A 72,089-nucleotide genomic window follows, 5' to 3' on the forward strand; every position below is an offset into this window, starting at 1 on the left:
TTTGCACATTTTCTTCACATACACTTTATGCTTCGGATAAAATCTTTTTGTGGGTATTTTTGAATGAAATGGAATTTAACATGGGGTTGTTTACTTTTCATAGGAAAATGGAGTTTAACCTTAGGAAAAGGGGTTTTATTAGGGTAATGAAGGAAAATGATTTTTATGAAGGGAATTCTAACACTTGATGTCCCTAAGTCATTCAGCCGAGGGTCTGGTCCCACCAAAAGTTAGAGAAATGCTCTGAGCCTTTATGACTTGAAGGATTTTAGTACTAGAACATACTTGTATATGGGGAAATTAGTAATTATATGGATGAAATGAATGGGGGGGTGTTAATTAAATCAACTTATAAACCATTTTTTTTCCTTCTTAACTATTTGTGCACATTTGCAAGATTTAATTAAGCATGATAAATGTGTTTTTATCCAATCAATTTTATACTTCAGCAACCTTTCTTCTACTTACCCATTACTTACCCTAACATTTTTTCTTCATTTTATTTGGGTGCGTTTAGGCTAGCAGACCCTTATCATTAATTTTTCTTTTGAAAATTAAACTATCTAATGCTAACCTTATATCTTCCAAGGGCTCAGATTAAGCTGATGAGCTCCTTTTATTTTCTCTACCTATCTAATGATCTGCCAAAATTAAACTATTTGCTCAGATTTTATTCTCTAACTATAAACATAAAATTGAAAGCATGAAATAGTCAAGATTAAGTAGTTTGACTCCCATGGGTTGTGGCATGTATGACAAGCTGCACACAACCATTTATTTAAGACAATAAAGCAATAAAATAGTAGTGGGATTTAGACTTCCACACTTTCATGATTTGTTTTGTGTTTGGGATTCATATATTTTCATTTTTCGATCTTTTCTTATTCTTCTTGTCCTTTGATATTTCTTTTAGTTCATAACCTCTTTACATTTTTTAATTTTTAATATGGAAAACACTTGCAGAAAGCAAAGGTATGTAAAATATTACAAGGCTTAACCTTAGCCCATTCAAAAATTATGAATCCTATCACTATAGGCCTCTAACAGTATATTCATATTCCTATTCTCCATTATTACTATTTACATTATTTAAATATATTCACCCAATCCAAATGATTAGGTGTCAAAACACATTTAATATAAAAAGAAATACATATCATAAGACATAACTAATGATGTGGTAAAGATCATAAAAAATTATTAAATAAAATATAATAAGAAATATCCATTACTTATTGAAAATCACATAATTATTAAATCACTACATTGATCAAACCAAAATCATTCTCCCTAAAAAAAAGTTACTCACTCTAAAAGTAGCTTCTAAATCTATCCTCTTTAAACATAACTAACGAAAATTAGTAAAAGAATATTCCTGACAAGTTATTGGATAGTGGCTTTAAGTAAATTGCATAAAATAACAAATAAATGTTTTTTGTTAGTTACATGTTAGTTATTTCAATTATTTACCAATAATTAATAAAAGTAAAGAATTGTATTTAATTATAACTATCTCTTTATTATTTAATTCATACATTTTATAATTTCCTTACTATTTAAACTTCTCATAATACTAAATTTATTATCAAAATACTTCCAAATAAAAATAATTATAAACTTAAATAATAAAACATTCCGATCCTAAACTAAATCAATCACATCAACTTTAATAATTTTAATAAAATTAGAAAGGTGAATGCTTTGTGACTATGGTTTCAATTTAATTTCTCGCATCAATAAAATTCCTTTTAATATGTCAAATAAGTGAAAGCTGTTCAAAATGTATAAATGAAAATATACAATAATGAAAAAGGATTTTCCATATTTAGCCATTGGATGGGATGCATAGAGCCTACAATAATTGATAATTTCTATACAATACCTCTTTGACAATGTAACAATATGACATGTGTCTATAGAAATTTAGGAAGACGGTATTTAAGTTATTTGAAGGGACAAATGATCACAGAAATTAGTAAGGCTAGTATCCTCTCAACATGTTGTCGCGGGTCTCCATTTCTAAGAGCACTAAAAAAGGGTTTCTTTGTAAGGGACGCTTGATATTATAAGGCCCTTAACCAGATCCAGACCCACCGCAATGAGAAAAAATATGTCCAAATACACAAACGAATCCTAACAATGCATAATCCATCCAAACAAACGCCCTTGAAGGCAAAAACGAGCTTAAGAAATAAGAAACCTGTGCTACTTGGTCACAAGCCGAGAACCCATCAGGATCTGGTTGGCAATTGAAGCTCTGCCACACATCTCATTAAGGCTCCAAAGAGGATCATATTCCCAGAGTCATCAAGCCGCATGGACCAGACACCTTTACCGAACATACTAGTCTACCAGAGATTTTGTGACCCTAGTTGGAGAGTGACGTCACCATCCTATGAGAAGACTAAGGTGTAGTTTTGAACAAAGTTCACCTGCAAGCACGAGAATGGCCATGTTATCTCGGGGTCTCTGTAGGTCACCCTGCCCAGTGGCTGACCCGAGGGGCACACGCAGATATAATAGTAGTCAACCATTACGTATTTTGAGTTATCGACATGTAATGTTCACTCGCCTCTTAGAGGTTGCCCCCTCGAAGAGGCAAGTGAACATTGTATTATGCTTCTGAAGAAAAAAATATCTTTGTAGCTTGTCTCATTTTATGTGATATTTCTGTGTTCGACGCCATAATGTTTCGTATTTCTGGTATTCTAGTTTTAACATTCCACTTCTTGGCCTTATTTTCCTTGAACTTAGGAGCTATATTTGGTAGTTTATCATTGCTTCCCTTGCTTAGATCTCATTTTTCACTAGATTCTAAGAAGACATTGTCCCTTTCATATGTAATGAGTGCATGGGATTTGGAAATTTTTATTGTGCCAATATTTATTACCTTATCTTTCTCATGTACTAGACACTTAATAAAAGTATCAAATGTGGGAATCCTTTATTTTTCTCCAGTTACAAGCATGACTATGTGGAAAGTGGAGACAAATATAGCATATTGAGGACCCAATTTTGAAAATATGGCAAGAATTAACTGGCTTTCTTTCATGAATTTTTTGATTCCATATTATTTCAATTGGAGTAACAAGGAGTTTTTGTAACACTCCCTACCACTCCCTTGGAATTTTCTAGGCTGGTGGGAGATGTTACTTTTAACTAACCCAACATCTATGGCCTCATTATGGAAATGGGGTTACAAAATTTGGTCTTTCCCAAAGTTAGAATAGCTAAATTTGGATAACACCATTTCATCTAACTCATCAAGATATTTCTAGTTATATATTTTGTATCTTAACTTGACCTCTAGATTGAGCGATATGCCCCTTTAAAATCTAAATATTTAGGTAGTTCCATGTGGCACCCGCATGGCCAATGGTAAGACCCTACATAGCTTGAATCCCTCATATGACCAACATAAATAGATTAATGACTTATATGAATACAGGCCCTTACCTTTTAATAGTTAATAAAATGGAAGGGTCCACAATTCTCAGTTCTACGTCTAAAGCTCTCACAGTTTTCCCTAGCCCATCTTGTTCATATGGCCACCTCTTTACATTAGCAACTGATATTAATAGGGATCATACCTTCCTTCTCAGAAGATAATGAGGGTGGGTTAGTCATCGCAGTATGTGGAGATCAACCTTAAGATCCCTCTCATTGGAATAGTTCTAGGAAGGTGCGGCATGATCCATGGCACCACCTAGAAATCACGTAGTCCAACTCCATGTCACATGTCTCCTTTGTGTCTAGTTGACTTCATGCTAAGATTAAGGTGATGTCACCCTCCCACGTGGCATCTCCTCACGGTGCAACTTGTCATCCAAAATATTTTCCTTTGGATACCTAAGAGATGTTGGCTTTCCTACTACACACATTATTAACATGACACATCAACAACCTTGCCAAGTTATCCAAAAATCCCACATGGAGTCCATGTAGCTTTACCTGTGTGTGGCATTTTCCACCTCAGCGTAATTCACGCATCGCATGGGTTCTGATGCTTCATGCAAAACAATTTTTTGATGTTATTTAATGCTCCACCTTTTCATCTCCTAGGACACACAAATTTCTGTCAACTAGGTCAAATGAATCTCCATTTCCTGAAACATACATTTCTCCATCCTCTAGAATGTACATTCTCCCATCCACCAATATGTAAAACTATATCATTTTTCCCCGGGACATAAAAATTATATCAAGTAATAGAAATGTTCCCATCATGTGGCTTCCATCTATCACTACTTCTATCAACATGTGTCGTGTTCATAAATAACACTTTAAAACATCACCTAACTGTTGACCTCCATGGTAGCATGGTCATAGCCACATAGAATTTACATTGGCCTCACATGGAATTCCCAATCCATGTGGCACCATAATCCACTACCACATACTATGTATATTCGTTTAATTCGACCTACGAACATGTTGATACTAGTTGCCATGTTTCACTTCCATGACAACGACACATCAGTGTATCATCCATGTCACATGTCCACATTGACCAATCGTTAAGGGCTTCAATCCTTTATTCACATGTAAGTTATCACTTAGTAATAAGAAATACTTCCCATTTCACTTTGCACCTCCCATCATTAATGTAAATCCCCATGAAGCTAACACATAATACTTGGCATGACCCACATGGCGATAATTAACAACAAGGCCATTAAGTGGTTTATTTTGTAGGTGATTAGTGGTAAATATAATAGGTTAATAAAGCTCTCCTCCCCCTTGCAAACTTCCAAATACCTTAATAAATCTAACAAGGCTTATTTAGACTCAATGCAAGCATCTTACCCTATGATGACCTGTATTTGAAGTCTTAAGGAATTTGTGAACCCTCTCTTAGTATGAATCAATTCTCAACACCCTAATCATGATAGGAATGGAACCTTCACTCTAATATAATCATTATATACATTAGCATAACCATGATGTGATAGACGAATTCATCATCATGCTCTCTAATAGGTAAAATAACAAAGCAAGCCATGGATAACGCCTCTCTGTGAACTCAAATGTAATAAGATCATATTAAAAAACATTACAGATCTCGCACAATATTATCATATCTATTTATGAAATATTCATGAAAATATCAGTATTTCTTTACTAGGAAAGATGATTAGTAGTCTCAAATAGTCAAGGAATCATGAAATGTATATCATGCCAAACAATGTAAATCATACACAATAAGAACTTAACTTGTGCACATCAAGCATTCTGACAAGACCATGTAAGTAGATATTGTTGGGTGTGGAGACTGATTATCTTCTTGATTTAGAGGTATTTGTTTTAGTTGGATGTATACCCCAGGAAGACTATACACCCTTCCATCCATGGGTTCAGGGGTAGCGCCCACAAAGCTAAAAATAGATGTAAAATTGTTTTGTATCATCATTTCGAGTGAGAAAGTGAGAGGAGACTATGATAGAGTGAAGAGGAAATTATATCAAATTTGTTGTAGGTTGTATCTCTTCATTTTGTTGGATAATATAAAGGAATGACTATTTGTTTTTTTTTGGACATAGCCCAAATTGGGTGATCCACGTATATGTATGTCTCTCTTGTTTTCTGTATTTTTTGTGTTTGTGTTTCTACAATATTTTATGTGTTCTATTTTTTTGTAATAAACAATTTTCTAACAGATCTATATCTCAAGAACATATCAACAACCACAAGGATCTACAAGTCTGTAAAAACTGTGAAAAAAATCTCACATACACCTTAAGACGACTAGGAATAACACATTTCTCCTTTCACAATCATGATATATTCATTATTATAACCCATAATAACATCCTTCACCATTCACAGTGCGACATGAAAATATAAGTAAATACACTTACCTTTAAAGCTTGAATGAATGGAAACTAAGGGGGGCTTCAACTCTCCACCCAATCATACGCTAAGTACACTATAATATTTCTTGTTATTCACCACCCCTAAGTCAAATAAAATGTTTAATAACTAAAATTCACAAGGGAATTCACACCAATGCTAATCATTCTAATCGCATAGTAATTTAGAGTTCACAGTGTTCCCACCCACTTACAAGGATTTTAGTGCCCATAGTGTCTCCATATACTAATTTATATAGAGAACCATAGCCCTCATGTCTCCCCCTACTCATGCAGGGATCTATAGTACACACTGCTTCCACCTACAAACCCTTGCAGGTATTCAAATTCATAGTCTCCACACAATCAAATAGGAATCAAGAGAATATAGTGTCCCGCCCACTAACCTATAAGTATCTGAAAATAGAGTATCTCCATATATATACCTCATTCTTATGCTTGAACGCCTCCTTAAGTTCCTTCCTTTCGTGAATTCACTTTAAAAATATTGTATTCTACTCTTGGCATGCTCCCTATGAGTGAACTATCCAATACATGCTTATACTTCGTAGTTGTAGAATGTTTGGATTCCATTCAAAACTATTGTATGGGATGAGAATTATGGAAGGTTGAAACTCCATTGTTTCCAATAGCTCCAATCTTCAATACCTACAAATATATTGTTTATGCTCCTTCCTAGCTCCCATAGGCTTTGGCACCATGTGAAATTATAGCTGAGCCTACACATATAGGACATGTTTGAAAACAATCAACAAAACTTGAAAGGAAGGAAGAGAGAAAATTGATAGAGAAAAAAAATTAAAGAGTTATATTCATGGAAAAGAAAGATACGAGAGAATACAATTGAATGCAATATATTATGCATGGTTGAACTAACATAATAGTGAGTCTAGTAGAGAAAATATTTTCATTTTAGATCTAGTATTTAGTACTTTCATTTCACATTATTATTTGCAATTTTTAATATAAAACCAAGTGATTTTCCAAAAACTTGGAAAAAATTGTTCGATGCTATATTTTGATCTCTTTTATAAAAGCCAAATGAAATAGTAGTACTTTTACAAAAGTTGCATTTTTTTTGTGATTTATCAAAACAAACTTCATTGTAATATTAATTAACAATAATATTTTTAAGAAAGCATAATAAGTTCATTATGAATAACCTAAAGAGCCTTTCAACATTGCATTATGATTTGGTATTTCTTTTAATTAAAAATCAATAACTAATATAATAAAAATAACAAAAAACAATTATCATATTGAATTCTATAATTAAGAGTTAATAATACAATAAGGACACAAGTGACATGCAATAATTATTATTTTTAAATAAGTCATAATAAATTTAACTCTATTCCAATAATGCAGAAATCTATCCTAATAAATGTATCAGCAAATTTATCTGAATTATTGATAAAGGACATCTAACTCTACAAATACTATATAAATCATCACCTAAAACGATATTACATAATATCAATAACATCTAACTTCACAAATATTGTTAACTCATCACTTAAAACCATGTTACATGCCATATAAATCTTGAACCATTATAAAAAAAAATATAGGTCATAAACCAATACCAAGTGAACACAATTTTAGCTTTTGAGCCATTATAAATAATACCGATAGGTTACAACTGTTACAAGTAAATGCAATTTTAGCTTTTGAGTCTTTATAAAAAATACCTATAGTTATGGTAATGCCTAGTTAGAAAGAGAATCCATTAAAATTTAAACCTAGTGATACTACAAACACGTATATGTAAAATTAATAGAAACATACAACTACTAACATATCACACAACATTTGGGAAATGGAATTCAAAATAAATCCTAACATATCACACAACATTTGGGAAATGGAATTCAAAATAAATCCTATCATGATGAGTGAGAAATATCTGTCATAAATTAACAAATCAATGAAATATTGAGTACCATCAACTACAACTGTAACATTTGTTTTCCTTTCCAAACACACGATGTAATATATCAAGTCCAGATTAAAAAAAAAAAAATAACTCTTGAATTTCTTAACAAACATAAATACTGATATATGAAAACTCAAAATTGGGTCTTGTCTAGATCATCAAAATAAGGATGATTCAAGGCCTCCTTTGCTGAAATCCTGTTTGTCGGATTGCATTGCAACATTTTCTGCAAAACATTAGGAAATTTGTTAGTGTCTTAATATGCTCAATGTCAATAAGACTTTAAAAGATGTGACAAATATGGTGGGTTTGAGAGATAAGGAAGAACATACATTGAGAAGATCAAGACCGCTACAAGATAGATTTGGAACTTCCGAAGCAAGGCTCATAGGTTTCCATTCAGGATATTCATGCCAATCCTTGAGACTTTTAACTCCATGCCACGTTTGCTCAGTTGGGGTTCCAAACAACCTTTCCCTCACAAATGTAATTGAAGTAAGTTTTCTACGTGATTTAATGAGATTCAAGGGATTTAAACAATTTTTCCAAACCACTTCACAACCATACCTGAAGATACAAAGTAGTTGTTCCATTTCTGAATCCCCACTTAAAAGAGGTCGTCCTCTCACCATTTCAGCTAAAAATATCAAGAGAACAAGTTGTATATTAATTCCATTTCTTGGAAACACAATTGGGAATTATTTTGACAATGAGATCAAGAATGAAAATGAAAGAGAAAACACCCTTCTCAATATTTCTTCACTCACCGAAAATGCATCCAACAGACCAAATATCCACAGGAGTGGAATAGTGGGTGGATCCCAACAATATCTCTGGGGCCCTATACCATAGGGTGACAATCTGCAAATATACAGATAGGATGTTATATAAAATGTTTAACTAATAACCAACAACTTAAAAAACATGAAAACAAATGGAGCCCATTTTATAGAATGAGAGAGAATTTCATGACAAACCTCATGTGTGTAACTCTTCACAGGCACACTAAATGTCCTCGCAAGTCCCAGATCAGCAATTTTAAGGAGGCCTTTACTCTTTTCAACCAAAATATTTTGTGGTTTTAGATCCCTGAAGAAAATCAATCCGTGACAATCTTTCTAAGTAATTTGAGCTTACAAAACCCCAAATGTTTGAATTCAGAAAATCCTAATTTGTGTCATGTCATAACACAATATAAATGAATGCAAAAGTTAAAGATAAAATTGCAATATGCACAACTCATAATTTGCCACCTGTGCATCACAGCATGGGAATGACAATGAACTACTCCCTTGCATAGTTGATACATGAAACTCTGTACACCAACACCCATATACAAAAATTATAAACCTTTCTTTGCAAAAATGTTAATGCAATGGAATAATGAGAATGAAAGCAAATAAAATAATACCTTAATAATGTTCGGTGGGAGAGGATGATGAGAGCGCAATAATTTTTTCAGATCTGTGTCAAGGTACTCGAAGACAAGGTAAAGATATGATTTTCCATTCTTCATCACATTGTCCACAAAAAGCAACCTGAAATTCACAATATAACTCTTCTTGATCAAATAATTTAGAATTATATTGAGGCTTAGAGCTGAAATCACAATATAATTAAGGTAATGATTAAATAGGAATAATATACGGAAGAAATTTATTTCTGAGATAGACTATAGTTTGCACATCCATGACATTTGAAAATAATAATTAAACATGGGTTACTTGCTGATTAAATTTATCAGGGACACAAATGAAAACCAACAAAAGAAACACACATTTCAAAATATAGACAAAACAAGTAAAATATAGATTAAACTATAACCATTATAACAGAACAGGCAAACAAACAACCATCGGAATCCAAACCACTTAAAAAATTTATCTGTCATCTAAAATACGAGAGAAGCTGTCGTCTGAGCATCTCTGTACCTCGATGGATGTTGTCTATTTGCAGATCCCAATGAAACAAACCCTTCAGAAATTTACTCTGCAAGGCATGTAATGAGATTCTTGCATTTTCACCTTAAATTGAAATGGGATTTCCGGCTCCCATTGGTGAAGAGCATAAACGTAAGCTGGCAGAAGTATGGACTCGTCCATCCCAGAATAGGATGGGTTATCTGGAAGCTCACTTTTACCAACAATGGCCCCACTTCACCGTCAACTTCTGCGAAGGTTAAATTAAATCTTTCAATTTATTAGGTCAATGCTGGGAACGGTTCATACGTCTGGGTTTCGAGGTTTGTTGTTGCATATCAAACTTTTATTAGTTTTATTTCATTCAGATGTAATCCCTTGAAAACACTGCATGTGATGCGTTTTGAATTGTTTGTTTGTTTGGGCAGGGGTGTAAGAAAATTATGCCTGACTGCGTGGCGAACGCCAATGCTCTTGTCAAAGATCTGGCCACGACTGGGCAGTTCAACGTACTCTCCAGATAGCGCGGGATCCCTCTGGTGGCCTTCTCGCAGTTCAATGAAGAGGAAGTTGTTTGGGTATACCGATGAAAGAGAAGTGAAGAAGAAAAGGCATGTAATGAGATTCTTGTAATGAGGTACTCTGAATGCTTTCTATAGAAAATCTCTTTTGCCAAAGTCGTCTTCCCGACTCCGCCTAAGCCAACTATGCCCACAACCTGAACTTCTCCTGTGCGTTGCTGTGCTAATACTGTAGTTTCAAAATCTTTCATTTTGTCATCTAAACAACTGTGCCTTTTCTTGGCCATATAAGACTGTGTCTTTTCGGCCATTAGTTCCACCACACGTTTGACGACCTCAACATAAACTCCTTTTTTTTCTTCTTGGTTATATATAGGATGAGCAGCAGTGGAGGAGGAGGCGCCAGAAGCGTCCGTGAAATTGAATAACGGTGATCAATTTGAATGCCAAATGGTTACAGAAATAGAAATAGAAAGTGGGAAACTCTGAAGGCCTAAGCCACTAAGACTCGAAATGCTAAAGGTGGAAATAAATTCAAGAGCCTAATTTGGAGAGGATTGTGAGGTGAGAAAAGTTGGGAGCTTTGAGATATATAGATCCTCGTTATGCCAGATGCTTGCACCACCACATCACGCAGCAGGGAAAAAAAAAAAATCACTTTAACACACCAGTAGTAGGCACACACATGAACCGCGTGGAATTTCAAAGCAATAGGCTAAAACTATCGCCATTATAACAGAACAAGCAAACACCCATTGAAAGCAATAGGCTAAAAAGATACAATAGTTATAGCATAAGTAAAGCCTTCCGATTATGCAACAGATCATGGGGTAATTTCAGAATCTGGGATTCAAATGCCATGCCAAACATAATTGAAATAATTTAATCACCAGTTGCTAAATATAGGCAATAGACAGTTGCTAAATATGGACAATAGACTGAAAAATCTGGTTCAGAGTTAAGAAAAATAATTAACTTGACCACATAAATACATTCGGAGAGCAATCGCAGGATGGAAATTTCTCGAAGCGAGGTGGAAGGAATCCCTTCATCCGGCTCCTCAATGAGACTCTTCTTGATAGCGACGAGCTGGCCACTGCTCTTGTCCCTTGCCTTGTACACCTTCCCATAAGTGCCTTCTCCTATCTTCTGGAGTTTCTCAAACCTATCCATGCCGGACATATTCAATAAATTGCCAAAAAAAAAAATAGAAACACACTCCGGATGTGTTCAGAGGCCCCTCTCCAATGAGTCTTTCTCACCCGCAATCACAGAATACTTCCCTTGACTCCAATCCACGGGTGAATCAATAAAATAAGTATGAAGCTAGTCAGCTCATTTATATTGTTACCATGTAACCGTTGTGATTTGTTCAACTCACTATATTTATTTAAATATGAAATCTCCCTCTAAGGGTAACCAATTTCTACGAATTTAGGGCAACATTATAATGGTTCGTTACGTTCTTTTTGCCCTTTTTGGCTAGGTGAATAAATGAGCTTTTATAGTTAATATTTAACTAACTTGATTACGGCTAACGTAATTGGCATGAAGGGGCTCTTCTAAACAATTATTTGGTTAAGTAATGTGATGGTAAGTTTAGGTTTTTTACCCAAAAAAATAAAAAATTTAAACCAATTTAAACTATATATTTATGACGGGTTATAAAGTCTAACTTTTATTTTAATGTTATTTATGATGGATTATAAAGTCTAACCTTTATTTGTCCGTATGGGGTAGCTCAAGTGGCAATGGTTGTGGAAATGAAGTCTCACCCAACCGAAGATCTTGGGTTTGATTCTTGTGGTACCCTGCCCCGAAATGGGGTGAATAAAGTGCTACCCTCCCCTGAAATGGGGTGAATAAAAAGACATGTAAAGTTTCCAAAATGAGAAGGTCCTACCAAACTTACAAAAAAAAAGTCTAGCTTTTATTTTAATGTTGTGATATTGATTTTTCACAAAGAGTAATTTGCTAAATTTAATATTACAAATTATAATTATAATATAATTTGTATTTATAAGGCAATTTTATAAGTTCAATGCTTATAAGCCAACATTATAAGTTCTCATCAAAAGCTTGTTATGATGGTGAATTTTATATACTTTACATCATGTATTTATGGAATTACATTCACTATGTTATTTTTTAAATATAATAGTTATATATAAAGTATTTTTATTTAAAAAAATGTGTTATGATAATTTGTGAGTAAGTGTTGTAATTTTACATATTTGATCCTCGAATATTTTGGAAGAAAATTCTAATTTGCCAAATGAAATAAAATAATATTTCTTTAAAGGAGTAGAATTCATTTTTTAAGAATCTCCATGAATCTCTTAATATCATCCATATATTTCAAAAATTCTTATAAAGGGTGAAATATTTGTTTTAGCACACATAGAGTTTAAGGTTAAGTCACATATCGTCACGAAAATGAAGCACAATGAAGCCTACCAAGCTCGAAATTTTAAAATTGCAGGGACTACCGCCATCCGTTATACAAAAAAACTCTTAAATTTTGTAGTGAACCTCTAAATTTTAAAATTTCAGGGACTATCGTCATCCCTCACACACAAAAGCTCTTAAATTTTGTAGTGAAGCAAGGTTTTCCTAGACCTTAGACATAAAACCTCATATACCTATTCTTAAATGTGGGGATAAAAGAATTCCCTCTAATTATAAGGCCATTATGATTAGCCCCACTTTGTCCTAATTGTATGGAATTAATTTGGAAAATGAAACTAGCTTATGCGTATAAAGCCATGATAAAGGAGCTAAAAGCCTTCTTGGGTTTCGTAGATACCATACAACTATAGATCACTTTATTATTCTTAGATCATTAAGTAGCAGCACTGCAATAATAAATCCCATCTCTTGTGATATTTCACGAACTTTAGAAAAAAAATTAAATGTCATTACCACACAAACTTTTCAAGAGGTCGGAAGAGATAAAGGTCCCTTTTGGATTGGGAGTTATTGTGACAAGGTTGTATGTTTAGGTAAACTTAGTGAAAGAGTCAAAGTTCCTCATTCATACAATGTTGGTTTCAGGCATGCGGTTCTGCTTGCCCATGGATTGCATGTAATGAAGTCTTTAAAAGACTTGGGAGGACTTCATTTCTACGGGGTAGGGATGTGAATGGTGTAGGCTCACTTGGTTGGTTTTGGCCAAGGGATAAATCGAATATTTTATTAGTTGTTTTTTTTTTTAAAGATTTAGGCTTTAGGGGACAAACATTGTGTTCATGTCTTCTCTTTTGTTTCTAGTAAATTTTTCTCTTAGTTAATTTCTCTTAGTAGTCCTAACATGGTATTAAAGACTAATGGTTGATCAGATGGCTAGGTGCAAGGGTACAATATTTTCAAAATCATAGGACCACTTAAGAAGTTGTGATGGGTGTTAAAGAAAAAAATGAGCTCCATCAGGAGCTTGAGGCACTTGTGTGAGAAAAGTGAGTACAATCAAAATCAATCATGAAAACTATTGACACTAGGGTTGAGTTCCCTAGTAGCATTATACCAGTCCTTGACACCATCTTCATGATCTTGTTTGCAATGGAAATATGACAGTTAAAATTAGCTCTCTTTCAATGAGTAGCTACAATCTTCTCGGGGTCATATGTGCGATATTTTGGGGTTACAAAGTGACTCCCCTTTAAGGCTTTAGCCTCTGTCTCTACTTGCTTGAAGTTTTCTACCACATAGGCTCCGCTGACATGAGGGAAAGATGGCCATGGTTTCTTGTTCCCTTTTCTTAGTACTTTCGAGAAACCCTGCATCATCTAGTGACACACTTCCCACAAGAGTAGTTTATCTATGGCAAACCTAGGAAGAGCATGTGGGGCCTTATAGGAACCAAAAACTCTAATAAATATACCCTCCTAGATCGGGAACCAATGTGCCACCTTGAAAATGGTTTCCATGGCCCTCTTCGACATATAAGGCGACTCTTCTCTGAACAGTGGCTCATATAATGTGGAAATAAAATACTTAGAATTGATATCAATGTTACCCTTATAGGCGGCGGTGTCCGAGAAAATCTTGTAATGATGGTGCACTGGGCTAGCTGTAGACATATCCCAATTGTAGCTCCAGTTGTCTAACTCGCACCTTGTACAAACTGCGTTTAGAAGGTATGAGGCCATATAGAATTCTGTTGGGTGATCTCGCTCGGGATTCTTTGCTGCAATATTGTTCGTCCTTAGGTCTGACACGAGAATGTTGGCCCAGTTTAAAATTGTTCCACGGGTAACGACAACGTACATGATAGGGACCCATGTATCGTGGAACACATCACATTCTTCTTTCCCATACAGGCGGTTCATCATGGCGGTGATCAGTTGATAAACCTTCCTTAGCCCATCTGTCTTGCAGCCTGGACCGTCCTAAACCGGAACTTGAACAGGTCTTTCTACCATTCCCTAAAGATGTCTTTGGTAGGATTCACAAGCTAGAGTGCCACCGGGTGTTGAAATTTTCTTGTTTCTGAGGGAGTTTGTAGTAATTAGCAATGTTTGTAGAGGAGATTGCTACTAAGAGTGCACTAGTATGGTCCATTATTGTCCATGAATCCGTGTTTTTGCTTTGAATGATCCAGTCAATGGTTTCAGCACATGGGAAAACTAGAGGGTGTGATGTTATCTTGTGGAGCTTGGACCTCTTAAGGTTTAGGTACACAGAGAAGTACTCCTAGGTCTCTGGTATGTCTAGCTTGGCGAACGCCTCATAAATGTCATACCAGGAAAGCCTCATGCTTTTATTAATGTTGGAGGGTGTCTCTCTATAGATAGGGGCTTCCTCGTACTGATGGAGTTCCTGTGAACTGCTCCCAGATCGCTTACGGGAAGACCTCGTCATAGGAAGTGCAATCTCATCTTCAAAAGAGGAGATGGAGATGCAGTCGAGATCCATGTCACCTGGCATATTGAACAAACAATCTCATGATGTGAGAGATGACATGAGAATAAAAAAAGAGTTCTAAATACAAACAATAGCTTTCGAAGGTTGTGAGAGGGTTTTTTGAAAAGTTGCAAGTGTCCCGCGGAGTAGGTTGCGACGTAGCGACTGGGTATGTTAAGCCTCAGGGCGTAAAGTTGCAACATTCACAGGTCACGATGATTGCAGAGATCACAGGTCGTGAGGTCGCGAGACTTAAGGTCGCAAGGGCCACGAGTCGCACACGTCACATAAATTTTCCTATCACGGCCTTAGGTCGCACAACCTGTGTTTTGGAAGAGTCCAGGTGATGAATGTGGCTTAAGATGGGTCTCTGGAACTCCTTGGGGTCAAATGGCTCAGCTTCTAGGAGAAGAAGGTTAGCTCAGAGCCACAGATAGGCGTGAGAAAAAGTGATGGAGAATCACGAAGCTAAAGAGCCATCCAGTCAAGAATTATGGGGGAAAATAAATTAAATTATGGAAAAAAACCCCCAAGGATTGGAATTTTCCGGGTTAGGGATGAGGAGGATGACAGATGGATGGAAACAATGATTACTTAAGAAGCAGAAAGATCACCTACTTGGAGAAATCATGCGTCTCGCCTAGTCATAGAGCCTCCCTGCCTTTTGTGTGACCAAATAAACGTTACAAATGAGTGGTTCAAGGCCACTATATATAACTTCATTCGCACATGCAGGGGTCACATAGGTCACAAGGCTTGAGTTGGGGAAGTGTGCGACCTATGCAACTTTGCGATCCAAAGGTCGCTAGGTCGTATGGTTGGGCGATTAGGCCTTTACAACCTCTCTGACCTAGCAACTTCTTGGTCGTGTGGTCACATAGGTCACGATGGTCTCGAATCTCGCTAGGTTAACTTTTGTGACCTATACGACTCCAGGAGCTAGCAAGGCCACATGGGTCACACAAGTCGCAGGAGAAGAAAAAGTCGTAACATGGTGCTGCAACTAGATGACTTAGACCTAATTAAGGACTTAGCTTGGCTAGTGAGGAAGAGACTTAGGTTCTTTTGAGACTTTTATAGTTTTCCGAGCTCCTGAACAGACTCTAAGGATGGGAGGAAAGTCTTGAAAAGGTAAAGGGGCTGCTAAATTTTGAAGAGTTGGAAATTTTGGAGGGGTCTTTGTAGCAGTTACAACAATTGGCAATTCATTGGGAGGACTCCAGGATCTCGAGATGTTTGATGGCCTAGCTCAAGGTGGACATCAAAGAGTGTTGTTCCATAGAGTTGTGGGTCCCGTTGATGATTCTGGGTCTCTCCTTAACATTGGTCAGCTATCCCTCGTTGCTAAAAACTAGGCCTTTAACACATAGAAATTGATATCAATTCCTGCTATTTCTGGGAGGAAAGGAAGTTGAAGTAATGATATGAGCTTTAAAGATTTTTGTTATAATAGTTATGGTACTCTGGTGTTGCTCCGCTGCCAGTGAGCCTGAATAGTACCCCAATAGAGTCACTACCTAGAAATCGCAAACATTGCTTCGCTGTGAGAGAGCCTGGACAATACTCGGGTAGAGTCGTTGCTTCACCTCTTTGCATAGGAAGCCTTTCTTAGTCCTTTAGCCCTTATTAGTTAACTGATGTGCTCATTGGCACTTATATATCTGTGCCTATTTTCACTTATTCATGTGGCTATGTAAGCCTGGGTGGATGAGGGATCCCGACTTATTTGATTTGAAAAGAGGTTTTTTTTGGTTTTCCAGATACCTTATTGTTTTTCCAAAATATGTGTATTCCCAAAGAGTTTTCTTCAGCTTCCCCCCACTCCCGACCCAATGGTTGAGCTAGAACATTGCATAATTAGGGCTGAGTTAGCAGATGGGATAGGTCAGCATGAGATAGGGGACCATGTATGACATCAAGTTCCCCACAACGATAAGTTTCAATACTCTATTTTGGTCGCGACTTAAGGTTCGGTAAAAAGATGGTTCCATAGAGAACCCATCTGAGCCAAAATGGAGGGCCACTTCAACCTCAATCTGACATCCCAAACTTTTATTCAAGGATAAACAAAAATAAAAAAGAACTGTAAAAACAAACTAACGTGAAAGAAAGAAAAAAAGGGAGCTATAATAAAAGGTGTGTTAGCAGCCATGAGGGCTGCCAGGTGAAGTAGAATTTGAGATCTTGGTCATTCATAGGAAGGAATTCAACCCGCCCTCCAAGAGTTTGCAACTTATAAGTATGATGGCCAATTTTCTCTTTGACTTGGAAAGGTCCAATCCATACGACTTGGAACATGGTGTGTTTTCCCTTGTCTTCATTGGCCCTATCACACTTAAGAACTAGGTCTCCTACACAGGATTCACAGGTTCCTGTGGATTTGTGGTCAAACCACCTCTTAATTGGTTTTAGTGAATGACAAACTTCTCCTTGGTCTTTAGTCTCTCTTGTTCCAATCTAAGGAGTGTGTTGGTGCTATTTTTAATGGTAGGGCAAGGGGAGCCTTATGATTCTTGTGACAATTGGAGGGCAAAGAAATAGAGGTTCGGTGGAAGGATGCCTTCTTTCCCATAAACCATAAAGTAGGGGGATGTCCTAAGCGATGGTTTGCATGTAACCAAGTCTGCCCATAAACCATAAATATTTAATTTTGTCATCTAAACAACTGTGCCTTTCCTTGGCCATATACGACTATGTCTTTTTGGCCATTATTTCCACCACACATTTAACGACCTCAACATAAACTCCCTTTTTGTCTTCTTGGTTATATATAGGATGAGCAGTGGTGGAGGAGGAGGCGCCAGAAGCATCCATGAAGGAGAATAATGGTGATCATTTTGAATGCCAAATGGTTACAAAAATAGAAATAGAAAGTGGGAAACTTTGAAGGCCTAAGCCACTGAGACTCGAAATGCTAAGGTGGAAATAAATTCAAAGGCATAATTTGGAGAGGATTGTGAAGGGAGAAAAGTTGGGAGACTTGAGATATATAGATCCTCGTTCTGCTAGAAAATTCTAATTTTCTAAATTAAATAAAATAACATTTCTTTAAAGGATTAGAATTCATTTTTTAAGAATCTTCATGAATCTCTTAATATCATCCATGTATTTCAAAAATTCTTATAAAGGGTGAAATATTTATTTTAGCATACATAGGGTTTAGGGTTAAGTGTCATATCGCTATGAAAATGAAGGACAATGAAGCCTACCAAGATCAAAATTTTAAAATTGCAGGGACTACCGCCATCCCTTATACACAAAAGCTCTTAAATTTTGTAGTGAACCGTGAAATTTTAAAATTGCAGGGACTATCGTCATCCCTTACACACAAAAGCTCTTAAGTTTTGTAGTGAAGCAAGGTCTTCCTAGACCTTAGACATAAAACCTCATATACCTATTCTTAAATGTGGGGATAAAAGAATTCCCTCTAATTATAAGGCCATTATGACTAGCCCCATTTTGTCCTAATTGTATGGAATTAATTTGGAAAATGAAAATAGCTTCTGCATATAAAGCCATGATAAAGGAGCTAAAAGCCTTGTCAAGTTTCATAGATACGATACAACTATAGATCACTTTATTATTCTTAGATTATTAAGTAGCATCACTGAAATAATAAATCCCATCTCTTATGATATTTCACGAACTCTAGAAAAAAATAAATGCCATTACCACAAAAACTTTTCAAGAGGTTAGAAGAGATAAATGTCCCTTTTGGATTGGTAGTTGTTGTGACAAGGTTGTATGTTTAGGTAAACTTAGTGAAAGAGTCAAAGTTCCTCATTCAAACAATGTTTATTTCACGCACGCGGTTCTACTTGCCCATGGATTGCATGTAATGAATTCTTTAGAAGACTTGGGAGGACTTCATTTGTAGGGGGTAGGGATGTGAATGATGTAGGCTCACTTAGTTGGTTTTGGCCAAGGGATACATCAAATATTTCATTAGTTGGTTTTTCTGAAGATTTGGGCTTTAAGGGATAAACATTGTGTTTATGTGTTCTCTTTTGTTTCTAGTAATTTTTTCTCTTAGTTAATTTCTCTTAGTGATTCTAGCATGGTATTGAAGACTAATAGTTGATCATATGGCTAGGAGTAAGGGAACAATATTTTCAAAATCGTAGGACCACTTAAGAATTTGTGACAGGTGTTAGAGAAAAAAAATGAGCTCCATCAAGAGATTGAGGCACTTGTGTGAGGAAAGTGAGTACAATCAAGATCAATCTTGAAAACTGTTGACACTAGGTTTGAGTTCCCTAGTAGCATTATACCAGTTCTTGACACAGTCTTCATGATCTTGTTTGGAATGAAAATATGACCAGTTAAAATTAGCTCTCTTGCACTAAGTAGCTACAATCTTCTTGGGGTCATATGTGCGATAGTTTAGGGTTGCAAAGTGACTCCCCTTTAATGCTTTAGCCTCCGTCTCTACTTGCTTGAAATTTTCTACCACACAGGCTCTGATGACATGAGGGAAAGATGGCCATGGTTTCTTGTTCCCTTTTCTTAGTACTTTCGAGAAACCTTGCATCATTTGGTAACACAGTTCTCGTAAGAGAAGTTTATCTATGGCAAACCTAAGAAGAGCATGCGTGGCCTTATAGGAACTGAAAACTCTAATAAATATACCCTCCTGGATTGGGAACCAATGTGCCACCTTGTCAATGGTTTCCATGGCCCTCTTCGACATACAAGGTGACTCTTCTCTGAACAGTCACTAATATAATGAGGAAATAAAATACTTAGAACTGACATCAATCATACCCTTATAGGAGGTGCCTCAGAAAATCTTGTAATGATGGTGCATTGGGTTGGTTGCAGACGTATCCCAAAATTAGCTCCAGTTGTTGAATTGGCGCCTTGCACAAACTGCATTTAGAAGGTATGAGGCCACATAGAATTCTGGTGGGTGATCTCGCTCAGGCTTCTTTGCTGCAATGATGTTCGTCCTTAGGGCTGACATGATAGTGTTGGCCCAGTTTAAAAATTTTCTACGGGTGGCGACAATGTACATGATAGGGACCCATGTATCGTGGAACACATCACAGTCTGCTTTCCCATACAGACGGTTCATCATGGTAGTGATCAGTTGATAAACCTTCCTCAGCCCATCTATCTTGTAGACCTGGACCGTTCTAAACCAGAACTTGGATGGGTCTTTCTACCATTCCCTAAGGATGCCTTTGGTAGGATTCATGAAGCTAGAGAGCCACTGAGTGTTGAAAGTTTCTTGTTTCTCAAGGAGCCCATAGTAATTAGAAATTCCTATAGAGGAGATTGCTGCTAAGAGTGCACCAGTATGGTCCTTCACTGTCCATGAATCTGTGTTTGCGATTTGAATGATCCAGTCAATAGTTTCAACACACAGGAAAACTAGAGGGTGTGATGCTATCTTGTGGAGCGTGGACATCTTGAGGTTTAGGTACACAGGGAAGTACTCCTAGGTATTTGGTATATCTGGCTTGGTGAATGCCTCATAAATGTCATACTAGGAAATCCTCATGCTTTTATTAATGTTGGAGGCTATCTCTCTTTAGATAGGGGCTTCCTCGTATTGATGGAGTTCTTGTGAACTGCTCCCAGATCTCTTACGTGTAGACCTCGTAGTAGGAAGTGAAATCTCATGTTCGAAAGAGGAGATGGAGATGCAGTTGAGATCCACGTCACATGGCATATCGAACAAACAATCCCATGATGAGAGAGATGCTGTGAGAATAAAAGAGAGTTCTAAAGACAAACAAAAACTTTCGAAGGTTGCGAGAGGGTTTTTTGGCAAGTTGCAGGTGTTCCACGGAGTAGGTCACGGTGCCTTATAGGAACTGAAAACTCTAATAAATATACCCTCTTGGATCGATAACCAATGTGCCACCTTGAAAATTGTTTCCATGGCCCTCTTCGACATACAAGGCGACTCTTCTCTGAATAATTGCTCATATAATGGTGAAATAAAATACTTAGAACTTACATCAATCATACCCTTATAGGCAGTGTCCCAGGAAATCTTCTAATGATGGTGCACTAGGTTAGCTGCAGATGTATCCAAATTGTAGCTCCAGTTGTTGAACTAGAACCTTGCACAAAATGCGTCTAGAAGGTATGAGGCCATATAGAATTATGTTGGGTGATCTCGCTCGAGCTTCTTTGCTGCGATGATGTTCGTCCTCAGGGCCGACATGAGAATGTTGGCCCAGTTGAAAATTGTTCCATGGGTGGTGACAATGTACATGATAGGGACCCATGTATCGTGGAACACATCACAATCTGCTTTCCCATACAGGCGGTTCACCATGGTGGTGATCAGTTGATAAACCTTCCTTAGCCCATCTGTATTGTAGACCTGGACTGTCCTATACTAGAACTTGCACGGGTCTTTCCACCATTTGCTAAGGATGTCTTTGGTAGGAGTCACAAAGTTGGAGAGCCACTGGGTGTTGAAAGTTTCTTGTTTCTCAAGGATCCTGTAGTAATTAGATATGTCTGTAGAGAATATTGCTCCTAAGAGTGCACTAGTATGGTCCATTATTGTCCATGAATCCGTCTTTGTGCTTTGAATGATCCAGTGAATAGTTTCAACACGTGGGAGAACTAGAGGGTGTGATGCTACCTTGTGGAGATTGAACCTCTTGACGATTAGGTACACAGAAAAGTCCTCCTAGGTCTCTGGTATGTCTGGTTTAGCAAATGCCTCATAAATGTCATACGAGGAAATCCTCATGCTTTTATTAATGTTGTAGGCTATCTCTATTTATAGGGGCTTCCTCATACTGATGGAGATCCTATGAACTTCTCGCAGATCTCTTACAGGTAGACCTCGTAGTAGGAAGTGCCATCTCATCTTCGAAAGATGACATGGAGATGCAGTCGAGATCCACGTCACTTGGCATATTGAATAAAAAATGCCACGATGAGAGAGACGACGTGAGAATAAAATAGAGTTCTAAAGACAAACAATAGCTTTAGGATTTTGCGAGAGGGTTTTTTGGCAAGTCGTAGGGGTCCCACGGAGTAGGTTGTGACGTAGCAAATGGGTAGGTTAAGCCTCAGGGCACAAATCTGCAAAGGTCATATGTCATGATGAGTGCAGAGGTCACATGTCATGAGTTCGCGGGACTTAAGGTCACAAGGGTCACAGGTTTCACACGTCACATAAATTTTCCTAAGGTTGCGCGACCTATGTTTTGGAAGAGTTGAGGAGATGAATGTGGCTTTAGAGGGGTCTTTGAAACTCCTCAATGTTAAATGGCTCAGCTTCTGGGGGAAGAATGTTATCTCAAAGCCACAAATAGGCTTGAGGAAAAGTGACAAAGTATCATGAAGCTAAAGAGGCATCCAATCAAGACTTATGGGAGAAAATAGAATAAATCATGGGAAAAACCCCCGAGATTGGAATTTGTAGGGTCGGGGATGAGGAGGATGACAGATGCGTGAAAACAATTATTGTTGGGGAAGTGAAAAGGTCACCTACGTGGAGAAATCATGTGTCTCACCTAGTCGTAGAGCCTCCCTGCCTTTCATGCGGCCAAAGAAACGTTACAAATGAGTGGTTCAAGGCTGCTATATATAACTTTATTCCCACATGTAGGGGTCACATAAGTCACAAGGCCTGAGTTGTAGAAGTGTGCGACCTATGCAACTTTGTGACCCAACAGTCGCTAGGTCGTATGGTTAGGCGATTAGGCCTTTGTGACCTCTCTGACCTAGCAACTTCCTGGGTGCATGGTTTCATAGGTCACGATGGTCTCAAATCTCCCTAGGTTAACCCATGTGACCTATGCGACTCCATGAGCTAGCAAGGCTACATAGGTCACACAAGTCGCAGGAGAAGAAAAGGTTGCATCATGGTGCTACGATTAGATGACTTTGACCTAATTAAGAACTTAGCTTGGCTAGTGAGGAAGAGACTTAGGTTCTTCTAAGGCTTTTCTGGTTTTCTGAGCTTCTGAACAGACTCTAAGGATGGGAGGAAAGTCTTGAAAAGGTAAAGGGGCTCCTAAATTTTGAAGAGTTGGAAATTTTGGAGGGGTTGTTGCAGCAGCTACAAAAATTGGTGATTCACTGGTAGGACTCCAAGATCTCGAGACATCTTATGGACTAGCTTAAGGCGAACCTCAAAGAGTGTTGTTTCATAGAGTTGCGGGTCTCGCTGATGATTCTAGGTCTCTCCTTAACATTGGTCAGCTATCCCTGGTTGCTAAAAACAAGGCCTTTAACACACACAAAATGATATCAATTCTTGTTGTTTCGGGGAGGAAAGGAAGTTGAAGTAATGATATGAGATTTAAGGATTTTCGTTATAATAGTTATGGTACTCTGGTGTTGCTCTGCTGCCAGCGAGCCTGAACAGTATCCCAATGGAGTCACTACCTAGAAATCGCAAACATTGCTTCGCTGTGAGAGAGCCTGGATAATACCCCGGCAGAGTCGTTGCTTCACCTCTTTAAGTAGGAAGCCTTGCTTAGTCCTTTAGCCCTTATTATTTAATTAATGTTCTCATTGGCACTTATTTATCTATGCTTATTTTCACTTATTCATGTGGCTATGTAAGCTTGGGCGGATGAAGGATCCCAATTATTTGATTTGCAAAGAGGTTGTTTCTAGTTTTTTAGACACCTTATTGTTTTCCCGAAATATGTGTATGCCCAAAGAGTTTTCTTCAGCTTGCCCCCACTCCCAACCCAATGGTTGAGCTAGAACATCTCACAATTAAGGTCGAGTCAGCAGATGGGATAGGTCAGCGTGAGATAGGGGACCGTGTATGACATCGAGTTCCCCACTACGGTAAGTTTCAATACTCTATTTTGGTTGCGACATAAGGTTCAGTAGAAAGACAGTTCCATAGAGAAACCATCTGAGCTAGAGTGCAGGGCCACTTCAACCTTAATTCGACATCCCAAACTTTCATTCAAGGAAAAAAATCAAAAGATAACTATAAAGACAAAATAATGTGAAAGAAAGAACAAAAGGGAACTATAATACAAGGTGTGTCATCAGCCATGAGGGATGCTAGGTGAAGTAGAATTTGTGATCTTAGCTGTTCACAAAAAGGGATTCAACCCGCCCTCCCAGAGTTTGCAACTTATAAGTATGATGTCCAATTTTATCTTTGACTTAGAAAGGATCAATCCATACAGCCCTGAACTTGGTGTGTTTTCCCTTGTCCTCATTGGCCATATCACACTTAAGAACTAGGTCTCCTACACAAAATTCACAGGTTCGTGCAGATTTGTTGTCAAACCACCTCTTAATTTGGTTTTGGTAAATGACAAACTTCTCCCTAGTCTTTAGTCTCTCCTCTTCCAATCTAAGGAGTGTGTCGACGCGGATTTTAATGGTAGGGAAAGGGGAGCCTTATGATTCTTGCGAGAATTGGAGGGAAAAGAAGTAGAGTTTCGGTGGCAGGATTGCTTCTTTCCCATAAACCAGAAAGTAGGGGGATGTCCCAAGGGATGGTTTGGGTGTAACTGGGTCAACCCACAAGGAATTACTGAGGAACTTGTGCCAATTTCTTTAGTGAGACAACAAGGTTTTCTTGAGGATGCAGATGAGGTTTTTTATTTGTAGATTCTTCTAGGCCAATCCCCTGAGGGTAATAATTGGTTGAATGTTTTAAAAAAAAAGTAGTTCTCTAAATAATAATCACACAAATTTAAAGATGAAAAATATGTAGCATTATCAAACACAAGTGAGGTTGGGACACTGAACCTAGCCATGATATATTGATTGATGAAAGATATTACCTTATCATTGTTGATTTTATGTAGTAGAATTTCTTCAAACCACTTGGTGAAATAGTCAATGGATGTGGTCAAACCTGTTGGGTGTGGAGCCTGATTATCTTCTGTATTCAAAGGTTTTAGCTGGATGTATACCCTAGGAATATTGTACACCCCTCCACGTGGGGGCGGGGGTGTGGGGGGGACTTGTCCCCCCCGTGGGGGTCCGGGAGGCCTAATCCCCCCTGGTTGGGGGGTCTGGGGGCCAGCAGTTCCCTGACAGGGGTTCGGGGGTAGCGCCCCTGAAACTAAAAATAGATGTAAAATTGCCTTGTAAAAGTCTGGTAATTTCTAGTCAATCTAGGTTGTTCATTAGGCGGATGATCTGACGATAGGAGTTATGTTTAATTTAGGGTTTTTTTTCCCTAGAAGGCAACCCCTCACTATATATATGAGGGAATTGTATTACGTCTATGTAGATCTGCATTCTGAGTGAGGAAGAGAGAGGAGATTGAGTGCGAAGAGGGTGTTACAACAGATCTGTTGTAGGTTGTATCTCTTCAGTTTGTTGGATAATATAATAAAATAAGGACTGGTTGTTTCTTTGTGGATGTAGCCCAAACTGGGTGAACCACGTATATCTGTGTCTCTCTTGTTTTATGTGTTTTCTGTGTTTATATTTCAATATTTTTATGTGTTCTATTGCTCTGTAATATATAATTTTCCAACAACTGGTATCAAAGCCAAAGGTCTATTTGGCTGATAAACTCGCAGGAGAGAAAGGTTCCTAGTTTGAGTGGGAGCAATGGCGGAAGATGGTATGTTTAGGGTCGAAAAATTCAACGGCCAAAACTACCAGCTATGGAAGATGCAGATGGAACATTATCTGTATCAAAGAGATCTATACCTGTAGAAATTTTGAATAATATGACACTTATTCACAGAGATTATCCCGATTATGCACTATTGCGGAATACATGCATAATACATAACCTCCTCAACGTTGATCATCAATTTTGCAGAATTAAAAACAATGAAACATCAATCGCATGTGCACATTAACACAGTATGTAACCCAGGGAAAGCATACAGCTGAAAACCCCACACTATCTATATATTATAATGATTGATAACATGTAATAATACATAGTACAATACTCCTCACAAGTACTTAGTACTATCTCCACTTGTTACACACAAAACTAGCTCAGATCTGAATCAATCACAGGTTCAAATCTCCTCCATTGCTTTGCCTACCTCCACTGCGCAATCCTGCATGAGAATAATGATGAATGGCTGAAGAAAACTCGTATTTCCTTGGCTGAACCACACAATCCTCATTGACATTACTCAATCCATTGATTGTGCAAGATCTCATGCACAATTATAGTCACAACTGATAGAAATCTCAACCTCTAACACCTGTCTCCACTGAACTGTCCATGCACTGAGTTAACTGATGTATTCTTTAGTTGATTTATGAGTTAATAATTAGTGAATTAATTAAAAATTAATTCACATCACTCATCACTAGTGTATTCTGCAGTTAGACTAAATACAACTAGTTTAACCAAGTCAAACTGAACACAACTCCATCAACTCCATAATCAACTCCACCAAAACTCAACCACATGAGTTCTAACTAAAGTCCTGCATGCAATAGCTCAACTAACCCACAAGAAAAGTGTATTTCCTTCGGACAGCTGCATGTGCCACATCTGTAGCTCAAACTGAAGTGCTCCAAGAGGATAAGATAATGTTTATAGTCCAAATATTATTATGAGATAATAATATTCGACTATTCTATTTTTAGCCTGGCAGTCTAAAAATAGAAATCGCCCATATGTCTAAAAACAGAAGTCCATTTATTTTTACCAACATGACCAATCATCCACAAATAGCATCCTGCAACTCATAGACCATGATCCATATGTCTAAAAATAGACATAGTCTAAAAATAGATTTTGCGCCAAAAATAGCCTGCGGGCCCACTTAGTGAAGGCGACTCCTTTCCACTAAGCTCCATCATCTTGTTGCATTTTCAACACTCCCTCTCAACAAGATATGGAATATCTGCAACCCCTATCCTGCAACTTTGGAATGTTCTGCATGCAACACATTTGCTCGGTCCACTTGCTCCAACAACACTTGGAACAAAAACACTCCCAACTGACCACTCTGTTGGGCTAGGAACATACTCTGATGCTGAAGCTCTACCTGCTGCTAACAAGTGCTCTCTCTATGAAATCTGTGCTACTGCAACATCTCTATGCATCTCGCACCATTTCACACTTCTCTGTGCCACCTAGCACTGTGCAAAACACTTGTGCCTCTCGCATTGTTGCAGCCTGCTAGCTATGCGTTGTTCTGGGATTCCCTCCACTGTCACTCTCTCTGCCGCTCCATCTGCATCTATCTCTACCCAATCAGTCAGTTCCTACTACTCTACATCGGGGCTCCCGTAGCAAGGTCTCATCCAAGAGATTGGGTACCTCAAGGATCTTGCCCCTCCTCCTTGGGACAATCAATCCACATCACCCCACCTCCTACCTGGAGGTATGGCTGCATGTGATCCCTCAGCCCACCTGGCTCGAAGTTTCCCCCTACTGGGGGTCTCTTCATGAGTAGATGTCTCTACTCGATCTCCTCTCAGCTTCCCTTGTTGTGGCTGCTCCACAACCTCCTGAAGCTGCTGCACCAATCGTGGCTCCTCCACAATCGTCTGAGACTTCTTCCGGCTCTGCATGTTGAGAGGTAATATACGCTCCCTCTCAACCACCAAGTCTCCATCAGTTGCCTCGCTGCTCAAGGCTTTGCATGCATCTTGAACCTTAAGAGCATACAGGTTCTTGACCCGTGAACCAATCTGCTTCACCTGTCTAGTGATGATGTGTCTAAGGAAAACCTTTCCCTTACTGAAGACTACATCATAGCCTCTGTCTTCCAACATCGCGATCGACACCAAGTTTCTCTTCAGTCCTGGTACATACTTGACATCGTTCAAGGTAAGGCGAGCTCCATGCTCCCTCTGAAAAATAACCATGCCTACACCTGAGACACTATACTTCTCATCATTACCCATTGCTATGAGTATCTGGAGATCTTTCTCCTCCAAAGTACTGAACAAGCTCTTGCCATCGGTCATGTGGAAAGAAGCTCCACTTTCAAGAAACCAACCACTTCCCACCATGGATGAAACCATGCATGTGAAGAGTGTGAAATCCAACTCAAACTGTGAAGCAAGTGCCTCACCTTTAGATCCTTCCTCGGATCCCTTCTTGGATTTCTTCTTTGGGAAATTAGTAGCATAATGGCCCAACTCATGACAACGAAAGCATCTCACTTTTGACTTGTCAACCTTCTTCCCATTATTGGAAAAGCTTGATTCATAAAGAGAACCCTTCTCCTTCCCCTTCTTTGCTTTGGTAGCCAAAGCGAAATTTTCTTCATCAGATGCCTTTGATGAAGATTCGTCCCTGGTATTCCGCTTGATCTCTTCTTGCACAAGATCCGACCAAAGTCTCTCCCATCCTGGAAATTTCTCCCGACCATTGACAGAGTCCTGATAGGAATGTTAACTCTTCGGAAGACCAAGGAGAGCCAAGCTCACCAAGTCCTCATCATCGACAGTCACCCCCACACTTCCTAGCTCATCCCGGCATTGGGTGAACTTCGTGAGATACCTGGGCATATTGTCTCCATTCTCACACTTAATGTTTCTAAGTTTATCCTTAAGCGCCAACTTCCTCTGGTCGCTCTTGCTTTGGAATAGATCTGTCAACGCTTTCCACATCAAGTATGGAGAATCCTTTCCATGCAGGCTGGACACAATGTGATTCTTCACGCCCTCCAACAGAATCCTTCGACACTTTGCTGTCTTATTTTGCCAAACCTCAACGTGAGCAGCATTAGTAGACCTTGGGACCTCAACCTCTATGAACTCCTTTAGCCCATTATCATCTAACACCGCCTCCATCCTGTCTTTCCATGCAATATAGTTCGAGCTGCTTTCAAGAGCATACTCCAATCGCAATCTATTGAAAGACATTTCAACTTTGACACCAAGAAAACACTGCTACAAATTCGAATTCCACCAGCTCAAAACTCAACCACTTGTGATCTAAAATTCGTGATAACAAATTATTTCTCGTACAGATATTGACTGTATGGGCTTTTACCAGATATATAACCTTCCAAAGGAAGGACGAATCTAGAGGCTACCTGGCCCGATTACAGACTCTACCTGAAGAAATAAAATGTAAACACTTTCTAAATAATAGATCTGATGATCAACTTCGCTCTGATACCATGTAGAAATTTTGAATAATATGAAACTTATTCACAGAGATTATCCTGATTATACACTATTGCGGAATACATGCATAATACATAACCTCCTCTACATTGATCATCAATTTTGCAGAATTAAAAACAATGAAACATCAATCACATATGCACATTAACACAGTATGTAACCCGGGGAAAGCATACAGCTGAAAACCCCACACTATCTGTATATTATAATGATTGAGAACATGTAACAATACATAGTACAATACTCCTTGCAAGTACTCAGTACTATCTCCACCTGTTACACACAAAACTAGCTCAGATCTGAATCAATCATAGATTCAAATCTCCTCCACTGCTTTGCCTACCTCCACTGCATAATCCTGCATGAGAATAATGATGAATGGTTGAAGAAAACTCATATTTCCTTGGCTGAACCATGCAATCCTCATTGGCATCAATCCATTGATTGTGCAAGATCTCATGCACAACTATAGTCACAACTGATAGTAATCTCAACCTCTAACACCTGTCTCCACTGAACTGTCCATGCATTGAGTTAACTGATGTATTCTTTAGTTGCTTTATGAGTTAATAATTAGTGAATTAATTAAAAATTAATTCACATCACTCATTACTAGTGTATTCTGTAGTTAGACTAAATACAACTAGTTTAACCAAGTCAAACTGAACACAACTCCATCAACTCCATAATCAACTCCACCAAAACTCAACCACATGGGTTCTAATTGAAGTCTTGCATGCAATAGATCAACTAACCCACAAGAAAAGCATATTTCCTTCTGACAGCTACATGTGCTACATTTGTAGCTCAAACTAAAGTGCTCCAAGAGGATAAGATAATGTTTATAGTCCAAATATTATTATGAGCTAATAATATTCGATTGTTCTATTTTTAGCCTAACAGTATAAAAATAGAAACCGCCCATATGCCTAAAAATAGAAGTCCATCTATTTTTACCAACATGACCAATCATCCACAAATAGCATCCTGCAACTCATAGACCATGATCCATATGTCTAAAAATAGACATAGTCTAAAAAATATACTTTGCGCCAAAAATAGCCTGCGGGCCCACTTAGTGAAGGCGACTCATTTCCACTAAGCTCCATCATCTTGTTGCATTTTCAATAGTACCTACCTTTGAGTAGAAAGACAAAGAATTCGACGAGTATGATAGACACAGAATGGGATATTCTCGACAGAAAGGCACTTGGAACAATAGGGCTTTGCCTAGCAGCGTCAGTAGTGTTTAATATTTCAAAGGAAACGACAACACAGGGTTTAATTTTGGCATTAGCCAAACTATATGAAAAACCCTTGGCGTCAAATAAGGTATTTCTTATGAAGCATTTATTTAATATGAAGATGTCAGAAGGTGGATCTGTTGCAAATCATTTAAATGATTGTAATACAGTTACAAGTCAATTAAGTTTTATAGGGGTAAATTTTGATGATGAAGTTAGGGCTCTGTTATTTTTGTGCTCATTTACAGAAAGTTGGAATAGTTTAGTTATGGCCGCTAGTAACTCTGTCTCTAGATCTAGTACTTTAAAGTTTGATGGTGTTGTCGATGCAATCCTTAGCGAGGAAATGCGACAGAAAAGCTCCGGTGAGACATCAGGTAATGCTTTGACTGCAGAGACTAGGGGAAGAAAAATGGAAAGAGGAAAGAGCCCAGGATATCACAATAAGTCAAGAAAAGGCAGATTCAAGTCTAGATCAGGGATAGTGTGCTGGAAATGCGGGAAGAAAGGACACCTGAAGAAAGACTGCAAGTCTCGGAAGGGAAAAGAAGGAGATGCGCAACAAGAAACTAATCATGAAGCGAATGTAATAGGTGATGTGTTGCAAGATGTTTTGATTCTTTTGTTAGAAAATATTATTGATGCCTGGGTGGTAGATTCAGGGGCCTCATTCCATGCCACACCTGAAAAGAAACATTTTCATGATTATGTTCAAGGATATTTTGGACAAGTTCGATTGGGTGATGATAAACCCTGTAAAATTGTTGGAATGGGCACAGTTTTCATAAAATTGCAAAATGGAAATCAATGGCTATTGAAGAAGGTAAGGCATGTTCCAGATTTGAAGAAAAATCTGATTTCAACAGGGCAGTTGGGAGGTGAAGGTTGCCTAACTACTTTCACAGATAAAACCTAGAAGGTCACTAAAGGATCCCTGGTAATAGCGATAGGAGAAAAGGTTGGTACATTGTATTTATGCAATGGTATTTCTAATTCTGTTAATGCTTTAACCTCTATAAGAGAAGATACGACATTGTGGCATCATAGGCTCAGGCACATGAGTGAGAAGGGGATGCAAATTCTTCACTCAAGAAATTTGTTGCCAGGTTTGAAGCATGTTGATTTAAAATTCTATGAGAATTGTGTTTATGGAAAACAGAAGAGAGTCAGATTCCTTAGAGCTGGGAAAGAAAATAAGAGCGAAAAATTAGAGCTTGTGCATACAGATGTATGGGGACCTGCTCAGGTATCATCTCTTAGTGGCTCTCGTTATTATGTTACTTTTATTGATGATGCAACCATAAAAACCTGGATTTATTGTATTTGAAATAAATCTGATGTATTTGATACTTTCAAGAAATGGAAAGCTTTGGTTGAAAATGAGACAGGGAAAAGGTTGAAGTGTCTCAGATCAGATAATGGAGGTGAATATTGTAGCAAAGAGTTTGGTAGGTACTGTTCAGAGAATGGAATTCGCAAAGAAGACAGTTCCAGGAACACCACAAGAAAATGGTGTGTCAGAAAGGATGAACAGGACAATCATGGACCGTGCAAGGTGCATGAGATTGCATGCAGGATTTCATTTACAATTTTGGGCAGATTTTGTAGATACTTCTGTTTATCTAATAAACAGAGGGCCTTCAAGTTCCTTGGATGGTGGTATTCCAGAGGAGGCATGGACAGGTAAAAAGGTAAACTACTCATTTTTAAAGACATTTGGTTGTGAAGCTTTTGTTCACATTAACAAAGAAAATAGAACAAAGCTTGAGGCAAAATCAAAGAAATGTACCTTTATTGGATATGGTGTTAATGATTTTGGTTATCGCTTATATGATTATGAAAATCACAAAATCATTAGGAGCAAAGATGTAATATTCAATGAAAAGGTCTTATATAAGAATCAATTGTAGGAAAAGAAACAAGAAAAAGAAAATAGAGAATACACAATGCTTGAGATATCACAGGAAAAGTGATGGTGCCTAAAAATCATAATGATCAACAACCAGAACAACAACCACAACAGCAACAAGCACTTCAAACACCTGAAATTGGTGTTAGAAGATCTACCAAGATAAGTAGACCCCTTGAACGATACTCTCCTTCATTATATTATGTATTGTTGACTGATTCTAGTGAACCAGAATGTTATGAAGAAGCAGTGTAGGTAGAAATAAGGAAGAAGTGGGATTAAGCCATGAAAGAAGAGATGGACTCCTTAGCACATAACCAGACTTGGGACTTAGTCAGGTTGCCTGTAGGTAAAACAACATTGTTGAATAAATGGGTTTACAGACTGAAGGAAAAAGATGGAGGAAAATAGAGGTACAAAGCTAGACTTGTGGTGAAGGGGTTTGCACAGAAGAAAGGTATTGATTTTCATGAAATATTTTCTCCTGTTGTTAAAATGACTTCAATCAGAACTATTTTAAGTCTAGTAGCAGCTGAAGATTTGCATCTTGAGCAGTTAGATGTAAAGATAACTTTTCTCCATAGGGATTTGGAGGAAGAGATATATATGTAGCAGCCACAAGGATATGAGGTAAAAGGGAAGGAGAAACTAGTGTGCAGGTTGAAGAAGAGCTTGTATGGCTTAAAACAGGCTCCAAGGTAGTTGTATCTAAAATTTGATAGGTTTATGTTTGAACAAGGTTATACTAGATGTCACTCTGATCATTGTGTTTATCTCAAAAGGAAAAATGATGGCAACTATATTATATTGTTATTGTATGTAGATGACATGCTTGTTGTAGGTTCTAACATGTAGGAAATAAATGTTCTCAAAAGGAAATTGGCAAACTCATTTGCAAGGAAGGATTTGGGTGCTGCAAAACAAATCCTTGGTATGAGAATAACTAAATACAGGAAGAATCACAAATTGACATTGTCTCAAAGTGAGTACATAGAAAAGGTGTTGAAAAGGTTTAATATGTAGAATGCAAAACCAGTTAGTATACCTTTGGCTAGCTATTTCAAATTAAGTAAGGAGGCGTGTCCCAAGACTCAGGAAGAAATGGCTCATATGTCTAAATTTCCATATGCATCAGCAGTTGGAAGCTTAATGTATGCAATGGTCTGCACAAGGCCTGATATTGCACATGCAGTGGGAGTTGTAAGTAGGTACATGAACAATCCAGGAAAAGAACATTGGATGGCAGTGAAGTGGATTCTCAGGTATTTGAGAGGTACCACAAATCAAGCATTATGCTTTGGTGGTTCAAACATTACTCTACAGGGATATGTTGATGCAGATATGGCAGGTGACAGAGATAATAGGAGGAGCACTACAGGATATGTGTTTACTGTAGGTGGAACAACTGTCAGTTGGGTTTCAAAAATCCAAAGTGTTGTTGCACTTTCAACAACAGAAGCAGAGTATGTTGCTGGTATAGAGGCTAGTAAGGAAATGATTTGGTTACAAAGGTTTCTGGATGAATTGGCTAAGAAGCAGGAGTTAGGCAGGTTATACAGTGAAAGCTAGAGTGCTATACATCTTGCAAAGAACTCTACATTTCATTCCAAGACTAAGCATATACATCTCAAGTACCATTTCATACGGTCAGCATTGGAAGATGGACAGTTGAAGCTGGAAAAGATACACACTAGCCAGAATCCTACAGATATGTTAACAAAAGTTGTAACCAGGGAGAAACTAAGAATCTACTCAATTTCAATTGGTCTTCAAGTATTATCAAGAAGATGAGAAATAGCCAGGTCCAAAGTGGAGTTATTGTCCAACAAATGAAGCAATGATGGAGTTGTTGTAATCAGTCTCCAAGTGGGAAATTGTTGGGTGTGGAACCTGATTATCTTCTGTATTCAAAGGTTTCAGTAGGATGTATACCCCAGGAAGACTGTAAACCCCTCCACTCAGGGGGCTGCGGGGGGGACTTGTCCCCCTTGCGGGGGTTCGGGGGGGCTAATCCCCCATGGCTGGGGGGTTCAGGGCTAGCGGTCCCCCAGCAGGTGTTCGGGGCAGTGCCCCCGAAGCTAAATGTAGATGTAAAATTGCCTTGTAAAAGTCTAGTAATTTGTAGTCAATCTCGATCGTTCATTAGGTGAATGATCTGACGGTAGAAGTTATGTTTAATTTAGGGCATATTTCCCTAGAAGGAAACCCCTCACTATATATATGAGGGAATTGTATTGTGTCTATGTAGATCTACATTCTAAGGGAGGAAGGGAGAGGAGATTGAGAGCGAAGAGGGTGTTACAACGGATTTGTTGTAGGTTGTATCTCTTTAGTTTGCTGGATAATATAATAAAATAAGGACTAGTTGTTTCTCCGTGGATGTAGCCCAAACTAGGTGAACCATGTATATTTGTGTCTCTCTTGTTTTATGCATTTTCTGTGTTTATATTTCTGCAATATTTTTATGTGTTCCATTGCTCCGTAATATATAATTTTCTAATAAGACTTTCTTTTCGAAAAGACAGTGATATCATCAAGGTAAACCACCACACGTTGGGCCATTAAACCCCTGAAAGTGATGTCCATTTCTCTTTGGAGTGTTGCCCTAACATTGATAAGTCCAAAAGACATGTGATGGAATGTGAACGTTCCCCACTTCATCTTGAAGGTTGTTTTAATTTGGTCTAGTTCAGCTACTAGGACCTAATTGTATCTGGAGAAGCCATCAAGGAAGGAAAATATTTCTTACCCCGATATGGTTTGGAGGATCTTTTCCATGGAGGGGATTGGGTAATTTCCTTTGTTTGATGCCTGATCGAGGTTTTAGATATTGACGCATAAAAGGATCTCTCCATAATTTTTCATACTGGGACAAGGTTCGACACCCACGTATAATGTTTAAACATAAAGATAATGTGGGCATCTAATAGCTTCTTCATTTCATTTTGAATGAAGGGTTCCAACAAGATATGCACTTTCCTCAACTTCTACGAAAATTGTTTGACCCTTTCTTTGGTAGAAATGACATGCTAGATGATCCACGTATCATGTCTTTAGGTCATCATTAGTCCAAGAAAAAATGTTGCGCTACCTCTTAAAAAGGCTGATGAAAGATTATATTTCCTCGAAGGAGCATCCAAATCCTATGTTGAAGAATGTGGGGTAGGACTCAGTTCCAAGGTTGATTTGTTCATGAAAAAGTGTGGAACTTTGTGTCTTGGTATTTGGTAGGCCTTGGAAGTGGTTATATAGATCAAATAATTTTTCTAGCATGACCAATTCTTTAGGTATGGGGTTACCCTTACATGAGTCCACCTCTTCCTGCAAGGACCTTTCATGTTCTTCCTCCTCGATGGCTGCGTCTTTAAACACTTTCGTGTTCATCATGAATTCCAACATCTGTTGGTCATCATTAAAATTGCATAGATTAGTTATATTACCAAGGATGATCGGTTTATAAACAATTTAAATTGAAAAACTATCCCTAAGGGGTGTAAATCTAGCCGCTGCATTCCTCCAGAGTGTAAAAAATGACATTATTGAATCTATGAACAAAAATATTGTTAAAATATTTTTTAGAACTTATCAGGCGCAATACCTCTTGCTGGTAATTCTTTAGGTGTGGTGACAAACAGTGAATTTTGTTCCGTACCTATCTTGTAATGATTTTAGAGTTGTCAGTTACCTTCACACACTCAGCTTTCAGATCTATAGCTTTCTTGAGGCTGAGAATAAATGCCTCGCACTCTACGGTGTTGTTGGTGCATTGGAATGCCAACCTACAAGAAATCAATAATATGTTCCCTTTGGGATCCGTGAGGATGCAACCCTCTCCGACCCCATTGTGAGTCTTGGACCCATCATAATATAATGTCCAGATTTTAATGTTATTTATAATGGGTTATAAAGTCTAATTTTTATTTGTCAGTGTGGGGTAGCTCAAGTGGCAATGGCCGTGGAAATGAAGTCTCACCGGAGATCTTGTGTTTGATTCTTGTGCTACCCTCCCCCAAAATAAGGTGAATAACGGACATGTAAAAAATTGAAAATAAGAGAGTCCTACCAAGCTTACCAAAAAAAAAAGTCTAAATTTTATTTTAATGTTGTGATATTGATTTTTCACAAAGAGTAATTTGCTAAATTTAATATTACATATTATAATTATTATATAATTTGTATTTATAAGGCAATTTTATAAGTTCAGTGCTTATAAGCCAACATTATAAGCTCTCATTGAAGGCTTGTTATGATGGTGAATTTTATATAGTTTACATCATGTATTTATGGAATTACATTCACTGTGTTATTTTTAAATATAATAGTTATATATAAAGTATTTTTATTAAAAAAAAAGTGTTATAATAATTTGTGAGTAAGTGTTGTAATTTTACATATTTGATCCTCGAATATTTTGGAAGAAAATTCTAATTTGCTAAATTAAATAAAATAATATTTCTTTAAAGGAGTAGAATTCATTTTTTAAGAATCTTCATGAATCTCTTAATATCTTCCATATATTTCAAAAATTCTTATAAAGGGTGAAATATTTGTTTTAGCACACATAGAGTTCAAGGTTAAGTCGCATATCACTATGAAAATGAAGCACAATGAAGCCTACCAAGCTCGAAATTTTAAAATTGCAGGGACTACCGCCATCCCTTATACAAAAAAACTCTTAAATTTTGTAGTGAACCTCAAAATTTTAAAATTTCAGCTATCGTCATCCCTCACACACAAAATCTCTTAAATTTTGTAGTGAAGCAAGGTTTTCCTAGACCTTAGACATAAAACCTCATATATCTATTCTTAAATGTGGGGATAAAAGAATTCCCTATAATTATAAGGCCATGATGATTAGCCCCACTTTGTCCTAATTGTATGGAATTAATTTGGAAAATGAAACTAGCTTATGCATATAAAGCCATGATAAAGGAGCTAAAAGCCTTCTTGGGTTTCGTAGATACCATACAACTATAGATCACTTTATTATTCTTAGATCATTAAGTAGCAACACTACAATAATAAATCCCATCTCTTATGATATTTCACGAACTTTAGAAAAAAAATTAAATGTCACTACCACACAAACTTTTCAAGAGGTCAGAAGAGATAAAGGTCCCTTTTGGATTGGGAGTTGTTGTGACAAGGTTGTATGTTTAGGTAAACTTAGTGAAAGAGTCAAAGTTCCTCGTTCATACAATGTTGGTTTCAGGCACGCGGTTCTACTTGCCCATCGATTGCATGTAATGAAGTCTTTAAAAGACTTGCGAGGACTTCATTTCTACGGGGTAGGGATGTGAATGGTGTAGGCTCACTTGGTTGGTTCTAGCCAAGGGATACATCGAATATTTTATTAGTTGTTTTTTTTTTTTAAGATTTAGGCTTTAGGGGACAAACATTGTGTTCATGTTTCTCTTTTGTTTCTAGTAAATTTTTCTCTTAGTAATCCTAACATGGTATTAAAGACTAATGGTTGATCAGATGGCTAGGTGTAAGGGAACAATATTTTCAAAATCATAGGACCACTTCAGAAGTTGTGATGGGTGTTAAAGAAAAAAATGAGCTCCATCAGGAGCTTGAGGCACTTGTGTGAGAAAAGTGAGTACAATCAAAATCAATCTTGAAAACTATTGACACTAGGGTTGAGTTCCCTAGAAGCATTATACAAGTCCTTGACACCATCTTCATGATCTTGTTTGGAATGAAAATATGAAAATTAAAATTAGCTCTCTTTCAATGAGGAGCTACAATCTTCTCGGGGTCATATATGCGATATTTCAGGGTTACAAAGTGACTCTCCTTTAAGGCTTTAGCCTCCGTCTCTACTTGCTTGAAGTTTTCTACCACATAGGCTCTGATGACATGAGGGAAAGATGGCCATGGTTTCTTGTTCCCTTTTCTTAGTCCTTTTGAGAAACCTTGCATCATCTGGTAACACAATTCCCGCAAGAGAAGTTTATCTATGGTGAACCTAGGAAGAGCATGCGAGGACTTATAGGAACTGAAAACTCTAATAAATATACCCTCTTGGATCAGGAACCAATGTGCCACCTTCACAATGGTTTCCATGGCCCTCTTCGATATACAAGGCGACTCTTCTCTGAAAAGTCACTAATATAATGGGGAAATAAAATACTTAGAACTGACATCAATCATACCCTTAGAGGCGGTGTCCCAGAAAATCTTGTAATGATGGTGCACTGAGTTGGTTGCAGATGTATCCCAATTCTAGCTCCAGTTTTCGAACTAGTGCCTTGCACAAACTACGTCTAGAAGGTATGAGGCCATATATAATTCTGGTGGGTGATCTCGCTCAGGCTTCTTTGCTGCGATGATGTTCGTCCTTAGGTCCGACACAAGAATGTTGGCCCAGTTTAAAATTGTTCCACGGGTGGCGACAATGTACATGATAGGTACCCATGTATCATGGAACACATCACAGTCTGCTTTCCCAGACAGGAGGTTCATCATGGCAGTGATCAGTTGATAAACCTTTCTCAACCCATCTGTCTTGTAAAGATGGACCGTCCTAAACCGGAACTTGGACGGGTCTTTCTACCATTCCCTAAGGATGTCTTTGGTAGGAATCACGAAGCTAGAGAGCCACCGGGTGTTGAAATTTTCTTGTTTCTGAGGGAGCTTGTAGTTATTAGCAATGTCTGTAGAGGAGATTGCTACTAAGAGTGCACCAGTATGGTCCATTACTATCCATGAATCCGTGTTTGTGCTTTGAATGATCCAGTCAATGGTTTCAACACGTGCGAAAACTAGAGGGTGTGATGCTATCTTGTGGAGCTTCGACCTCTTAAGGTTTAGGTACTCAGGGAATACTCCTGGGTCTCTGGTATGTCTGGCTTGGAAAACGCCTCATAAATGTCATACCAGGAAAGCCTCATGCTTTTATTAATGTTGGAGGGTGTCTCTCTATTGATAGGGGCTTCCTCGTACTAATGGAGTTGTTGTGAACTACTCCCAGATCTCTTACGGGAAGACCTCGTCATAGGAAGTGCAATCTCATCTTCGAAAGAGGAGATGTAGATGCAGTCGAGATCCACGTCACTTTGCATATTGAACAAACAATCTCACGATGAGAGAGATGACGTGAGAATAAAAGAGAGTTCTAAATACAAACAATAGCTTTCGAAGGTTGTGAGAGAGTTTTTTGACAAGTTGCAAGTGTCCCACGGAGTAGGTTGCGACGCAGCGACTGGGTAGGTTAAGCCTCAGGGTGCAAAGTTGCAAAGGTCACTGGTCATGACAATTGCAAAGGTCACAAGTCGTGAGGTCACGAGACTTAAGGTCGCAAGGGTCACGGGTCACCCACGTCACAAAATTTTCCTATCGCGGCCTTAGGCCACACGAACAATGTTTTGGAAGAGTCAAGGAGATGAATGTGGCTTTAGAGGGGTCTCTGGAACTCCTCAAGGTCAAATGGCTCAGCTTCTGGGAGAAGAATGTTAGCTCAGAGCCACAAATAGGTGTGAGAAAAAGGGATGGAGGATCACGAAGCTAAAGAGGCATCCAGTCAAAACTTATGCGGGAAAATCGATTAAATTATGGAAAAAACCCCCCAGGATTGGAATTTTCCAGGTCAGGGCTGAGGAGGATGACAGATGGATGGAAACAATGATTACTCAGGAAGTGAAAAGGTCACCTACTTGGAGAAATTGTGCATCTCACTTAGTCATAGAGCCTCCCTACCTTTCGTGCGACCAAATAAACGTTACAAATGAGCAGGTTAAGGCCACTATATATAACTTTATTCGCACATGTGGGGGTCACATAGGTCGCAAGGCCTAAGTTGGGGAAGTGTGCGACCTATGCAACTTTGTGACCCAAAGGTCGCTAGGTTGTATGGTTCAATGATTAAGCCTTCGCGACCTCTTCGACCTAGCAACCTCCTAGTCGTGTGGTCACATAGGTCACGATGGTCTCGAATCTCGCTAGGTTAACTCATGTGACCTATATGACTCTAGGAGTTGGCAAGGCCACATGGATCACGGTGTTGTGACTAGATGACTTAGACCTAATTAAGGACTTAGCTTGGCTAGTGGAGAAGAGACTTAGGTTCTTTTGAGACTTTTATGGTTTTCCGAGCTCCTGAATAGACTCTAAATATGGGAGGAAAGTCTTGAAAAGGTAAAGGGGCTGCTAAATTTTCAAGAGTTGGAAATTTTGGAGGGGTTGTTGCAGCGGTTACAACAATTGGAAATTCACTGGGAGGACTCTAGGATCTCGAGACGTCTGATGGCCTAACTCAAGGTGGACATCAAAGAGTGTTGTTTCATAGAGTTGTGGGTCCCGCTGATGATTCTAGGTCTCTCCTTAACATTGGTCAACTATCCCTCGTTGCTAAAAACTAGGCCTTTAACACACACAAAATGATATCAATTCCTGCTATTTCGAGGAGGAAAGGAAGTTGAAGTAATGATATGAGCTTTAAAAATTTTCATTATAATAGTTATGGTACTCTGGTGTTGCTCCATTGCCAATGAGCCTGAACAGTACCCCAACAGAGTCACTACCTATAAATCGCAAACATTGCTTCGTTGTGAGAGAGCCTGGACAATACCCTGATAGAGTTCTTGCTTCACCTCTTTACATAGGAAGCCTTTCTTAGTCCTTTAGCCCTTATTAGTTAATTGATGTGCTCATTGGCACTTATTTATCTGTGTCTATTTTCACTTATTCATGCGGTTATGTAAGCCTGGGTGGATGAGGGATCCCGACTTATTTGATTTGCAAGGAGGTTGTTTTTGGTTTTTCAAACACCTTATTGTTTTCCCAAAATATGTGTATGCCCAAAGAGTTTTCTTCAGCTTCCCCCCACTCCCAACCCAATGGTTGAGCTAGAACATCGCACAATTAAGGTCGAGTCGGCAGATGGGATAGGTCAGCATGAGATAGGGGACCATGTATGACATCAAGTTCCCATAAGTTTCAATACTCTATTTTGGTCGCGTCTTAAGGTTTGGTAAAAAGATGGTTCCATAGAGAAACCATTTTAGCCAGAGTGGAGGGCCACTTCAACCTCAATCCGACATCCCAAACTTTTATTCAAGGAAAAACAAAAATCAAAAGAGAACTGTAGAAACAAACTAACGTGAAAGAAAGAACAAAAGGGAGCTATAATACAAGGTGTGTTAGTAGCCATGAGGGCTGCTAGGTGAAGTAGAATTTGAGATCTTGGTCATTCACAGGAAGGGATTCAACCCGCCCTCCCAGAGTTTGCAACTTATAATTATGATGGCCAATTTTCTCTTTGACTTGGAAAGGTCCAATCCATACAACTTGGAACATGGTGTGTTTTCCCCTGTCCTCGTTGGCCCTAACACACTTAAGAACTAGGTCTCCTACACAGAATTCACCGGTTCCTGCGAATTTGTTGTCAAACCACCTCTTAATTGGTTTTGGTGAATGACAAACTTCTCCTTGGTCTTTAGTCTCTCATGTTCCAATATAAGGAGTGTGTCTGTGTTGTTTTTAATGGTAAGGCAAGGGGAGCCTTATGATTCTTGCGAAAATTGGAGGGCAAAGAAATAGAGGTTTGGTGGTAGGATGGCTTCTTTCCCATAAACCATAAAGTAGGGGGATGTCCTAAGGGATGGTTTGCGTGTAACCGGGTCGGCCCATAAACCATAAATCTTTAATTTTTTCATCTAAACAACTATGCCTTTCCTTGGCCATATACGACTGTGTCTTTTTGGCCATTAGTTCCACCACACATTTGATTACCTCAACATAAACTCCCTTTTGTCTTCTTGGTTATATATAGGATGAGCAGCAGTGGAGGAGGAGGCGCCAAAAGCATCCATGAAGGAGAATAATGGTGATCAATTTGAATGTCAAATGATTACAGAAATAGAAATAGAAAGTGGGAAACTTTGAAGGCCTAAGCCACTAAGACTCGAAATGCTAAGGTGGAAATAAATTCAAAAGCCTAATTTGGAGAGGATTGTGAGGGGAGAAAAGCTGGGAGACTTGAGATATATAGATCCTCATTCTGCAAGATGCTTGCACCAACACAGCATGCAACAGGGAAACAAACAAAATATTTTCACTTTAATGCACCAGTAGTAGGCGCACACATGAACTGCATGGAATTTAAAAATAGATAAATTATGGATTAAACATCACCATTATGACCGAACAATCAAACACCCATTTGAAAGAAACCATTGGAATCCAAACCACAAAAAAATAATGTCCAGCCATGTGCAATTTCAAAATAGATCAAATATGGATTAAACTATCGCCATTATAACAGAACAAGCAAACACCCATTTGAGAGCAACCATTGGAATCGAAGCCACAAAAAAATTAATGTCCTTTTCATCATTTCATATGCTAAAAAGATACAACAATTATAGCATAAGTAAAGCCTTCTAATTATGCAACAGATCATGGGGTATTTTCAGAATCTTGGGATTCAAATGCCATGCAAAACATAATTGAAATAATTTAATCACCAGTTGCTAAATATGGGCAATAGACTGAAAAATCTGGTTCAGAGGTAAGAATAATAGCTAACTTGACAACATAAATACTCTCGGAGAGCAATCGCTGGATGGAAATTTCTCGAAGCGAGGTGGAAGGAATCCCTTCATCCGGCTCCTCAATGAGACACTTCTTGATAGAGATGAGTTGGCCACTGCTCTTGTTCCTGGCCTTGTACACCTTCCCATAAGTTCCTTTTCCTACCTTCTGGAGTTTCCCAAACCTATCCATGGTGGACATATTCAGTAAATTACCAAAAAGAAAATAGAAATACACTTCAAATGTTTTCAGAGACCCTCTGCAATGAGTCTTTCTCACCCGCAATCATAGAATACTTCTCTTGACTCTAATCCACAGGCGATTCAATAAAATAAGTATGAATCTAGTCATCTCATTTATATTGTTACCATGTAACCCTTATGATTTGTTCAGCAAACCATATTTATTTAAATATGAAATCTCCCTCCAAGGGTAACCAATTTCTATGAATTTAGGGCAACATTATAATGGTTCATTATAAATCTAAACATTCTTTTTGCCCTTTTTGGCTAGGTGAATAAATGGGCTTTTATAGTTAATCTTTAACTAACTTGATTAGGGTTAACGCAATTCGCATGAAGGGGCTTCTAAACAATTATTCGGGGAGGTAACATGATGGTAAAGTTTTTTTTTTATTTAAAAATAAATAAATTTTTAAAAACCAATCTAAAATATATATTTATGAGAGGTTATAAAGTCTAACATTTATTTTAATGTTGTGATATTGATTTTTCACTAAGAGTAAATTAATAAATTTAATATTATAAATTATAATTATTATACAATTTGTATTTATAAGGCAATTTTATAAGTTCAATGATTATAAGCCAAATTTGTATTTATAAGGCAATTTTATAAGTTCAATGATTATAAGCCAACATTATAATTTCTAAGTGAAGACTTGCTATGATGGTGAATTTTATATAATTTACATCATGTATTTATGGAATTATATTCACTGTGTTATTTTTTAAATATAATAATTATATATAAAGTATTTTTATTAAAAAAAGGTGTTATAATAATTTGTAAGTGGTGTAATTTTACATATCTAATCCTAGAATATTTTGGAAGAAAATTCTAATTTTCTAAATTAAATAAAATAATATTTCTTTAAAGGAGTGGAATTCATTTTTTAAGCATCTCCATGAATCTCTTAATATCTTCCATGTATTTCAATAATTATTATAAAGGGTGAAATATTTGTTTTAGCACACATTGAGTTTAGGGTTAAGTGGCATATCGCTACGAAAATGAAGGACAATGAATCCTAATTATAAGGCCATTATGACTGGCCCCACTTTGTCCTAATTATATGGAATTAATTTGGAAAATGAAACTAGCTTATGCATATAAATCCATGATAAAGGAGCTAAGAGCCTCGTGAGGTTTCATAGATACTATACAAATATAGATCACTTTATTATTCTTAGATTATTAAGTAGCATCACTGCAATAATAAATCCCATCACTTATGATATTTCACTAACTTTAGAAAAATAATTGTCATTACCACACAAAATTTTCAAGAGGTTAGAAGAGATAAAGGTCCCTTTTGGATTGGGATTTGTTGTGACAAGGTTGTATGTTTAGGTAAACTTAGTGAAAGAGTCAAAGTTCCTCGTTCAAACAATGTTGATTTCACACACGCAGTTCTACTTGCCCATGGATTGCATGTAATGAAGTATTTAAAAGACTTGGGAGGACTTAATTTCTAAGGGATAGGGATGTGAATGGTGTAGGCTCACTTGGTTGGTTTTGGCCAAGGGATACATCGAATATTTTATTAGTTGGTTTTTCTGAAGATTTGGGCTTTAGGGGATAAACATTGTGTTTATGTCTTCTCTTTTGTTGCCAGTAATTTTTTCTCTTAGTAATTCTAACATGGTATTAAATACTAATGGTTGATCATATGGCTAGGTGCAAGGGAAAAATATTTTCAAAATAGTAGGACCACTTAAGAATTTGTGATAGGTGTTAAAGAAAAAAAATGAACTCCGTCAAGAGCTTGAGGCACTTGTGTGAGAAAAGTGAGTACAATCAAGATCAATCTTGAAAACTATTGACACTAGGTTTGAGTTCCCTAGTAGCATTATACCAGTGTTTGACACAGTCTTCATGATCTTGTTTCGAATGAAAATATGACTAGTTAAAATTAGCTTTCTTGCACCGAGTAGCTACAATATTCTTGGGGTCATATGTGCGATAGTTCAAGGTTACAAAGTGACTCCCCTTTAATGCTTTAGCCTCCGTCTTTACTTGCTTGAAGTTTTCTACCACATAGGCTCTGATGACATGAGGTAAATATGGTCATGGTTTCTTGTTCCTTTTTCTTAGTCCTTTCGAGAAACCCAGCATCATTTGGTAACACAATTCCCGCAAGAGCAGTTTATCTATGGCGAACCTAGGAAGAGCATGCGACGACTTATAGGAACTGAAAACTCTAACAAATATACCCTCTTGGATCAAGAACCAATGTGCCACATTGAAAATGGTTTCCATGGCCCTCTTTGACATACAAGGTGATTCTTCTCTGAAAAGTCACTAATATAATGGGGAAATAAAATACTTAGAACTGACATCAATCATACCCTTATAGGCGGTGTCCCAGAAAATCTTGTAATGATGGTGCACTGGGTTGGCTGCAAACGTATCCCAATTGTAGCTCCAGTTGTCGAACTAGTGCCTTGCACAAACTATGTCTAGAAGGTATGAGGCCATATAGAATTCTGGTGGGTGATCACACTCGGGCTTCTTTGCTGCGATGATGTTCATCCTTAGGGCCGACACAAGAATGTTGGCCCAGTTTAAAATTGTTCCACGGGTGGCGACAATGTACATGATAGGGACCCATGTATCGTGGAACACATCACAGTCTGCTTTCCCATACAGGAGGTTCATCATGGTATTGATCAGATGATAAACCTTCCTCAACCCATCTGTCTTATAGACCTGGACCATCCTAAGCCAGAACTTGGATAGGTCTTTCTACCATTCCCTAAGGATGTCTTTGGTAGGAGTCACAAAGCTAGAGAGCCATTGAGTGTTGAAAGTTTCTTGTTTCTCAAGGAACCCGTAGTAATTAGCAATGTCTATAAAGGATATTACTGCTAAGATTGCACCAGTATGGTCCTTTACTGTCCATGAATCCGTGTTTGTGCTTTGAATGATCCAGTCAATAGTTTCAACACATGGGAAAACTAGAGGGTGTGATGCTATCTTGTGGAGCTTGGACATCTTGAGGTTTAGGTACACAGGGATGTACTCCTGGGTCTTTGGTATGTCTGGCTTGGCAAACGCCTCATAAATGTCATACCAGGAAAGCCTCATGCTTTTATTAATGTTGGAGGCTATCTCTCTATATATAGGGGCTTCCTCGTATTAATGGAGTTCCTGTGAACTGCTCCTAGATCTCTTATGGGTAGACCTCGTAGTAGGAAGTGAAATCTCATCTTCGAAAGAGGGGATGGAGATGCCATCGAGATCCACGTCACGTGGCATATTGAACAAACAATCCCACGATGAGAGAGACGACGTGAGAATAAAAGAGAATTCTAAAGACAAACAACAACTTTCAAAGGTTGTAAGAGGGTTTTTTGGCAAGTTGCAAGTGTCCCATGGAATAGGTTGTGGGGCCTTATAGGAACTGAAAACTCTAATAAATATACCCTCTTGGATCGGGAACCAATGTGCCACCTTGAAAATTGTTTCCATGGACCTCTACGACATACAAGGTGACTCTTCTCTGAACAGTTGCCCATATAATGGTGAAATAAAATACTTAGAACTTACATCAATCATACCCTTATAGGCGGTGTCCCAGGAAATATTGTAATGATGGTGCACTGGGCTGGCTGCAGACGTATCCCAATTGTAGCTCCAGTTATTCAACTAGAACCTTGCACAAAATGCGTCTAGAAGGTATGAGGCCATATAGAATTCTGTTAGGTGATCTCGCTCAGGCTTCTTTGCTGCGATGATGTTCGTCCTTACGGCCGACATGAGATTGTTGGCCCAGTTGAAAATTGTTCCATGGGTGGTGACAATGTACATGATAGGGACCCATGTATCGTGGAACACACACAGTCTACTTTCCCATACAGGTGGTTCATCATGGCGGTGATCAGTTGATAAACCTTCCTCAGCCCGTCTGTGTTGTAAACCTGGACCGTCCTAAATCGAAACTTGGACAGGTCTTTCCACCATTCGCTAAGAATATCTTTGGTAGGAGTCACGTCCACCATTTGCTAAGGATGTCTTTGGTAGGAGTCACGAAGTTGGAGAGCCACTAGGTGTTGAAAGTTTCTTGTTCCTCAGGGATCCTGTAGTAATTAGAAATGTTTGTAGAGGAGATTGTTGCTAAGAGTGCACCAATATGGTCCATTACTATCCATGAATCCGTGGCTGTACTTTCAATGATCCAGTGCATAGTTTCAACACGTGGGAGAACTAGAGGGTCTGATGCTACCTTGTGGAGATTGGACCTCTTGAGGTTTAGGTACACAGAAAAGTCCTCCTGGGTCTTTGGTATGTCTGGTTTGGCAAAAGCCTCATAAATGTCATACCAAGAAAGCCTTGTGCTTTATTTAATGTTGCAGGCTGTGTCTCTATTTATAGGGGCTTCCTCGTACTGATGGAATTCCTATGAACTACTCCCAGATCTCTTATGGGCAGACCTCGTAGTAGGTAGTGCCATCTCATCTTTGAAAGAGGAGATGGAGATGTAGTCGAGATCCACATCACCTAGCATATCGAATAAATAATCCCACGATGAGAGAGACGACGTGAGAATAAAATAGAGTTCTAAAGACAAACAACAACTTTTGAAGTTTGTGAGAGGGTTTTTTAGCAAGTTGCAAGGGTCCCACGGAATAAGGGTCTGCAAAGGTCATAGATCATGATGATTGCAGAGGTCACAGGTCGTGAGTTCACAAGACTTAAGGTCACAAGGGTCATGGGTTGCACACGTCACATAAATTTTCCTAAGGCCACGGGACCTGTGTTTTAGAAGAGTTGAGGAGACAAATGTGGCTTTAGAGGGGTCTCTGAAACTCCTCAGGGTCAAATGGCTCAGCCTCTACAGGAATAAGGTTAGCTCAAAGCCACTAATAAGCTTGAGGAAAAGTGATAAAGGATCACGAAGCTAAAGAGGCATCCAATCAAGACTTATGGGGGAAAATAGATTAAATTATCAAAAACCCCCCAGGATTGGAATTTGTAGGGTCGGGGATGAGGAGGATGACAGATGGATGGAAACAATGATTTTTGGGGAAGTGAAAAGGTCACCTACGTGGAGAAATCACGTGTCTCACCTAGTCGTAGATCCTCCCTTCCTTTCATGTGACCAAAGAAACATTACAAATGAGCGGGTCAAGGCCGCTATATATAAATTTATTCCCATGTGCGGGGCTCACATAAGTCACAAGGCCTGAGTTGGGGAAGTGTGCGACCTATGCAACTTTGTGACCCGACGGTCGCTAGGTCATATGGTTGGGTGATTAGGCCTTTGCGACCTCTCTAACCTAGCAACTTCCCGGGCGCATGGTCGCATAGGTCATGATGGTCTCAAATCTCCCTAGCTTAACTCATGCAACCTATGCGACTCCACAAGCTAGCAAGGTTGTATGGGTCACACAAGTTGCAGGAGAAGAAAAGGTCACATCATGGTGCTGCGACTGGATGACTTAGACCTAATTAAGGACTTAGATCGGCTAGTGAGGAAGAGACTTAGGTTCTTCTGAGATTTTTCTAGTTTTCTAAGCTCCTAAATAGACTCTAAGGATGGGAAGAAAGTCTTCAAAATTTAAAGGGGCTCCTAAATTTCGAAGAGTTGGAAATTTTGGAGGGGTTGTTGCAGCGGCTACAACAATTGGCGATTCACTGGTAGCACTCCAGGATCTCGAGACATCTTATGGTCTAGCTTAAGGTGAACCTCAAGGACTGTTATTTCATAGAGTTGCGGGTCCCATTGATGATTCCAAGTCTCTCCTTAACATTGGTAGCTATCCCTGGTTGCTAAAAACAAGACCTTTAACACACACAATATGATATCAATTCTTGTTGTTTCGGGGAGGAAAGGAATTTCAAGTAATGATATGAGATTTAAATATTTTCATTATAATAGTTATAGTACTCTGGTGTTGCTCCGCTACCAACGAGCCTGAGCAGTACCCCAACTGAGTCACTACCTAGAAATCGCAAATATTGCTTCACTATGAGAGAGCCTAGACAATGCCCCGGCAGAGTCATTGCTTCACCTCTTTACGTAGGAAGCCTTTCTTAGTCCTTTAGCCCTTATTAGTTAATTGATGTGCTCATTGGCACTTATTTATCTATGCTTATTTTCACTTATTCATGTGGCTATGTAAGCCTAGGCGGACGAGGGATCCCGAATTATTTGATTTGCAAAGAGGTTGTTTCTATTTTTTTAGACACCTTATTGTTTTCCCAAAATATGTGTATGCCCAAAGAGTTTTCTTCAGCTTGCCCCCACTCCCGTCCCAATGGTTGAGCTAGAACATCTCACAATTAAGCCCGAGTCAGAAGATGGGATAGGTCAGCATGAGATTGGGGAGCATGTATGACATCAAGTTCCCCACTACGGTAAGTCTCAATACTATATTTTGGTTGCGACTTAAGGTTTGGTAAAAAGACAGTTCCATAGAGAAACCATCTGAGCCAGAGTGCAGGGCCACTTCAACCTCAATCTAACATCCCAAACTTTTATTCAAGGAAAAAAAATCAAAAGAGAACTATAAAGACAAACTAACGTGAAAGAAAGAAGAAAAGGGAAATATAATACAAGGTGTGTTATCAGCCATGAGGGATGCTAGGTGAAGTAGAATTTGTGATCTTGGTTGTTCACAGGAAGGGATTCAACCCACCCTCCCAGAGTTTGCAACTTATAAGTATGATGTCCAATTTTCTCTTGACTTGGAAAGGACCAATCCATATGGCCCTAAACTTGGTGTGTTTTCCCTTGTCCTCATTGGCCCTATCACACTTAAGAACTAGGTCTCCTACACAAAATTCATGGGTTCCTGCGGATTTGTTGTCAAACCACCTCTTAATTTGGTTTTGGTGAACAACAAAATTCTCCCTGGTATTTAGTCTCTCCTCTTCCAATCTAAGGAATGTGTCAATGTGGTTTTTAATGGTAGGGAAAGGGGAGCCTTATGATTCTTGTGACAATTGGAGGGAAAAGAAGTAGAGGTTCAGTGGTAGGATTGCTTCTTTCCCATAACCCAGAAAGTAGGGGGATGTCCTGAGGGATGGTTTGGGTGTAACCGGGTCGACCCACAAGGAATTACTGAGAGCCTTGTGCCAATTTCTTTGGTGGGACAGCAAGGTTTTCTTGAGGATGCAAATGAGGTTTTTATTTGTAGATTTTTCTAGGCCATTCCCCTGAGGGTAATAGTTGGCTGAATGTTTTAAAAAATGTTGTTCTCCAAATAAAAATCATACAAATTTAAAGACGAAAAATATGTAGCATTATCAAACACAAGTGAGGTTGGGACACTGAACCTAGCCATGATATATTAATTGACGAAAGATATTACCTTATCATCGTTGATTTTCCATAGCAGAATTTCTTCAAACCACTTGGTGAAATAGTCAGTGGATGTGAGTATATACTTGTGTCACTTTGACGAGTTTGGCATGATCTCTCTAATGACATCCAACCCCCGTTGCTGGAAAGGCTCTTCTACCATTATGAGTTTGAGAGTGGCAGATGACCGAGCTTGCCTACTTGTGTTCCTTTGAGAGATGGGGCACGTTCGAGCATAAGCATATGTGTCCTTGAAGAGTGTGGTCTAGTAGAACCTTTTTCGCATAATCTTGTGCGCAATGGTGTCTGTAGTATAGTGGCCCCCTGCTAGTCCATCGTGCAACTCTTTCAATATGTGTTGGGCCTCGTCATATTCCAAGCATCTGAGTAGCATGCTGAGGTGGTGTTTTCTAAATAGGTTACCTTGAACCATTTAATATGAAGAAAATTTGAGCCTTATTTCTATCTTCTACTTTGCGGACAAAGTAGGTGGTATGGTCTCTTGCCCTAGGTATTTCTTCAGGTTAGAGTACCATGAAGAGTGACCTGATAGTAGGGTGCAGAACCATCACTGTGACGTGGTTCTTGAGAATGTATGTTCTGAAATGTTTCACTGCTTTTTAGACCACATATGCTTTCTTATCTATGTCACAGTAATTAAATTTCACACATTGCAGTCCCACACTCATGAAATATATAGGACATTCATCATTGTTTCTATCCTTTTGTGTGAGGATTGTGGCTAAGAACGAATCTGAGGAAAAAGTGTATAAGATGAAATCCCTGTGGAAGTCTGGGCTAAAAAGTAAAGGGGCCTCAGTGATAGATTTCTTGATTTGATCGAAAGCCTCCTTTTCTTCTTGGTTCCATTTGAACACTGAATCTTTCTTGATCATGCTCTACAATGTCTTAACAATTTGGGCAAAATATGAAATAAATCTGTGAAGGAAATTGATTTTACCAAGGAAAGATTGCATAGCTTCTTTGTTGCTTGGAGGAGGAATCTGTGCCATAAATTTCATGCGGTCAGGATCGAAAGTGATTATGTCTTTGGTCATGATATGCCCAAGGATATTTCCTTTGGAAACTGCAAATATGCTTTTCTTAGGGTTAAGCGAAATCCCATATTTTTGGCACCGTTAGAAAATCTGCTTCAGATGGTGGAGGTGGTTAGACCTTCTTTTTGAAAAGACAGTTACATCATCAAGGTAAACCACCACACTTTGGCCCATTAAACCCCTGAAAGCAATGTCCATTTCTCTTTGTAGTGTTGCCCTGACATTGATAAGTCCAAAAGACATGCGATGGAATGCGAACATTCCCCACTTCATCCTAAATGTTGTTTTAATCCAGTCTGGTTCAACTACTAGGACCTAATTGTATCTAGAGAAGCCATCAAGGAAGGAAAATATTTCTTACCCTGATATGGTTTGGAGGATCTTTTCCATGGAGGGGATTGGGTAATTTCCTTTGTTTGATGCCAGATCGAGGTTTCATGAATCGATGCATAAACAGATCTCTCCATACTTTTTTCATACTGGGACAAGGTTCAACACCCACATATAATGTCTAACCTTAAAGATAATGTGGGCATCTAATAGCTTCTTTAGTTCCTTTTGAATGAAGGGTTCCAACATGAGATTCACTTTCCTCAACTTCTACTGAAATGGTTTGACCCTTTCTTTGGTAGAAATGACATGCTGGATGATCCACGTATCATGTCTTTAGGTCATCATTAGTCCAAGCAAAAATGTTGTGATACCTCTTAAAAAGGTTGATGAAAGATTATATTCCCTCGAAGGAGCATCCAAATCCTATGTTGACGAATGTGGGATAGGTCTCAGTTCCAAGGTTGATTTGTTCATGCAAAAGCATGGAACTTTGTGTCTTGGTATTTGGCAGGCCCCGGAAGTGGTTATGTAGATCAAATGATTTTTCTAGCATGACCAATTCTTTAGGTATGGGGTTACCCTTACGTGAGGCCACCTCTTCCTACAAGGACCTTTCATGTTCTTCCTCCTTGATGGTTGCGCCTTTAAACACTTTCACGTTCATCATGAATTCCAACATCTGTTGGTCATCATTAAAAATGTGTTGGTTAGTTATATTATGAGGGACAACTAGTTTATAAACAATTTAAATTGAAAAACCATCCCCAAGGGGTGTAAATCTAGCCACTGCATTCTGCCAGAGTATCAACAATGACATTATTGAATCTATGAACAAAAATATTGTTAAAATATTTAAAATAACTTATCAGGTGCAATACCTCTTGTTGGTAATTCTTTAGGTGTAGTGACAAACAGTGAATTTTGTTTTGTGCCTATCTTGTAATGATTTTAGAGTTGTCGGTTACCTTCACACACTCAGGGTTTAGATCTATAGCTTTATTGAGGCTGTGAATCAATGCCTCACACTTTATGATGTTGTTGGTGCATCGGAATGCCAACCTGCAAGAAATTAATAATATGTTCCTTTTTGGATCTGCGAGGATGCAACCCTCTTCGGCCCCATTGTGAGTATTGGACCCATCATAATATAACATCTAGATTTCATCATTGAGGATGAGTGGGTCTTGAGTACACATATTTAGAGTGCAAATTTCATTTTCATTGACCGAGATGTGTGATGGGAGCTCTAGATGGGTACCAGGGGGAATGGTTGAGGGTTTGGATTGTTAACAACCCATTAATGTCTCAAGAAAGAACACCCTTAGCTCCTCTTGAATGAAGCTGATCGGCTTATTAGTGCCTTTGAGATTAGTGAAAGTGTGTTTCATGCAAGGCTCAATGTTGACTTTGATTTGATTATTATTTCCTTTATAGGGTAACCATAAGTGGGACCAGTTTGTGGCAAAGTAACCTTGGAGTTTACTGGACCAGTCCCTACTAAGGAGTAACCCATAGGCGTTCGAGATGTCAACCACAATTATGTCAATGCACTGATGCACCCGAGAATTGAAGGACAACCTAATTATCACATTACTCAATTCACTGACAGTAGGGACTTGGGACCTATCGAGTTGGATGAAATTCACATCTGTTTTCTCAAGTTAGATGTTTAGTTTCTTGCATGACTAGGACATGACATTGGATGACATGCTATTGTTGACGAGGAAATTGTGCACATTGTAGTTAAATATTTCAATGGTCAGAAGGAAAGGGGGAGTTGAACCTGTCGAGTTTGTGTTTGTGGAATTTACAATGGCTTGAAGGTCGATCACGACGTGAGATCGACTTAAGGAGTTATTATTGGTTGATGAGGAAGGCTTCGAGGCTGTGGAAGAGGCATGAAAGTTTTTACGATCAACCCATGCTGGCTGGTCAACTTGACCAACTCATACAACGAGAATTTGGCTCACATCTCCTTCATGTCCTCAATGATATTATACTCAAAGTACATGGATGAAGTGTCTTCCGAAGAGGTTTACAGGGACGAGGTGGTTTTAGCTGTACACCTTTGGTCGCGCTTTTGGGTATGAAGGTGTCTCCTTTTCCACTCATTAGCGAATGCTTGGGGCTTTGGCCAGGTGCCCCCTCAAGAGAAGGGGTGGATGGTTGGATAGTGTTGCTGGGTGGAAGGATGCTTCTTAACAGAGCCCTTTTATTTTCTTCCAGGGTGGAGTCAGACACAAGCCCCTTACTGTTGAGGCTGTAAATTTTTGGAGGCTTCAGGGGAGGGGTGTCTCCTACAATGTATTCTTGAATGGTCAGAACCTCTCCTCCACGAATGACTTCAAAAGCTAGCATGGCGGAAGGAGAATCATCATTAGGGGCTGTGATTTCCTCTTTTGGATCATTGGATTCCTCCTCTCCCTCTCCCCTAGCCTGATCTTCCAAGAGCTAGGATACTACAACAATCATATTATGGAGCCATTGAGGGCAGGTCTTTTCAGAATGAGATGCCTGGTAGAAAGTGTAGAAATTGTCTTTTCCTAATTCTTCCACATTAAAATTTGTATTGAATCCCTGTGGTGATTTACCAGGTGGATTGTTATTTTTTTGAAAGAAAGGGATGGTGGGTTTCCCTCCTAGAAAGAATCGCTAGTCTTCCTTTCAAATTCAAAAACCTCATTTGTCAAGTGCTTTAAATATTTGGCTAACCCTTCGAAATCAAAGGAATCTTTGTCTCTATCAATGGGCTTACTAGTTGAGGCTTGATTTTTATTAGCGGACAGTTTAGTCTCATCTCATGAATCATGCTCAAGGGTGCCTATAGACAACAAATATTTCTCCACTTCTAGAGTTGTTGCAAAGTTCTCTACTAAGGTGGGTTTAGCCTCAAGTTCGATGAACACGTCAATTTCCCTCAAAAGGGATCTCGTGTAATAATCGATGGTGATGGAATCATCAAGAGCCATGTATGTCGGGAACTTATTCAAAATGGTAGTGAATCATTGGTTGAAATATTTTAGCTTCTCCTTCTTATGGTACTTTAACGTACTGAGCTCAGTCAGGAGCACAGAAGGCTTATCAAGGAAGGTTTTCTGGAATTCTTCCCATGTTCGAATCGAAGCTACAAGCAGAGATCGATACCAGGTAGCGACCTTATTTTTGAAAGTGTGAGGGAAAATGTGACAAGCCACATCATCATGTTGCACTCTCACCATCTGCAAGGCTGGTAAGTATAATTTGTTGATGTGATCGTCATCTAAGGTTCCCTTCTTGGAATCGAATTTTGGGAGGTGTTTCTCAAGATGGTGAGGCATGTTGTGGAGTTGGTCTCGGATGCCTAATGTTGATTGAGTCATCCAGGCCAAAGGCTAATGGCGATTGCCTCTCTATGGGGGAGGAAAAAGTGGGCAATTGGGATTCCCCTCAAAGTCACTATCCATTCCTAACCCTCTACTAGTGTGGGGAGGTTTCCTTCCATTTCCCCGGGGAACTCTAAGGTCCTAGGTCCCGAGAGTTTCTCACATTCCTGAAGTTCCTTAGATTCCCAGGGAATCTAAGAGGTTGCTCATTATTGTAGAAGTTAATATGGTCCCTAAGATTATCCCCATTACCTTGCCCCAAGGTCCCTTCAATATTCTCTCTCAGAGGTTGGTTGTTCATAGGGGTATCTACTGGGGGCGGTTGATTGTTTCCCTGTGTTCCTCCCCATCATGGTTTGTGGTTTCCTCCATTGATTGTACTCCTAGGATCTTCTCTTTCAAATGCCGAGGTCTTTCTAACCCCTTTATGGAGAGACTTTCAAAGGCATCTGCATAGTCATTGAGTGCTAGCCTGATTAACTGTGATATGGAATTAACCTATACACCTTGATATGTGTGATGAGATGTGGAGGTGCGCGGGTTGGATATGGAGTTAGTGGCATGAATTAACTTTAAACCCCTGGCAAAATGACAAGTAATAAGGCACACGACCCTCAACTTCTCATTAGTGACTTCAAAGAGAGGAAGTTCATGTCCTTTCGGTGCATCTTCAAATGGGGAAGGCTAGGAAACCCCTTGATAGGGCTTTGGGAAAGGTGGATCGGAATAAGGATGGTATGGTATTTCGGGACGGGTGGGGGTCGGGTTTGTTACTAGATTGATGGGAAGTTTCAGTGTGAGGGCATATATTGGTACCTGTTATGAAGCCCTCCTTCTATCGCCAAATCTATTGACAGTCTGAAATTCTTTGCTAATAGTAAAGGGGATCTCCCCAGTGTAGGATCCCAACTAGACCCTGCACCATTTGATTTAGGGATCTCGTCTGGTATGTAGGCCTGGATGCCAGTCAGGTGAGTTGAGATATCTTCAGACAAAGGTGGGATATATACTCAATTGAATGCATGAACTTCAATAAATAAAGGAAATAATCGAAAAACATTTATAACATGAACACCATGAATAACAATATTATAAATAACATAAACCTTACATAAAGTAACAGTTAGTAGACTTCATATAAGATTAATTTCTATCTAATAAAGCGCTCAAAAATAAAAATAAGTAAATAAATAAATAATCACACATCTGTAAGCACAAGCACACAATCAACAGTGAGATTACGCCAATATCAACGCAACAATTCACCAACAAAAGCATAGAGTTAGCAAGTCATATACCCTCTGTGCATACAAAAATAAACTTTGTGGGACAAGACAAAACATGAAAAGACTGTGTATCAAAGAACTCTTAGGAATATCTGATCCCCATTTAGAAATGCAGAATTGACATCCATTTGATATACTTTAAAGTTTTTAAATATTGAAAATGCAAGGAACATTCTTATGGCTTCAACTATGTCTACGGGTGCAAATGTTTCTTCAAATTCTATTCCTTTGTGTTGAGCATAGCCTTTCCATACGAATTTTGCTTTGTTTCTGATTACCTCTCCATTTTTATTCAGTTTTTTTTTAATACCCATTTTGTCCCATTAACATTTTTATCATGAGGTCTTGGTACTAGTTCCCATGTATGGTTCTTTTCTATTTTATCAAGTTCTTCTTTCATTGCCTTAACCCAGCATTCATATTTGCTTGCTTGATTTACATTTTTGAGGTTCAATAGTGGATAGTAAGGTTAGATAACTAGAATTTCAAACAAGATTTCTTCTAGTTTGTATTCTAGCTTCCTTTTAACCTAGAATTTGAGACTCTAGATGATTTTTATGAACATACCTTGAAGGAGTCTTTTCTGATTCATCTTTGATTTCAATTCCTTCTTCTAGTGCTTCACTAATTACCTCTCCTACATCCTTTTGGCTTGTTGTAGGAACAAGTTCGTCATCTTCTGGTGCTTCCCTTTCGGTACCTATGGACGCTTCATCAATTACAACGTCAATACATTCAAAAAAAATGAAGCCTTTTATTGTAGCATTTATATCCTTTGCTTCTAGAGGAGTATCCAAAGAGAATTCCTTCATCACCTGTATCAAATACTGTTGTTCAATATAAAATTCTTCTTCTGGATCCCCATTTAGAAATACAGATTTGACATCCATTTGATATACTTTAAAGTTTTTAAATATCGAAAATGAAAGGAACATTCTTATGGCTTCAACTCTATCTACGGGTGCAAATGTTTCTTCAAATTCTATTCCTTCGTGTTGAGCATAGCTTTTCCATATGAGTCTTGCTTTGTTTCTAATTACCTCTCCATTTTCATTTAGTATTTTTTCGAATACCCATTTTGTCCCAATAAAATTTTTATCATGAGGTCTTGGTACTAGTTCCCATGTATGGTTCTTTTCTATTTTATCAAAGATTGTTGTTCAATATAAAATTCTTCTTCTAGATCCCCATTTAGAAATGTAGATTTGACATCCATTTGATATCCCTTAAATTTTTTAAATATTGAAAATGCAAGGAACATTCTTATGGCTTCAACTCTATCTATGGGTGAAAATTTTTCTTCAAATTATATTCCTTCGCGTTGAGAATAGCCTTTCCATACGAGTCTTGCTTTGTTTCTAATTACTCTCCATTTTCATTCAATTATTTTTAAATACCCATTTTGTCCCAATAATATTTTTATCATGAGGCCTTGGTACTAGTTCCCATGTATGGTTCTTTTCTATTTTATCAAGTTCTTCGTTCATTGCCTTAACCCAACATTCATCTTTGCTTGCTTGATTTACATTTTGAGGTTCAATAGTGGATAGTAAGATTAGATAACTAGAAGTTCCAACAAGATTTCTTCTAGTTTGTATTATAGTTTCCTTTTAACCTAGAATTTGAGACTCTGGATAATTTTTATGAACATACCTTGAAGGAGTCTTTTCTGATTCTTTTGTGCTTTAAATTCCTTCTTCTAGTGCTTCACTAATTCCCTCTCCTACATCCTTTTGGCTTGTTGTAGGAACAAGTTCATCATCTGTTGGTGCTTCCCTTTTGGTACCTATGGATGCTTCATCAATTACAACATCGATACATTCAAAAAAAAAAATGAAGCCTTTTATTATAGCATTTACATCCTTCGCTTCTAGAGCAGTATCCAAAAATAATTCCTTCATCACCTCTAGATTCAAACTTTCCATGTTTATCATCATTATTTTTTTATGTAAAATTTGCTTCCAAAAACTCTGAAATTTTTTACAGTTGGAGGCTTACAAAACCATAGTTCATAAGCAGTTTGATCACTATTTACCCAAATATGAGCTTTGTTGAGGATATTTACAGCTATATGTGTTGCTTCTCCCTGGAAGGTATGAGGTGTTTCAGACTCATCAAGCATCTCATGTGCCATTTGTTGGATTGTTCTATTCATACGTAATGCCACTCCATTTTTTTGAGGAGTTTTATCTATAGAAAACTACTTCTTGCTACCATGTTGTTCACAAAAGTCGAAAATCTCATCTGATATAAACTCTCCTCCTCTATAATATCTAAGACATTTTATTTTAAAGTATAACTCATTTTCTACTAGAGCTTTGAAGACCTTAAATTTATCAAATGCTTCATCTTTATGTTTCAATAAGCCAATCCAACACATTCTAATAAAATCATTAATGATTAATATGATGTATTGTTCACCTCAAGGAGATTTCTTTCTCATAGAACCACACAAATCGGTATGAATAAGTTCAAGTGGCTTACTTGAATTACCTTCTTTAGCATTAAACTAAACTCTGGTTCACTTACCGAATTGACATGATTTTCATATATTGTTTTTTGGCAGAAAGATATTAGGCAAGTCACATATTACTCCCATTCTGCTTGACTTGTGTAATTTAGTGAAGCTTAGATGTGCGAATATTTTGTGTCAAATCCAAATTTCTTCTGATTTTCTCAAGTAACAATTCTCTTAGTCACCTTCCATGACATAGACATTACCTGGAGTTCTTGTTACCTCTTAAAACAACCTCATTTCGTTGGTCACACATTTCACTAACACTGTTGAGTTCCTATAATACTAGAGATTACCCCATTACTATTGTAGTTGCATCCCTTATTAATATTTTTGTGCCCCTATTATCCCCATATTGTTATTACTGTGCCCCATAGAATCCCTATATTGTTATTTTTGTGCCTTTATATTATTATTGTTAGGTTGGCTGGGTTATATTGTGACCCTTAGACTCCTATATATAGAAAGGAGGTTTTGTCATTTGAATCATCCAAGAATCATTCATTTATGTAATGTAAAGGAGGTTTCCCCCTCGAAGAGGCTGAATTCTAAGGTGTTGATCTATCTTTTCTATCTTTTCTTGAGTTGGTTTCATAACATTTGGTATCAGAGCCTTGGATTCTAGGGTTTCACTGCTCCAAATAGGTCATTGTGGTATTTTCGCTATAACTTTTTTCTGTGAAGTTTCAGAAGCTAAAAAAAAAACCATTTGATAAGACATCGCATTGAACCTCGGGTCCAAATTTTAGAGCTTTTCGGCTATATTTGTGGATATATGATCTGAGAAGTTGGTCTTTTTGTAGACTCCTGAATTACATTCCAAACAGGTGACCTAGGGAAAATCGTCATAACTTTCTCTCTGAGCATCAGATTGAAATTTCGTAAGAATTTACAGAAATAAGATAGATTGCAGTTTCTTGTATATATTTTTTAGAGACAAAGGTCGAAACAGTGACTCGTGGCACGTCGTACACGTTCGCTCTACTGAACTAGTCTATAATCAAGTCACTGTGGGAGATTTTGCATAACTCTTCCTTGGAGAATCCAATTTGGGTCAGACTGGTGGCATTGGAAAGAGGACACTGAGGGCTATTGCAGGTCATAATTTCATAACTGGATGATCAGAAAGTACAGAGATACATCAGAGGCAATATCAAGCTCCTACAAAGTGAAAAAAGGTGTGTAGATTTTTTAAATTTTTACTTAAGCTTGGTTTGAAAATTTATTTTGAAGGAATTCAAAGGGCACAATAGAGAATTATTATCAGTAACTGATGCCCTGAGGAAAGAAAATGAAAACACCTAGTAAGAAACCTGAAAGCTCTAGCATGACTCATGAAGAGGAGGAAGAAATGCTACATGATATATCAAAATTACAAGAACAAGTGCAACAAATGTCACTCTCACAAAAGCTAACAGAAGCTAAGATAAATGGCATGGAAGCTAATATGAATGGCATGGAAGCTAATATGGACAACTTGAAGATAGATTTGAACACAAATTTGAAGACAAGCATGGCAGATTTGAAGACAGATTTGACAAATTTTCTACAAGAAATACTTACTAATGGTGAAAAGGTAGTAAAGGAAACTCATGATGCGAACAAAAGAAATGTTAATCATGATTTCTTAGACTTAAATGTGGGGTTGAAGACCCACCATATTCCAAAAATCGATATGAGGAAGTTTGATGGCAAGGATCACGCAACATGGATATTACAAATGGAGCAATTTTTTGATCTCAATAATGTGCAAAACACACAAAAGGTACGTATTGCAACTTTATATTTGGAACCAAATCAGTTTGTATGGCATCAATGGATTTGCTCTCATAAACAAATTATCACTTGGGCAATTTTTATGGAAGAATTGATAGCACATTATGAGGATACAAAAAGCAACAATTTTTTTAGCCAATTGATAAGTCTCAAACAAAAGGGTTCAATAATGGAGCACATTGAGGAGTTCCAAAAATTGAACATAAGGGTAAAAAAAATTCCAGAGGAGCATAGGATTGATGTGTTCATAGGGACTTTAAAGGATAATATCCAACATGATGTTCACCTTTGGGAACCTGATTCATTAGAGAAGGCATTCAGGTTAGCAAGAAAAATGGAAAGCAAAGTTATGGCAACCAGGAAGCATACCACTCACAACTATAAAGATGGAAGTGTGGTTGCCCCTAGTCTTCCACAACCTATAAGGTTGACACCACAACAATTGGAAGAAAAGGAAGGAAAGGAAGTTGAATTAAGGGGTATTGCATGGAAACCAGGAAAGATAATTAGCTCTAATGGTATGACAAAGCTTCTAAAAAAGGAACAAAGGGGTGTAATTGCACAATTATGTTCGCTAGATGTTTCCACATTGCAATCATCTATTTCTCCAGATCTCCAAAAAGTCTTGGAAAATCACTCCAAGGTATTTGAGACTCCCAAAGGTCTACCACCTATTCGTGATCATGATCATGCTATTCATTTGATTCCAGGAAGTGTTCCTCCAAACATTAGGCCGTACAGATATCCCTATGCCCAAAAAAGTGAAATTGAACGTATGGTTGCAGAAATGCTAGAGGCTGGTATAATTCAATCGAGTCAAAGTTTTTTCTCTGCTCCAGTAGTATTAGTGCACAAGAAGGATGGATCATGGCGCATGTGTCTGGATTATAGGGACCTGAACAAGCTCACTATTAAAGATAAGTTTCCCATTCCCGTCATTGATGAATTACTGGATGAATTGCATGGATCAATTTACTTCACCAAGTTGGATCTTCGTTCAGGATATCATCAAATCAAAATGAAGACTGAAGACAATCCGAAAATATCATTTAGAACTCACGAGGGTCATTATGAATTTTTGGTCATGCCTTTTGGCCTTACCAATGCACCTTCAACATTTCAAGGTTTGATGAATTCCATTTTCAAACCACTTAGAAAATTTGTGTTAGTATTTTTTGATGATATACTAATCTACAGCAAGTCTTGGAAGGATCATATTGAACATGTTGACAGGGTGCTACAACTATTGAAGGAGAAACAATTATATGAAAAAAGATCCAAATGTTTCTTTGGAGTACAAGAGGTGGAATATCTGGGTCATATTGTATCTCATGAAGGAGTTAAGGTAGACCCTAGCAAAATTAAAGCCATTAAGGAATGGAAAATCCCCACATCCATAAAGCATCTGCGAGGATTTCTCAGGTTGACAGGGTATTATCGCAAGTTTGTTAAGAATTATGGGAGAATAGCAGCACCTCTAACAAAATTATTGAAGAAAGATGCATTTTCATGGACTCCAGAAGCAACAAAGGCCTTTGAACATCTTAAAGAGGCAATGTGCCAAGCACTGGTCTTAGCTACACCAGACTTCACAAAAACCTTTATTGTGGAATGTGATGCTTCAGGAAATGGAATTGGTGCTATTTTAATGCAAGATGAAAGACCCATTGCTTTTGAAAGTCATCCAATCAAGGGAAAGTTTTTACACAAAGCTATTTATGAGAAGGAAATGTTGGCAATACTCCATGCACTTAAGAAATGGTGACCCTATTTAATGGGAAGACACTTCAAGGTAAAAACAGATCATGATAGCCTTAAATACTTTTTAGAACAAAGATTATCCTCTGAAGAGCAACAAAAGTGGGTCACAAAGATGTTGGGTTATGACTTTGAAATCATCTACAAAAAAGGGAAGCAAAATGTGGTGGCAGATGCACTCTCAGTAAAGGATGAGGATGTGGAAGCATTGTTGTGCGCCATTTCTACTATCCAACCAGATTGGATAAACAAAGCAAGGGAGGAATGGAAGAATGACGAACAAGTGTGGGCACTTATTCGAAAGTTACAACAAGATTCCAGTACGTCTTATACATTTAGCTGGCAAAATGATTCTTTATAGTACAAAGATCGCTTATACCTCTGTAAGAATTCCCAACTAAAACAAAAGATTCTAATGGAATTGCACACTTCTCCCTTAGGAGGGCACTCAGGATTTTTAAAAACTTACCACAGGGTTAAGAAGGAACTTTTTTGGGATGGCCTTAAATCGGATATTCAAATATTTGTGGCAGAATGTTTGGTTTCCCAACAAAATAAAGTTGAAACAATTAAGACACCAGGTCTATTACAACCTTTATCCATTCCAAGCCAACGTTGGGATGAGGTTTCAATGGATTTTATCACAGGTTTACCCAAGTCTGAGGGAAAGAGTGTCATCATGGTTGTAGTTGATAGACTTACCAAGTATGCACACTTTTGTGCATTATCACGTCCATTGAAAGTGAATACAGTTTCTACTGCATTTATGGAAACAATTCAAAAGCTACATGGAAACCCAAAGATTATTGTAAGTGACAGAGATCCCATTTTCACTGGAAATTTTTAGACAGAATTATTTTCTTGTCTTGGTACTCAGTTAGCTCATAGCTCATCTTATGATCCTCAATCTGATGGGAAAACTGAGATAGTAAACAAATGTTTGGAAGGATATCTTCGTTGCTTTGTATCTGATAAACAGACACAATGGGTCAAATGGTTGCCTCTGGTTGAATGGTGGTATAACACTTCCTTCCATACAGCAACAAAAATGACCCCATTTATGGCACTTTATGGATATCAGCCACCATCCATCACATCATATTTAAGAGAAAATTCTAAGGTTCAAGCAGTGGAACATCGCATCGAACATCAACAACAAGTCCTCCAACTCTTAAAGGATAACCTCGTGTTGGCACAAAATAGAATGAAACAACAGGCAGATCAACATCGCAACGAAAGAAGTTTTGATGTATTCCTACGGCTACAACCATATAAGCAAATGTCCCTCAAGAAAGCTAAGAAGAATAATAAATTATCACCAAAGTATTATGGTCCGTACAAGGTGTTGCAAAATATTGGTACTATGGCGTACAAATTGGAGCTTCCTGCATTCCATGTTTCATGTTTAAAGAAGGTTATAGGGTACAAGATCCCAGTTCAAACAATATTGCCAAAACTTGACGAGGAAGGAAAAATTATATTGGAACCCGAAGCAGTCACAGAAACAAGAACTCGACTGCTACGAAATCGATCAATTTCAGAGTATCTTATCAAGTGGAAGAACTTATCCGTTGAAGATTCCACATGGGAGGATGAGAATTTTATACAGAAGCATCCAGAACTACTCAAGCGTTGAGGACAACACTTTTTTGAAGGAGAGGGGCATGTTGGGTCCCTATAATACTAGTGATTACCCCATTACTATTGTAGTTGCATCCCTTATTAATATTTTTGTGCCCCTATTATCCCCATATTGTTATTATTGTGCCCCATAGAATCCCTCTATTTTTATTTTTGTGGCTTTATATTATTATTGTTAGGTTGGCTGGGTTATATTGTGACTCCTTAGACTCCTATATATAGAAAGGAGGTTTTGTCATTTGAATCATCGAAGAATCGTTCATTTATGTAATGTAAAGGAGGTTGCCCCCTCGAAGAGACTGAATTCTAAGGCGTTGATCTATCTTTCCTATCTTTTCTTGAGCTAGTTTCATAACAAACACTCACTAAGTTATGTCTTAATCCATCAAAAACAAAAAACATTTCCATGGTTAACCTTATTCTTTCACAAAACAATTCCTTTCCCTTTGATAATAGCAGGTGAGTTAGTTCCAGGGTGAGGAAGCGAACTCTCGACCACCGCCCCCACCCAATAAGCATCAAGGAAGAAAAACCTCCGCCAAGGTGATAAGAACCTATAGACCAAGAGCATTGAAACGACCTTAACGGAGTGTAAGTTCATGTTATGTTTTTTTCTTTATTTAGTTCATTAAAGGACATAAATTTATCTTTATCACCTGTCACATGCTTTGAGCATCCACTGCCAATGTACAGTGGATGCTCAAAGCACAATTTTCATATTCTATGGTTTTCTTTTTCCATACCTTAGATGTTGTTGCCTTTTGAGAGTTGGTTCCAGTCTTCTTTTTTATTCAGTTTCTCTATGCCCAAAGTTATTGCAAAAGGAACGTTTTGTTTTATCTTGGAGAGGTGAGAAAGTATTGTAAGAGTATTTCTATAATCCAATGTCATTCTTTTGTTTTCTTTCTTCTCTAGTTATGATAGTTTTATAAGTGACACATTGAGAAACCTGATGAACAAAATTATTACAAGTGAAGCATTGACCATTGAAGTAGAAGTTCATGAGAGTATAGTACCTTTTTGTGTGATTTCCCTTTTGATTGTCGCAAGGGTGATTTGCCTGAGATACTTTTGATCCTTAATTCATTTCCTAAGAGTTGGAATTTTGTTGACTACCTCCCTTTACTGCAATGAGATAGCTTCCTCTACCTGTTTCCCAATATTTCACATTCTTTGATCATTCTCCATTCTATCTAAGACCTATTTTTATTAGAGGAGAGCATTGTACTTTGATGATATCTTCTAGGGTCTCGGATCCTTTACAAAATATAAGGTTTAGAACCTTTGTTTTCTCAAGTTCCTTTCTTGTACTTACTATTTCCAGTTCCAACTTTTCATTATGCCTCTCCTTTTCTAGAATTTGTTTCTTCATAGCTTCTTCCACTAATTTAGCTTCTTCTAGACGAATTTTAAGCTAAGTTATTTCTTCAATGAGATTATCTTTTTCTTCTAGGGAATCCATAAAAACATCATCATACTCATCATTATATTTTCCATCAAATAGCATAAGTAATTGATATTATTGATTAGACTTTCTCTCTTCACCATTTGAAGGACCATCACTATCTTCGTGTGTGTAGAAATTTTCTTGTTTTCAAACCTTCCTCTAAAATTTAATTTTACAGAGTTTTTCCCTTTCTCGTGATTTTCTTTATAAGGGCATTTAACAGCATAATAACCAACTCGTACATAAGAAAAAAATTGAAAGGAATCTTACCTCTAAATCTTCCAGTTCCTACTTGGAGTTTCTTTACAAAGTTTTCCTCTTCTTCATCTGATAGATAACTTGATTCCTTAAGCTCCTCCTTTTATTTTCCTTTAGAAGTAGATTTGAATGTTGCTTCTCTGATATTTGAAGGACCCCCTTTTCTCATTTCATAGGCTGTTAAGATCCCATGAAGCTAGACAACAATATGGTTCTTCAAATACTGCATTTCTTCAATGGTAGAGACTTTTGAATCGAATCTTGGGGTTAGCTATCTTAGGATTTTATCAACAAGCATTGATTATTTTACTTCATCACCTATATTTCTCAATGAATTAGCTATCTCATCTACCCTAAGAAAGAAACTTGCAATACTTTCATCACTATGCATTTTGAGGGTTTCCTATTGAATTCAAAAGGTTTGATGTTTGGCACTCTTTACCTTAGTGTCACATTCATAACTCTGGGTGATCTTGTTCCATATATCCTTTATGGTATTCAACTACATGACCTTTACAAATTTTGATTCTTACAAGCTTCCAAACAAATCGTTGACAACCTTTGCATTGGTCTCATATTTTTTATTTTCTACTTCATCTGTGGGAATGAAGGATGGATATCGATAACCTCCTTAAAAAATTCCCGAAACATCAACTCTAAGTGACTATATATAAGCGCTTGTCCTGACATTCTAGAAAACTAAGTTGGGTCCATTAAACAATGGTGGCCTGATAGATGCTACTCACTCTTGATTAATCACCTTGATGAATCTTCCTTCAAGTGATCAAACTTCTTCTGAAGGACTTGCTCTGATACCAACTATTAGGAAAAAATACTTAGAGGGGGTGGGGGGTGGTAAGTGAATTAGTATTTTAAAACTTACTTCAAATTTACTTTTATTATTCCAATTTCTATACGTGACTAGTATTTAGTGAACCCTCATACATACATGAGTTGATGAAAGTAAACTACATATATCTAGACAACTAGATTTACATATAATTCATCATTTTTTAATCTTTAACCAATGCATCATTTGATCCAGGTGGATGTTGGTGGCCACCCACCTATCCCATTTGGACCCCCACAACTGTCTCTTTCAGTTTTTCGGTTTCCTTAATTATAGCACAGTTTACTATTTTTAGCATTTTTTCGGGCCCTAAACTTCCGGAGCCGTTTTAAGGCCCTAAACGACGTTTTTTTGGGAATCCACCGCCAGCGATTTTTCTGATAAACATCATCTTTTCCGTCGTAGTTCTCGGAGAGATCTTTCCAACGGGCTATCATGCGCGTCAAACGGAGATAATATGACCAATTCGTGACCCCGGGAAGTTGGTTGTCCAACTCACCCCAAAACGGGGCCCACAATTTGGCGTTTCATCTTCTAGGGTTAGGTTTTGGAATGTGAAGGGTTTTCCATTCTTTCTCAATAATAAATAGGCCTTCGAGCCTCATTGTAAACACAGTTCAGAGGCATGTAGCCGACACATCTCTTCTCAGAGATAAGCTACCATTGCCCTAGCTGGGTTATTTCTATTTGTAAGCATATTTCAGTATTCTCCATTAATGAAATGAAGTATTATTTCCGCTGCATCTCTGTTTTTATGGTTATCACATCTCTGTATTTATGGTTATCTCTGTAATCTATTGCGTTCCTGTTTAAATCTGGATCAGTGGTATCAGAGCGGTCTGCTTTTTCTCTGTTTTTCTTTGCATGTCCCCAACGAGGTCGGGATATAAAGAGTTAGGGCTTGAATTGGTCGAACCTTTGCAAGACCAGCCTCGCAAATCTCGACGACCTCCCATGGCTGATGAGAAGAAAGACGAGGGGGCAGGAGATTCTATCAGAATCTTGCTCGAAGAAGCCCTCGAGCGGCAAAGGAACGCGATGATGGATAGCTTTGCGCAGATCCTTCAGCGGCTACCCAGAGGCAACGCATCGGCTTCCAACAGCTACTCTGGAAATGCCACATCGTTTAAGGTACAAGTTAATTTTGAAATCCCCATCTTCGAGGGTCAAATAGACGCAGATGCCATAGATAAATGGTTAAATCTGCTAGATGGGTATTTTTCTATTCATGAATTTTCAAATCGGGAAAAGATTGTTTTCGCTCTTCTCAAAGCAGCCCCCCCACGTCAAGGACTGGTGGGAAACATACTGCGAGCAGAAGGATGAAAGTACAGGCTCACTGTTTTCAGCCGCCCCCACTTGGAATGACTTCCGAGATGCCATCAAGGAGCAGTACTACCCTGTCAAAAGCTATGAGGACAAATACATCAAATGGACCACACTGCGGCAGGGACGAGACCAAGATGTACCAGAGTTCACAAATATTTTTCATACCCTTCGCACACAGTTGGGTATCAAAGATTCTGAGCTGCATCTGGTACTCAAATACTGCGGCTGCCTACACAGATACATCCAGGAAGAGATGGAGTTCTTGAACATCTCCTCACTCGGCACAGCATACCGATACGCTGTCAAAATCGAGCAAAAGTTCAAACAGAAGAAGTGAGACTTTGGATCTGCAAATCCGAAGCCCAAAGGACAAAGCCAAGGCGGGGTGACCCAAGACAACCCCTCTAAGCTGCAAGAAAATAACAACACCACGAAGCCAAAGAAGGACACAGGAAAGTGGTGTGAGTTCCACAAGAGTCCCACTCATAACACAAGTGAGTGTCGGACCAAGCAGTCACTGGTGGCCGAGTTGAAGGCTTCTGAATCAGATGCATGTTATGACTCTGAGTCAAAACCCGACAAGGGGAATGACAAAGGGAAGCAGATCATTGATGCGGATCCCAGCGCCACTGTTGCTACTGCCAAGATCCAGAAAAATGAGCTCGAAGATCCAGAGGAGGGGGAACGTCTTTTCCACTCACAGATGTGGGTGAAGGGTTCGCCACTGCAATTCATTGTCGACAGTGGCAGCCAAAAGAACCTCATTTCAGCAGAGGTTGTGAAGCGGTTGGGCCTACCAACTATACCACACCCACAACCGTACAGTATCGGTTGGCTTCACGAAGGACGAGATCTCAAAGTTCGCCAGCAGTGCCGCCTTCCCTATAGCATCAAGCCCTTCACAGACGAGGTATTGTGTGATGTTACACCTCTGGATGTTTGTGATGTACTATTAGGCCAGCCATACTTGTGGAGGCGGCATGCTGTGTATGAGTCAAGGCCTCGCGCTGTCATCATTTCTTTGGATAATTCATTATACAGGATACCGGAGGTAGTCCCACCTACCGCCACCTCTTTGATCACTGCTAAGAAAGGCAGCAAGCTCATCTCACAGACTAGGAAATTTATTTTCTTTCTGGTTTGCTCCCAAAGTAAGGGGAAGATTGTTGCTACATCCATGACCCCCGCGAAGGGTTCCTCCACACAGCAACAGAAACAGAGGGATACAGTCATGACAGAACATAGGAACAACTTCTCCTTACTCGGAGGGGTACCACACAAGTTTCAGGTGCATAACAAAGTTTGGTTACATTTGCAGAGGGAGCGCCTTACCAGAACCCATCAAAAACTCAGACCACTTCGACATGGTCCTTACACCAGTAACAAGGCTACGGGAAACAATGCTTTGAAGCACAGCATTCCTCCATTCCTTCTCTTGCACCGAGTGTTCAATGTGGACCGTCGCCGACCATGCTCCCCACCATTTCTGGACACATCAGAGATTGCAGAACAGCTCACCAGAGACCCAGCTCTACAGAAGCTTCCTCATCTCAGGGAGGAACTCAACGCAATGGGGACCATTGCTTCCTAAGGGGGGAGGAATGATCCAGGTGGATGTTGGTGGCCACCCACCTATCCCATTTGGACCCCCACAACTGTCTCTTTCAGTTTTTCCGTTTCCTTAATTATAGCACAGTTTACTATTTTTAGCAGTTTTTCGGGTCCTAAACTTTCGGAGCCGTTTTGAGGCCCTAAACAACATTTTTTGGGAAATCCACCGCTAGCAATTTTTCTGATAAAAATCGTGTTTTCCGTCGTAGTCCTCGGAGAGATCTTTCCAACGGGCTATCATGCGCGTCAAACGGAGATAATACGACCAATTCGCGACCCCGGGAAGTTGGCTGTCCAACTCACCCCAAAACGGGGCCCACAATTTGGTGTTTCATCTTCTAGGGTTAGGTTTTGGAATGTGAAGGGTTTTCCATTGTTTCTCAATAACAAATAGGCCTTCGAGCCTCATTGTAAACACAGTTCAGAGGCATGTAGCCGACACATCTCTTCTCAAAGATAAGCTACCATTGCAGTAGCTGGGTTATTTCTATTTGTAAGCATATTTCAGTATTCTCCATTAATGAAATGAAGTATTATTTCTGCTGCATCTCTGTTTTTATGGTTATCACATCTCTGTATTTATGGTTATCTATGTAATCTATTGCGTTCCTGTTTAAATCCGGATCATCATTACTTCATTAAAACATGTATTAACCAAAAAATATGATAAGTAGAGAGAATATAGATCATTAACACGTAAGAAACACATCAACACACATGAACACCAAGATTTTGTTTGGAAAACGAATGTGGGATAAAACCACCATTGTTTTCATCTATGTCTTGTTTTAAAAATAAAATAATCTTCTTACAATCTTGTACTGGTGCAGACTTTAACGAGTATGCATGATCCTACCTGCAAAAGGCTACAACCTTCTCTCATTTTCGAGCTCCTACTAGAAGGGAGATACAACCCCATTGCTAAAGACAACCTGCATACGTATCTACAATTACTAAATCATTCCTTCGCTTCAACCACAAAACATATTTCACAACCCTTACTGTCACATGTTTATGTCAGAATATCATTACTAAAACAAATTTATCATTGTTATTCAAAATCATAAAGGATCAAGCAAGCATGTTTATCAGTCACTACAATGCTTTCAAATCTATCAAATCTGAACCTCCTTCATGCTCCTTGGAGCACACCTGTTTCAAATCAAAGAATTCATTAATAACCCATAACTTTCACACATATAACTTTGATCTCCATCTCCTTATATAACTTACACCTTAGCCAATACCTTATGCAAATCCCTTATTAATGTTGATGGTGTTCTTTGACGGGATCAAATATCTGTTTTCACACTCATTACTATGGGCCAATACCATGGTAAAAAACCCTTGGTTTTGAGAATACCATGGTTTCGAAACTGTATGAGGCTTTACTTCACCATACCCATGTATTTATGCAGTCTTATTTCACAGGACCCGCATATATTTTCCTACATTTTACCTTTATCATTCCTCTGTCTCTGCACTGATATTCCTTTTTTCAATCTATTTGTCACATTTGTACTAGCATGTATACTCATCCTTATAACAATATGTTGACATTTTTATCAAGTAGGTTTCCATCAATGACAACACATTAGTCATAATGCCAACACATCACACATGCACAAATATTTATCTAGTGGAAACCAACAACTCAAAACCCCTTCCTATATGTATTGCATTAATCAAAGCATAGAGATGAATACATATGCTTGCTCAATCCTAAGCACAACGTGCAAGTGTATAGTCTATCTCTTTGTTTGACTAACTGACTCTAGCCAACACTTAGCTAATTTTCAAGCCCTACAAACTCCTATTTCCTTGCATTGTTTCTTAATAAAATTAGCCCCTATTATTTAGGAAATTGTCCCAATTGGATTGCACAATTCGTCTAGGTTCTTCCTCTGATTGCGTGCACCACCTGTACACTTCGAAATAGTCTACAACTAATGGTACACTGCCTTGGAATCTCCATCTCAACCACGTAACTCGAATTCTCTGCATTCATGAGTTATTTTGGTTTGATTAATTAGTTAATTGGTTTATCACTGAGTGTGATTGAAGTTACACTTCCACAACTTGACCTCCATTAGTTCTTCCAATAGTTAGAACTAGTTTAACTGACCATGACTCAAATTAACTTAAATAGATTGCTACAAATTAGAAATCAATCATATTGAACTAAACTCAAGCTTCCCCAACTTGAATTAACTAATTTAACTGAGTGACAAGTTCCATGCCACCTCAGTTAACTACCTCCAAGATTTCTGCTGAAATGGAATCTCTAGTTTGACCAAGGCAATGTCAAATTGAGATTTTCTTACTGCATTTTTGACACACCTTGCACTCTATAATTTTTCTCCTTCTTGTTGACCTGTTTTGGCCATAACTTAGCCAATTCGATCCTCATCCAACCTCCTATTTCCTTACACAATCTTGGAGGAATTAAGC

General features: G+C 38.3%; 1 protein-coding gene across 3 annotated transcripts; it reads right to left on the minus strand.

Moving 5' to 3' along the window:
* Positions 1–7,939: 7,939 nt before the first annotated feature.
* Positions 7,940–11,443, minus strand: LOC149232910 (cyclin-dependent kinase B1-1-like). Of its 3 annotated transcripts, none has more exons than XM_089376607.1 (8): positions 11,223–11,443; positions 9,218–9,344; positions 9,060–9,121; positions 8,784–8,895; positions 8,574–8,667; positions 8,374–8,443; positions 8,139–8,277; positions 7,940–8,032 (listed from the first exon to the last, which is right to left on the minus strand). In XM_089376607.1, the coding sequence occupies exons 1-8, from the start codon at positions 11,426–11,428 to the stop codon at positions 7,940–7,942; spliced, it is 903 nt and encodes a 300-aa protein (XP_089232733.1). In that variant the 5' UTR covers positions 11,429–11,443. The 3 variants fall into 3 exon arrangements, with proteins under 3 accessions (XP_089232733.1, XP_089232731.1, XP_089232732.1); XM_089376605.1 differs by having other exon boundaries at positions 9,218–9,328; positions 11,237–11,419; XM_089376606.1 differs by lacking the exon at positions 9,218–9,344 and having other exon boundaries at positions 11,228–11,419.
* Positions 11,444–72,089: the final 60,646 nt, after the last annotated feature.

Source organism: Pinus tabuliformis, chromosome J (assembly GCF_031772625.1).
Source record: "Pinus tabuliformis cultivar Carrire ecotype Pingquan chromosome J, CPIR1, whole genome shotgun sequence".
Lineage (NCBI taxonomy): Eukaryota > Viridiplantae > Streptophyta > Pinopsida > Pinales > Pinaceae > Pinus > Pinus tabuliformis.

Excerpts from the sequence above, each read along its gene's own strand:
- LOC149232910 (XM_089376607.1), bottom strand. The coding sequence starts at position 11,428 with ATGTCCGGCATGGATAGGTTTGAGAAACTCCAGAAGATAGGAGAAGGC. Across the intron at positions 9,345-11,222 it reads GAATGTATTTATGTGGTCAA|GTTGCTTTTTGTGGACAATG; the intron begins GTTAATTATTTT and ends TGTGAATTTCAG. Across the intron at positions 8,668-8,783 it reads TGAAGAGTTACACACATGAG|ATTGTCACCCTATGGTATAG; the intron begins GTTTGTCATGAA and ends GTATATTTGCAG.